General features: G+C 43.2%; 2 protein-coding genes across 2 annotated transcripts in view; both read right to left on the bottom strand.

Annotated features, from left to right (window-relative positions):
• Positions 1-9597, bottom strand: part of LOC132864390 (tripartite motif-containing protein 16-like) — a 31553-nt gene extending 21956 nt beyond the window's left edge. Inside the window, exon 1 of the mRNA XM_060897814.1 lies at positions 8941-9597. Within this exon, the coding sequence (XP_060753797.1) occupies positions 8941-9540 (600 nt within the window). The 5' untranslated portion in view covers positions 9541-9597. The remainder of the gene's footprint in view (positions 1-8940) is intronic.
• A 17886-nt stretch (positions 9598-27483) lies between these two features.
• Positions 27484-47928, bottom strand: LOC132864394 (tripartite motif-containing protein 16-like). Its single transcript, XM_060897817.1, has 6 exons — positions 47271-47928; positions 38931-39026; positions 38469-38702; positions 38121-38280; positions 35699-35758; positions 27484-28112 (listed from the first exon to the last, which is right to left on the bottom strand). The coding sequence occupies exons 1-6, from the start codon at positions 47868-47870 to the stop codon at positions 27550-27552; spliced, it is 1713 nt and encodes a 570-aa protein (XP_060753800.1). The 5' UTR covers positions 47871-47928; the 3' UTR covers positions 27484-27549.
• Positions 47929-72089: the final 24161 nt, after the last annotated feature.

The following is a 72089-nucleotide window of genomic DNA, read 5'->3' as shown; positions in this document are numbered from 1 at the left end:
CTGAAACCACACAACGCAGCTTAGGAACTGAGCGCTTCGAGCGTTTCTCAAAGTGGACTTTTGTACTGAGAGCACTTGCGCTCTTGATTCACATTGCTCAGTGTTTCAGGCAAACGAACAAAGACAACACATGCAGAGGGTGGCATACCTGTAAGAAAGCAATCACACCAGAGAACCTGGAAAAGGCAAAAAATGTACTGATCAAGAACATGCAACAGGAAAGATATCCTACTGAATTCAGCAACATACAGAGTAAGACAGACATTCCAAAACACAGCCACATTGCAAAGCTGCACCCACTGATTGACAGCTGTGGACTTCTCAGAGTTGGCGGACGCATTACACAGTCTGGCCTTGAGGTGAACCACACCAATCCCCTCATCATCCCAGCTCAGCACCACCTTACGACTCTCCTTGTGCGCCACTACCATGAGCAGGTAAAACACCAGGGCAGACACTTCACAGAGGGGGCCATCAGGGATGCTGTGCTGTGGCTGGTGGGTGCGAAGAAATGCATCAGAGGCACACTATTCTGGTGTGTCACCTGCAGGAGATTGCGTGGCAAGATAGAACATCAGCTGATGGCAGATCTGCCTGCAGACAGGCTTCAAGCCACCCCGCCTTTCACGTACGTCAGCCTGGACGTGTTTGGGCCGTGGGAGGTCGTCTGCCGTCGGACGAGAGGTGGACAAGCCAACGGCAAAAGGTGGGCTGTACTGTTCACATGTCTATGTGTGCGTGCTGTACACATTGAAGTGATAGAGACACTGAGTGCATCTAGTTTCATTAATGCTCTGCGGAGATTTTTCTCCATCAGAGGCCCTGCAACACAGATTAGGTCAGACAGAGGGACAAATTTTACTGGTGCATCAAAAGAACTGAATCTGGAAGACGACGCAGACATGCAACGTTACCTGCAAAATCAGCAATGCACATGGATATTCAACCCCCCACATGCCTCCCATATGGAAGGGGCCTGGGAGCGACTCATCGGTGTGGCTCGTCGCATCCTGGACTCCACGTTCCTGCAGCAACGCTTCTCTTCTTTGACACATGAAGTCCTCATCACACTCATGGCAGAGGTTTGTGCGATCATGAATGCGAGACCTCTGCTGCCTGTTTCAACTGACCCCAAGAACCCACTTATATGCTGACCCCAAGAACCCACCCCATCCATGCTCCTAACACAAAAGACAGGAGCCCCGTCATCACCTCCACCTGACTTTGGCAAGGCCGAGATCATCCGTCACCAGTGGAAGCTGGTACAGTATCTTGCAGAGACATTCTGGCACAAATGGCAACGTGAGTACTTGAGCACCCTGCAAAGTCGTGCCAAATGGCAGAACAAAAGACCTAACTTGCAAGAAGGAGACATTGTCCTGATGAAGGACAATGCAGTTCCAAGAAATCACTGGCTGATGGCAATGGTCATCAAAACCTTTCCCAGCAAAAACAATGTTGTAAGGACCGTAGATGTCAGAGCTATTCGCCAAGGCACTCCTAAAGTGTACAAAAGACCAGTTACTGAACTTGTGTTACTTTTCTCTCCTAAACAGGACGTTGATTGTGTTTAAGTGTCTTAAGCGGTAATAGATGTGTGGTATCCTTAAGATACCAGGCAGGGAGTGTGCTGGTCTTAATGACCATATATATCCATTTTGTGTTCCTGAATAAGGTTTTTCCTGTGATTTGCAGTGCACAGGCGCCATCTAGGCGGCACGGTGGTGTAGTGGTTAGCGCTGTCGCCTCACAGCAAGAAGGTCCTGGGTTCGAGCCCCGGGGCCGGCGAGGGCCTTTCTGTGTGGAGTTTGCATGTTCTCCCCGTGTCCGCGTGGGTTTCCTCCGGGTGCTCCGGTTTCCCCCACAGTCCAAAGACATGCAGGTTAGGTTAACTGGTGACTCTAAATTGACCGTAGGTGTGAATGTGAGTGTGAATGGTTGTCTGTGTCTATGTGTCAGCCCTGTGATGACCTGGCGACTTGTCCAGGGTGTACCCCGCCTTTCGCCCATAGTCAGCTGGGATAGGCTCCAGCTTGCCTGCGACCCTGTAGAAGGATAAAGCGGCTAGAGATAATGAGATGAGATGAGAATGAGGCGCCATCTACTGACCACTAGTGGTAACGCAGTGCAAAGGTATACAGTTGAGTTTCGATTTCCTGTTCTCAGAAAGATAGAGACGTTTGCCAGAGTAAGTCGTTTCACATGCGCATCCTGTTTACAAGTTTATAAAGTTTCTTTATACCCCACAGGGGCAATGCCCGTAAGTAACGCAGTGTTCAAATTGTATTGTATTAAATGCTTTACATTTCTTAGGTGAAATAGGAGAATGTTTAAGTTGTAAATGGATGTATTTCTACAATGAGTAGATTGTTTGTGTTCCGAGTAATGGCAGCTAGCATGCTCAATGTAAAACAATGCATACAGTAAGTTACAGTGGGGCAAAAAAAGTATTTAGTCAGCCACCAATTGTGCAAGTTCTCCCACTGAAAAAGACGAGAGAGGCCTGTAATTTTCATCATAGGTACACTTCAACTATGAGAGACAGAATGAGGGGAAAGAATCCAGGAAATCACATTGTAGGATTTTTAATGAATTAATTGGTAAATTCCTCGGTAAAATAAGTATTTGGTCACCTACAAACAAGCAAGATTTCTGGCTCTCACAGACCTGTAACAACTTCTTTAAGAGGCTCCTCTGTCCTCCACTCGTTACCTGTATTAATGGCACCTGTTTGAACTCGTTATCGGTATAAAAGACACCTGTCCACAACCTCAAACAGTCACACTCCAAACTCCACTATGGCCAAGACCAAAGAGTTGTCAAAGGACACCAGAAACAAAATTGTAGACCTGCACCAGGCTGGGAAGACTGAATCTGCAATAGGTAAGCAGCTTGGTGTGAAGAAATCAACTGTGGGAGCAGTTATTAGAAAATGGAAGACATACAAGACCACTGATAATCTCCCTCGATCTGGGGCTCCACGCAGGATCTCACCCCGTGGGGTCAAAATGATCACAAGAACGGTGAGCAAAAATCCCAGAACCACACGGGGGGACCTAGTGAATGACCTGCAGAGAGCTGGGACCAAAGTAACAAAGGCTACCATCCGTAACACACTACGCCGCCAGGGACTCAAATCCTGCAGTGCCAGACGTGTCCCCCTGCTTAAGCCAGTACATGTCCAGGCCCGTCTGAAGTTTGCTAGAGAGCATTTGGATGATCCAGAAGAGGATTGGGAGAATGTCATATGGTCAGATGAAACCAAAATAGAACTTTTTGGTAAAAACTCAACTTGTCGTGTTTGGAGGAGAAAGAATGCTGAGTTGCATCCAAAGAACACCATACCTACTGTGAAGCATGGGGGTGGAAACATCATGCTTTGGGGCTGTTTTTCTGCAAAGGGACCAGGATGCCTGATCCGTGTAAAGGAAAGAATGAATGGGGCCATGTATCGTGAGATTGAGTGAAAACCTTCCATCAGCAAGGGCATTGAAGATGAAGCGTGGCTGGCTCTTTCAGCATGACAATGATCCCAAACACACCGCCCGGGCAACAAAGGAGTAGCTTCGTAAGAAGCATTTCAAGGTCCTGGAGTGGCCTAGCCAATCTCCAGATCTCAACCCCATAGAAAATCTTTGGAGGGAGTTGAAAGTCCGTGTTGCCCAGCGACAGCCCCAAAACATCACTGCTCTAGAGGAGATCTGCATGGAGGAATGGGCCAAAATACTAGCAACAGTGTGTGAAAACCTTGTGAGGACTTACAGAAAACGTTTGACCTCTGTCATTGCCAACAAAGGGTATATAACAAAGTATTGAGATGAACTTTTGTTATTGACCAAATACTTATTTTCCACCATAAGTTGCAAATAAATTCTTTAAAAATCAGACAATGTGATTTTCTGGATTTTTTTTCTCATTTTGTCTCTCATAGTTGAGGTATGCCTATGATGAAAATTACAGGCCTTTCTCATCTTTGTAAGTGGGAGAACTTGCACAATTGGTGACTGACTAAATACTTTTTTGCCCCACTGTACATGTGGAGTCTGAAATGACTTAGACAGCGAATATGTGCTAAAAAGATGTCTTTGTGTTTGCTTTCAGTTTTACGGCGTGATTTTGCACATATGTTCAATTTGTGTGTAAAATAAAGGAGAGGAGAAAAGGAATTGGATACCCTTGGCATCTTTTCTTTGTTCACCTCACCTAGCCGTTTATACATGCTGGATAGCTGAGTACGCATACGCTTAGTGAGGCCAGTACATTTATACAAAAACAATTATCTGCCTCAGGCTCAGTGACTATTGGTGAATACCTCAACTTCATCTTGGTTATTATTCACTGATAGTCATTTCGCCTTCACCAATTAATTATTAAATATTGATGGTTGTCAGGGTGCAGGCACTAATGGATGCAAGTGCAAGGGAGAGCGGGTGCATTGCAAACCGTCAACAAATTCAAATCAGGAAGCCGATGTCGTAGTCAGGGATGGACAAGGGTCAGTCAATCAGGATATCAGAGGGCAGGTGAGGAAACAGAGCCAGGAAATAAACAACATAAACAGAAGTTAAACACAAGTCAGGTAGAAAGTCAGAAGGCTCGGTAAGGTCAGGTACTGAGACACAGAACGATACTTCACGATGTGTGTTTGTGACTGCTGAGCTTATATAGGGGAATGATTGCAGACTAATGAGAGACAGGTGTACTTGTTAATACTCAGGAGATGAGGGGTGCTGTGGTGTTTGGGAATTGTAGCCCAGAGTGGCCATGTTTGGCGGCTGCTCCGAACTCAGGTTTTCAGCGCTGTTACTGACAATGGTTAGAATGATACTGCAATCAAAAATCAACTTTACCAGTTAAAAATGAATGTTGAATCACTCAGTATGTTTACATGCACACTAATATTCCACTGTTATTCCAAATATGACAGTAATCAGAATTTGACACAGGTTATGTCAACAGCATATTCTGAATTTGGCCTCATTATGGATTTAGCATTTCTGATTAACACGTGTGGAATATGCTGATATTATTCAGGTTTGAGGAGCATTCTTTGGACATGTATACAGTAGGGTGGAGCTCATTTTTAAAGTTACTAAATATGACCCTCTTACTACCTAATTTTATTTTTATAATATACATATACAACCCCGATTCCAAAAAAAGTTGGGACAAAGTACAAATTGTAAATAAAAACGGAATGCAATAATTTACAAATCTTTAAAACTGATATTGTATTCACAATAGAACATAGACAACATATCAAATGTTGAAAGTGAGACATTTTGAAATTTCATGCCAAATATTGGCTCATTTGAAAGTTCATGACAGCAACACATCTCAAAAAAGTTGGGACGGGGCAATAAGAGGCTGGAAAAGTTAAAGGTACAAAAAAGGAACAGCTGGAGGACCAAATTGCAACTCATTAGGTCAATTGGCAATAGGTTATTAACATGACTGGGTATAAAAAGAGCATCTTGGAGTGGCAGCGGCTCTCAGAAGTAAAGATGGGAAGAGGATCACCAATCCCCCTAATTCTGCGCCGACAAATAGTGGAGCAATATCAGAAAGGAGTTCGACAGTGTAAAATTGCAAAGAATTTGAACATATCATCATCTACAGTGCATAATATCATCAAAAGATTCAGAGAATCTGGAAGAATTTCTGTGTGTAAGGGTCAAGGCCGGAAAACCATACTGGGTGCCCGTGATCTTTGGGCCCTTAGATGGTACTGCATCACATACAGGCATGCTTCTGTATTGGAAATCACAAAATGGGCTCAGGAATATTTCCAGATAACATTATCTGTGAACACAATTCACCGTGCCATCCGCCGTTGCCAGCTAAAACTCTATAGCTCAAAGAAGAAGCCGTATCTAAACACGATCCAGAAGCGCAGACGTCTTCTCTGGGCCAAGGCTCATTTAAAATGGACTGTGGCAAAGTGGAAAACTGTTCTGTGGTCAGACGAATCAAAATGTGAAGTTCTTTATGGAAATCAGGGACGCCGTGTCATTCGGACTAAAGAGGAGAAGGACGACCCAAGTTGTTGTCAGCGCTCAGTTCAGAATCCTGAATCTCTGATGGTATGGGGTTGCATTAGTGCGTGTGGCATGGGCAGCTTACACATCTGGAAAGACACCATCAATGCTGAAAGGTCTATCCAGGTTCTAGAGCAACATACCGGTATGCTCCCATCCAGACGACATCTCTTTCAGGGAAGACCTTGCATTTTCCAACATGACAATGCCAAACCACGTACTGCATCAATTACATCATCATGGCAGTGTAGAAGAAGGGTCCGGGTACTGAACTGGCCAGCCTGCAGTCCAGATCTTTCACCCATAGAAAACATTTGGCGCATCATAAAACGGAAGATACGACAAAAAAGACCTAAGACAGTTGAGCAACTAGAATCTTACATTAGACAAGAATGGGTTAACATTCCTATCCCTAAACTTGAGCAACTTGTCTCCTCAGTCCCCAGACATTTACAGACTGTTGTAAAGAGAAAAGGGGATGTCTCACAGTGGGGAAACATGGCCTTGTCCCAACTTTTTTGAGATGTGTTGTTGTCATGAAATTTAAAAATCACCTAATTTTTCTCTTTAAATGATACATTTTCTCAATTTAAACATCTGATATGTCACCTATGTTCTATTCTGAATAAAATATAGAATTTTGAAACTTCCACATCATTGCATTCCGTTTTTATTTACAATTTGTACTTTGTCCCAACTTTTTGGGAATCAGGGTTGTACATATACACACACACACACATACATATATATTATATATAAACAAATATGAAGAAATCTAACTGGTAGCTCAATCAGCATGAAGTTTGGCAGCCAAGCCACAAAGTCCACCACAGTTAAGTCCTGCTGTCATTAGAGGCATTATTCAAAATAGGGCCTACAATAATACAACACTGGAATGGATTGGGGCAGCATTAAATATTATCAGTTTATTAAGGGTTTAATGCAAAGTATCCAGTGAAATGTACACTGTGTAACTGTTATAGTGTTAATCATTTTAAAATCTCATCACTAACATTATGGACCTAACCAGTCTAGCTGATCCCATTCCACAGTGCCTGACAACCTAAGCTGAAAATATGCTTAGGAAAAAAAGCCTCTACTGGCCCTAGGTCTACCCATACCCATACTGAAGACACTTTTTTTGAGTACCTCTGAAGTCTGGATACAGAACTAGTGCATGGTAAATATACCACATTGCTATAATTGTCAATGTATGAATAAACTATTTTGTTGAACAATATTTTTGTTTTTACTTCATTGACAAAATATATCAAAAAGAAAGTACCAATCTCATCACATCTCATTATCTCTAGCCGCTTTATCCTGTTCTACAGGGTCGCAGGCAAGCTGGAGCCTATCCCAGCTGATTACGGGTGAAAGGCGGGGTACACCCTGGACAAGTCGCCAGGCCATCACAGGGCTGACACATAGACACAGACAACCATTCACACTCACATTCACACCTACGCTCAATTTAGAGTCACCAGTTAACCTAACCTGCATGTCTTTGGACTGTGGGGGAAACCGGAGCACCCAGAGGAAACCCACGCGGACACGGGGAGAACATGCAAACTCCGCACAGAAAGGCCCTCGCCGGCCATGGGGCTCAAAACCAGACCTTCTTGCTGTGAGGCGCCAGCACTAACCACTACACCACCGTGCTGCCTGTGGATCATCATGATCTGCATATTTGATTTGCCATTTTTTTTTTTTTTACACCGGATGCCCTTCCTGGCACAAACTTCCATAATCTATCCGGGATTGGGACCAGCACTAAGTATGCACTGTACATGTAAACAGGAATTAAATATTCCCATCCCCATGCATGTAAACAGGAATATTAGTGGAATATTTATTTTAATTAGCCACATAAACAGCTTCGTAGGAATATTGTCTTTTTTGGGATAAGGGCAAAAACCAGAATATTTTGTGCATGTAAATGAAGTGATTGAGAGGAGCAGTTAGGAGAGCAGCAACAACAAAAAGATTTGGTTCCCCCAATGTTGACTCCATAGTTATGGCCTTGGTTGAGGGTGTGGTCTGTACTCATCTCATCTCATCATCTCTAGCCGCTTTATCCTGTTCTACAGGGTCGCAGGCAAGCTGGAGCCTATCCCAGCTGATTACGGGTGAAAGGCGGGGTACACCCTGGACAAGTCACCAGGTCATCACAGGGCTGACACATAGACACAGACAACCATTCACACTCACATTCACACCTACGCTCAATTTAGAGTCACCAGTTAACCTAACCTGCATGTCTTTGGACTGTGGGGGAAACCAGAGCACCCGGAGGAAACCCACGCGGACACGGGGAGAACATGCAAACTCCACACAGAAAGGCCCTGGCCGGCCACGGGGCTCAAATCTGGACCTTCTTGCTGTGAGGCGACAGCGCTAACCACTACACCACCTGGTCTGTACTCAAACACAAATTTTATATGTTCCAGTGCTATTACACTGTATATAGTCTGCGTGCATCTATATATATATATATATATATATATATATATATATATATATATATATATATATAAAAGTCTCAAATAAAAGGTGTTAGGTACCAACAAAGCTAAAACAAAAGAGTTCAACCAAAATGAAAACCGTAAAGAATTTAACTTTTGACAGCGTGACATCCAGTTACAGAGCTTTAACACAGTCACGTGAGCACTTTAGCTCTAAAATGCTGGAAGATGGTTGTTGGGTGTTGGCTGTTTAAAGCACATTGACTGGTCTGATCTCTTTAACATTTCTTTACATGTTACCCTTTGACTGTAAATACAAATTCAGTTCTAAAAGAATGACACTCATAGAACCAATTAAATTAACTGCATAGAAATTAGATTAAAAATAAAATTTGTATAAAATGACTTTGAAAAGAAGAATGATGTCCAGTTCTCACCTGTTTTTCATTTTTTTCTGCTTCAGTTGAAACTGTATCATGACCTTTATGTTCATCCACTGTACACAAATAACAGATGAAGCTTTGGTCAGTACGACAGAAGATCTCGATCAGTTTGTCGTGTTCAGAGCAGATCTTCTCTTGGAGCTCTGCACAGGCTTCAACTAACTTGTGCTTCTTAAAGGCAGGAGACTGATAGTGAGGTTTAAGATGATCTTCACAAAAGGAGGCCTGACACACCAGACAGGAATTAGTGGCTTTGCGTTTTCTCCCAGTGCAGGAATCACACTCCACATCTCCAGGTCCAGCGTAACAGTGAGCAGGAGAAGCAGCTTGGAGTTCAGTCTTTTTCAATTCCTCCACCGCTTCATCCAGCATGTTGTTCCTGCACAGAACAGGCCTTGGGGTGAAACTCACTCGGCACTGGGGGCAGCTGTAGACGCCCTTCACATCCTCCTGATCCCAGCAGCCATTAATACACACCTTACAGTAACTGTGTCCACAGGGAATAGCTACAGGATCCTTCAGGAGATCCAGACACACTGGACAGCTGAACTGATCCACAGAAAAATGATCTACTGAAATACCAGCCTCTGCCATTTTCCTGTACTGAGAGAGAGAGAGAGAAGGCTTGAGCTCTCAGATTTCTGAGTTTTGTTTTCTCTGAAATGAACTTCCTGGTTCAGTGTGTGTGTGTGTGTGTGTTATAGTGTGACAGAGAGAGTAGGTGTGGCTTTACAAAGAGAGGTAGTCCAGATTTAAAAATAAAGTGCAGCGAGAGAGATATTTTAGTGTAAAGAGTGTCTCTATGATTTAAAGTCGGATTAATTGAAATCTGATTTGTTTTACCAGGTTGTATGTAGAGTGGCTCTGTACCACTGTTTTCAGGTCTCACAAGAAATGTTTAACTAGATTCATGTCCAGGCACTGACTGTGCCACTCAAACACATTCATAAACTTGTCCCAGCACATTGTCTTTGATATGTTTTGGGGTAATTGTCATGTTAAAATTTTAAATTTATGCTGTACCTCAGTCATAGATTTTGGGTGCTTTTGAGCATATTTTCCTTGAGGATGTCTCTGAACATTGATCTGTTCATCTGCCCATAATCCTGTTCACCCTCCCAGTCCTTGATGCTATAAAACATCTGCACCAACCACATGATACTACCACCACCAAGCTTCACTGTGGAGATGGAATTGGCCAGGAGATGACCTATGGATAGATAGAAACATTGATAGCTGTAGGACAGAGCTGATTAATATAATTAAATTTTTTGTTACATTGTTATCTTCTCATATCTTCTCACAAGCTATTTGAGGATGTTTGTTACTTGTGATAATAAACACCTGTGAAATTGAATAAACTTAATATCTAGCTTGTATAGATCACGTTTTTTTTTTGTTCCCTTCATGTAAAGGTGCACAAACCTTTGCACAACGTTGTCATGAGCTGTAATTTTTTTAAATTCTCAGCGTAACCATCACTTTTAGCTTAAAATCTGTCATCAGAAGTAGGTGCTGGTTATTTGTGCGGTGTTCACGCGCTCTGTCAGTGGTCAGCTTTATCAGCAGTTCAGGGCACAGAACTGGATGGAGAGAATTCATTTCTGGTTTAAGTTTCAAGAAATGTACAGAAAATCAACTATTCTGATAGAAAATTACATATTTAAACTCTTCAATTCCGAAATGTCAAAGCAGAGTTGGTGAAATCTGACTTCTCTTTTGAGCTTTCTAAGCTAGAAAACCCTGTCACGTTAGCATGTTTGCTAATGTCGATTGATTAGCATCACAATCCAAAGTGCTTGATTTTTATTTGCTGTTTAAACCTAAACCCACACATGAAACATGTCAAACCAAGTTTTAAAGTTAGACTGCCTTTCAGATTTTCAAGTGTAGGTCATAAAAAGAATTTTCACTGACACCCAAGTATTTTTGTTTACTGGACCGAAAGCTACTGAATTGGAATCACAGACTTCTAATTTTTTATTTTTTTATTTTAAATCAAACAATTAATGAATTTAGGGCCACGTGGCTCTAAATTCTCCGCTACTTTTTCCTGCGTCACCATGACCCAATTCAAGATACTACATCATGCATCACGTGGTGGGCTTTCCCCATTCGCACAAGGCATTGTGGGACACGAAATTGAAACAGGAGAGAAAAATGGAAGACGTGAGTGTGCGAATGAAAGACCGACTACAGTAACAGAAAGTGAGAAGAAAAGACGTTATGTTGTGAAGGAAAGGAAACACAGGCCCAAACTATTAAATATCAGTGGTCAGCGAGCACCTCAGTGTGATCAGCTGTTCGTTTAGCGACAGAATGATGTGTTAGTGTACGGTCAAGGTAAACCTGTGCATGTACACACAGACTTTCTCTGTTTGCTTGACTGCATGAAGTGAGCGATTTCATGCATTAATTTGCTAGAGAATCCCCTCAAATTAAATAACTTCCCAGCCACAGAATGGCCTGGTTTTTTTTTGTGTGGTTTTTTTGTTTGTTTGTTTGTTTGTTTGTTTTGGGGGGGTTAGATATTACAGAAATAAACATATGTCACAATGACCAAATTTCAGAGGGAACTAAATTTCACCTATTTTATTAAATCGAAAGGCCATCTCGCTTTTCAAGAAAGATACCACAAGCACATTTTCCAAGCAAAACTTTTCCCAATAAATACATTGCTGTGTTTAAAAATAACAAATAATACATAAACTATTCAAAATTAAACCCAAAAGTATTTGAACATTTCAGCCTATTCTGGTTGTCAGAAGTAATCTATAGTTAATCAGCACATTATGTGATGTCTGTGGCTACAGACATTGTGTTAAAAAATAACACGCCAAAAACCTACACAAAATGTGGTATTTGACACAAAAATAGGTAATGACTGAACTCATGTCTTCTAAGCACCCCTTCTTGTGGACCAACTATGCTGAGAGTGCCTTCTCTTCTCTGAAGAGCAGATTCTCCACTGTGCCAGTTCTCACCATTCCTGACCCTGCCATTCAGTTCATCCTTGAAGTAGATGCCTCAGACATGGGTGTTGGGGCTGTCCTGTCCCAGAAGTCAGCCAAGGATAACAAGGTGCACCTCTGCACATTCTTTTCTCATTGCATGACTCCAGCTGAACGCAACTATGGCACTGGAGATTGAGAACTGCTAGCTATCAAGCTGGCCTTGGAACAGTGGAGGCATTTGGTTGGAGGGGACTGAGATTCCATTGATCATATGGACAGGCCACAAGAATCTCAAGTACCTCAACTCTGCCAAACGCCTCAATGCATGTCAAGTCAGATGGTCATTGTTTTTCTCTCGCTTTAACTTTGTGCTCTCTTTTAGACCAGGCTCTAAGAATGTCAAGCCAGATGTTCTTTCCAGGCATTTTTCTCTGGACTCTCAGCAAAGCACCGCCAAGCCTGTGCTCCCTGCCCATTGTCTTGTGGCCGCCACCTGGCTCAACATAGAAACTGCTGTCCAAAATGCCCTGCCCAGTAATCTGGGACCAGGTAATGGCCCACCCAACTGTCTTTATGTGCCTCCTTGTGTGCACTCACAGGTGCTTCAGTGGGGGCACAACTCCCTCCTAGCCTGTCACACTGGGGCAGCTTGGACCCTCGCTGTCCTCAGGCATTGCTTCTGGTGGCCTACCATGTGGTGGGATGTTAAGACCTTTGTGGCAGCCTGTGATGTCTGCTCCAGAAATAAGGCAAGCAACCAATCTGCCGCTGGACTATTAAGACCCTTACCTGTACCTTGCCATCCTTGGTTGCACATTGCAGTGGATTTCGTCATTGGCCTCCCCATCTCCAAGAATCCTGCATCATAACAATTGTCAATCGCTTCTCCAAGGCTGCTCACTTTGTTCCCCTCCCTAAGCTGCCTTCAGCTAAAGAGACAGCAGAACTGTTTATCAACCATGTGTTCCAGATTCACGGTCTGCCTATGGACATTGTATCTGACAGAGGCCCTCAGTTCTCTGCTCACTTCTGGAAGGAATTCTGCTAGCTCATTGGGGGCACTCCCAGCCTCTCATCAGGTTACCACCTCCAGACTAATGGGCAGACAGAGCATACCAATCAGAAGTTTGAGGTCTCTACAGTGCCTAACATCTGGTGATTCTTCCTCCTGGAACCAGGCACTTCCTGGGATTGAATATGCACACAACAGGCTTCCCTCATTGTCCACTGGGCTGTCTCCCTTCCAGTGTTGCCTCAGCTACCAGCCCCCTCTTTTCCCAAACAGGAGGAGGCATCTGTCCCTTCAGCCCAAGCCTTTATCTGATGCTGTCGCAGAGTTTGGGTGCATACCAGATGTTACCTCTTATGCTCTAACTACACATACAAGAGGATGGCAGATCAACATCGCAGGCCAGCTCCTGTTTACCACCTGGAACAAAGGGTCATGTTGTCCATGGCCAATCTCCGTCTCAAGGTTCCCTCCTATAAGCTGGCTCCCAGGTTTGTTGGGCCCTTTCCTATTTCCAAGGTCATTAACCCCACAACTGTGAGATTGTCATTGCCTAAGTCTAAGCGGCACCTCCACCCATCCTTTCATGTCTTCCAACTGAGACCCCTGGTCTCTAGACCCTCCACCCCTCCAAGACTCCTCCCCTTCCAGGATCATCAATGGAGGTGACGCCTACACACTCAGGAAACTACTAAAGGCCCATTGACAAGGTAGGGGAGTACAGTATCTGGTTGACTAGGAGGATTACAGCCCAGAGTAGAGGTGTTGGGTGCCAGCGTGTTTCATCCTTGACCCTGTGCTCAATGGGGATTTCCACCACAAGAACCTGGGAGCTCTGTCTGGGGTTCCCAGAGGCATTGGGGGGGAGGACATTTTGGATTATGATTTTTTTGCCTGCCCCATTTTGGGATTTTTTTGACTGGGACTTTGACTCAGGACTCTGTTTTTTTCTGACATTTTTTTGTTGTTGGTTGTTCCTGGATTTCCCTGGGATTATTGTGACTGTTACACTGTGTCCGCTCTGCCGCCCTTGGAACTAGCCAGCATATTTCAGACTGTGCTGCTGCACCTGCTTCCTGCCTGTTCACCTCACGTTCCTACTCATCAGGTACACCTCAGTTCTTATCTGTACTTTGGTAGTTGCTCATTGGGTCCAATCAATACCTGTGGCCTCCAGGCCATGACAGTTACCTACTGGTTCTACTTGCCTCCTCTCTATCCATAGTTGATGTTCAACCATGCCCATTACTACAACCTGGAATACTGATTTGTCTGACCACAATACACATTTCCACCGTGTGATGGTCCATTCCAGATACATTCAGAGCTCTGAGGTGTTGATGGCAATTCTGAACATAGTTAATGTAAGGCTTCCTCTTTGCACAGGAAAGATTTTACTGACATTTGTGGTTGTAACTCCGCACTATAGTGCTTGGCATAGCTTTACTGAAGTAATCTCAAGCCCATGTGGTTATTTCGCCTATAGATGAATGACAATTCTTGATGCAGTGCCATCTAAGGGATCAGAGATCATGGGTGTTCAATTTCAATTTGCACCCATACCCTTTATATATGGAAATTCCTCCAGATTCCTTGAATTGTTTAATTATATTATGTAAAGGAGAAGTATCCAAATCCCTTCCCATCTTTATTTGAGGAACATTGTTTTTAAACATTTCAATAATTTTCTCATCAATATGTTGACAAATTGGAGACCCTCATCCCATCTTTCCTCTTCAAATACTTGGCTTTTCCTGGATACTGATTTTGTACCAAATCATGATTGCAATCACCTCTTGACATCACTTGTTTCAAATCACATCATTATTTAATTGTTTTTACGTCATTACTAGCCCTAAGTTGCCCCGTCCCAACTTTTTTGGAATTTTCCTTTGCTTCATACCTGAAACAAAGGAATGGATGGATATTAACAAATGAAATTAAGTTGACCAGACAAAACATGAAATATTTCGGGTTCATACTGTCCAACACCAGCAATCTAAGGGATGCAGAATACATATGCATCAATGAGAATGGGGATGAGAGTGTCGTGAAGATGCAAGGAGTAGACGTAAAGAAAGTTGGTGAATTCAAGTACCTGGGGTCAACTGTGCAGGAAAATAGGGGCTGCAATAGTGAGGTGAGAAAGAGAGTGCAGGCAGGGTGGAGCAGTTGGAGAAGGATTTCGGGAGTCATTTGTGATAGGAAAGTCCCAGCAAAAGTGAAAGGTAAGATGTATAAGACAGTCGTGAGACCAGCTGTGATGTATGGACTGGAGACAGTACCCTTAACGAAGAGACAGGAGGCAAAGTTGGAGGTGGCGGAGTTGAGGATGTTAAGGTTTGCGATGGGAGTGACAAGGTTGGACAGGATAAGGAACGAGCACATCAGAGGGACAGCACATGTGGAGAGCTTGGGAATTAAGCTAAGAAAGATGAAACTGAGATGGTATGGGTACATCCTGAGAAGAGATGCAGAGCATGTTGGAGGGAGAATGTTGAGGATGGAGCTGCCAGGCACATGAAAACGAGGAAGGCCAAAGAGGAGATACATGAATGTGGTGAGAGAGGACATGAAAGTGGCAGGTGTGGCAGAGAAGGATGCAGAAGACAGGGAGCAACGAAGACGAAAGATCCGCTGTGGCGACCCCTAATCGGGAGAAGCCAAAAGAAGATTGTCCAACACCAGCAAAATGAGTCTGTATTTATTTCATATTTTAAATGTGTTATTTTTGAAGGGGTCTGAATATGTTGGGTGCACAGAAAATGGTTAACATAAATAATAAAAAAAAAAGTTTATACACACAGTAAGGTGTGTTTTTACCAGCAGCAGGACAGAAGGACCCAGTAGTTTGAGGAAGTTTTATTGTTTCTGAAAAAACACATTTTGCCAAACAAAAAATTGAATTTTTGAGACATTGTAAATTTTTCATACAAGATAATCCTTTATTGATCCCCATGAGAGGAAATTCAGGTGTTGCAGCAGTTCAAGTAGAGAGTACAATATAGATAAATGTAGGTTAAGTTAAAAAAAGAATAAAGACAGATATGAAAGAAAATATAATAAATATAATAGAATATAATATAGTATATCCATCCATCCATTATCTGTAGCTGCTTTTCCTGTTCTACAGGGTCGCAGGCAAGCTGAAGCCTATCCCAGCTGACTACGGGCGAGAGGCGGGGTACACCCTGGACAAGTTGCCAGGTTATCGCAAGGCTGACACAGAGACAAACAGCCATTCACACTCACACCTACGGTCAATTTAGAGCCACCAATTAACCTAACCTGCATGTCTTTGGACTGTGGGGGAAACCAGAGCACCCAGAGGAAACCCACACAGACACCGGGAGAACATGCAAACTCCACACAGAAACGCCCTCACCAGCCGCTGGGCTTGAACCCAGGACCTTCTTGCTGTGAGGCAACAGTGCTAACCACTACACCACCATGCCGCCCCTTGTACAGAATATAATAAAATATAATAGAATAAGGACAGAGCTAGACATTGCCCTCAAATGACAGCAACAAACAACAAGAATTGGTAGTGGCACTATATCCACTAGTGGTGTGCATAAACTAGTAATGTAGAGCCATATAAAGTGACACAGTGAAGTGAGGTAGCCATAGGTACAGTGATATGCAAAAGTTTGGGCACCCCAGTCAAAATTACTGTTACTATGAACAGTTAAGCAAGTTGAAGATGAAATTAACTCCAAAAGGCATAAAGTTAAAGATGAAACACAGTTTTCAGTATTTTAAACAATATCGGTGTATTATTTTGGTTTTGTACAATTTTAGAGTGAAAAAAAGAAAGGAGTAACTTGCAAAAGTATGGGAACCCTAGGAGGTTTGAGCACTCAGATCATTTTGACCAAGGTCTTAGACCTTAATTAGTTTGTTAGGGTTATGGCTTGTTCACACTCATCGATAGGAAAGGCCAGGTGATGCAGATTTCAAAGCTTTATAAATACCCAGGCTCCTCTAACCTAGTCCCAAAAATCAGCAGCCATGGGTTCTTCTAAGCAGCTTCCTACCACTCTGAAAATGAAAATGGTTGAGGCCCACAAAGCAGGAGAAGGTTATAAGAGGACAGCAAAATGTTTTCAGGTTGCCATTTCCTCAGTTCTAAATGTAATTAAGAAATGGCAGTTAACAGGAACAGTGGAGGTCAAGATAAGGTCTGGAAGACCAGGAAAATTTTCAGAGAGAGCTGCTCGTAGGATTGCTAGAAAGGCAAATCAGAACCCCCGCTTAACTGCAAAAGACCTTCAGGAAGATTTAGCAGACTCTGAAGTTGTGGTACATTGTTCTACTGTTCAGCGACACCTGCACAAATATGGCCTTCATGGAAGAGTCATCAGAAGTAAACCTCTCCTGTGTCCTCACCACAAAATTCAGTGTCAGGAGTTTGCAAAAGAACATCTAAACAAGGCTGATGCATTTTGGAAACAAGTCCTGTGGACTGATGAGGTTAAAATGGAACTCTTTGGCAGCAACAAGCAAAGGTATGTTTGGAGAAAAAAGGGCACAGAATTTCATGAAAAGAACACCTCTCCAACCATTAAGCATGGGGGTGGCTCAATCATGCTTTGGGGTTGTGTTGCAGCCAATGACATGGGGAACATTTCACGGGTAGAGGGAAGAATGGATTTGATGAAATTCCAGCAAATTCTGGAAGCAAACATAACCCCATCTGTAAAAAAGCTGAAGTTGAAAAGAGGATGGCTTCTACAAATGGATAATGATCCTAAACACACCTCAAAATCCACAATAGACTACCTCAGGAGGCGCAAGCTGAAGGTTTTGCCATGGCCCTCACAGTCCCCTGATCTGAACATTATTGAAAATCTGTGGATAGACTTCAAAAGAGCAGTGCATGCAAGATGGCCCAGGAATCTCTCAGCACTGGAAGACTTTTGCAAGGAAGAATAGATGAAAATTCCTCAAACAAGAATTGAAAGACTCTTGGCTGGCTACAAAAAGCATTTACAAGCTGTTATACAGTGCTTGCCAAAGGGGGTGCTACTAGGTACTAACCATGCAGGGTGCCCAAACTTTTGCTTTGGGCCCTTTTCCTTTTTTGTCATTTTGAAAAAGTAAAAAATAAAAATAAAAAATTGTTTTTGCTTAAAATATAAAGTGAATGAGTCATCTTTAACGTTATGCCCGTTGGAGTTCATTTCATCTTCAATTTGCTAAACTGTTCACAGTAATAGTAATTTTGACCAGGGGTGCCCAAACTTTTGCATACCACTATATATCGGAACTGTAACAATAATAGTGCAACATGTGATACGGTAATAGTGCAGAAGGGGGAGGGGGAATAGTGCTATGGCAATGGACAAACAAAAATATACAAAATATATACATATGTGCTCTGTGTACAATGTTCTGCATGAGTCCAGTGCAGGAGAGAGAGAGAGTCTGTGTGTGTGTGTGTGTGTGTGTGTGTGTGTGTGTGTGTGTGTGCGCGCAATGTTCCACATGAGTCCAGTGCAGAAGAAAGAGTGCGTGTGTGTCAGCATGATGGCAGTCAATGTTCTCCGCTGTTGTTATACAGTCTGATGGCAGTGGGCACAAATTAGCATCTGAAGTGCTCTGTCTTGCTCTTAGGTGGAATGAGCCAATGAGCTGCCCAACTGCCACAGTTCCTCATGGAAAGGGTGACAGGTATTGTCCAGGGTAGTTCTGATTTTTTTCCCCTCATCCTTCTCTTACCCACTGACTTCAGACTGTCCAGCTCCAGATCCATCACAGAGCTGGCTTTCCTCACCAGCTTATTGAGTTTGTTCACCTCTCCAGTCCTGAGACCACCGCCCCAGCACACCACGGCAAAGAAGACGGCACTGGCTAGCATAGACTGCCTTCAGGAGTTTGTTGCACACACTGGTGAAATGTAACTGAATTGTCTTGGCCAGCCCTAAGGGTCCCATCTGCATCCCATCATTGCTGAGGATTGTGCTTCCATCACCCAATCAAGCATCCAGCCAGAGCAGGTCATGATATTTTTTAACCATATTAACATGCCATTGTTGTGTATTATGCCTGATGTCAAGACTCTCGTCTCTGCGAGCCTACCACACAGACTTAATACTTGTGTCATTTTTAGGGCATACCTAACAACCTGTGTTTTCTTCCAACCCCCCCCAATCTGTCCCTCTGGGTTACATGTTGGTCCTGAGATTGAGATGCTGACCTCTTCTGCCCCTCGGACCTGCTTGATCCATCCTGGTGCCCTGTGTCTGGTTGGAGTCTCATCGCATTGCTCCTGTGGAAGATGGCCCCATGAGGACAGTTGAAAGTTACACCTGGAGGATGCTCTGGACTCTTACAGTAATGCTTTTATGGCTGAGGACTACAGTTGACTTGCTAACTTTAGGACTGCAGTTGTCATGAACAGTTTTGCACTCAAGTTTCCATCAATGAAGAGTTACAACATCAATGAAACTGTCTTCATGTTAAAACTGTTAATGTTATAGTCATGTTGTCTGGTTGTTGCCCAAATGAGGATGGGTTCCCTTTTGAGTCTGGTTCCTCTCGAGTTTTTTTCCTCATGTTGTCTGAGGGAGTTTTTCCTTGCCACCGTCGCCACAGGCTTGCTCATTGGGGATAGATTAGGGACAAAATTAGCTCGTGTTTTAAGTCATTCAAATTCTGTAAAGCTGCTTTGCGACAATGTTTATTGTTAAAAGCGCTATACAAATAAACTTGACTTGACTTGACACCGAATGACCTCAGCCTCCTTAGGAAGAACAGCTTGCTCAGTCCTTTCCTGTAGAGGACATTAGTGTTGTGTGTCCAGTCAAGTTTATTGTCAATCTGCACCCCAAGGTACTTGTAGGAGTCCACCCTCTCCACTTCTTCTACCTGAATGAAAACAGGGGCAGGGGGCTTCTGTTCTTCTGGTAATCTAGCACTAACTCTTTAGTCTTGTTGATGTTGAGCTTCAGGTGGTTGTTGCTACACCATGTGATGAAGTTCTCAATCAGACCTCTGTACTTCTCTCATTATCTCTGGTAATGCATCCAACAATGGAGGAGTCATTGGAAAACTTCTGGAGGTGGCAGGAACCAGAGTTGCAGCAGAAGTCTGAGGTGTAGCGAGTGAAGAGGAACGGTGCCAGTAAAGTTCCTTGGGGTATGCAAGTGTTGCTGATCACAGACTCAGAGACACAGCCATCCATGCTGACATACTGTGGCTAGCTTGTGAGGTAGTCCATGATCCAGGAAGTGGTGTCAGGGTGCAGGTGCATCTCCATCAGCTTCTCTATCAGTAGGTCAGGCTGGATGGTATAGAAAGCACTGGAGAAGTCAAAGAGCATGACTCTCACAGTGCTTCCCTGCTTCTCCAGGTGAGAGAGGGCCTTGTGTGTCAGGTAGATGATAGCATCCTCCACCCCAATATGTGGCTGATAAGCAAACTACTACAATGGATCCAGGAAAGCTGTAAGCTGGGTCCTCAGGTGCCACAAAACCAGTTTCTCAAAGGTCTTCATGATGTTTGATGTCAGAGCAACAGGTCTATAGTCATTAAGACCACTGGAACACCTCCTCCTCAGCACTGGAACAATACAGGAGGTCTTCTGGAGTGTGGGCACCTTCTTCAATCTCAGACAGAGAGATTGAAGAGGTGCTGTAGAGGAGCTGCCAGTTGCCCAGCACACACTTTTAGTATCTTGGATTTGATGTCATCAGGTCCACTGGCTTTGCTCCTCTGAACCCTGAAGAGCTCCCTCTGTACCTGGATAGTGGTGAGGGTGCAGCTGGGTGGTGAGGGGGTTTGCTGGGAACTGGGAGTTCCTGGCTGTGGGTGAGTAGTTATTGGAGAGGACAGAGGAGTGATGAGGTGCCCTGGTCCACTGTTATAGTTATATTGGTTTGAAGTAGGTTGATGAGTGAGGGTGGGCCGTCCTCTTTAGTGTAGCAGATTAGTGACAAAATACTTCACTTAATGATACAAGCACCAAATTTTGCACAGACATAGATAACATCAAGATGTTTCAAAAAAGCCTGGTAGCCACACAAAAATTCAAAATGGCGGCCATTTTTCAAGATGGCCGACTTAAAAATGCATTTTGTACTGATAAAGCACTTCACTTCATGATATTGTCATCAAATTTTGAAGAAACATAGCTAAAGCCAAATAGCCTCTAGTAAGGTTAGTATCCTCACAAAATTTCAAAATGGCAGCCATTTTTAAAGATGGTTGGCTTAAAACACATATAAATTACTGACAGAGCCCTTCATCGAGAGATAGTCATAAAATGAGCTAAATATATAGTTTAGACCAAAGTGCTTAAGGAATTCCTGATAACCACACATACAGTAAAGATGGCAGCCATTTTCCAAGATGGTCGACTCAAAAATACATACCTTATGGACTGTGACAGAGTACAACTTAATAAATCATCAAATTTGACAGAGCTCAAGAAAACAGCCAATTTTTCATAGTATTTGAAACAAAACCATATAATTTAAAACACTTAACTACATGATGCAACAACCAAAATTATAAGAAACATAGCTTAGGCCAGTTCATATTATCTTTTGCACATAAAGATAATAAAACAGCATCATTCATATATATACAGATAAATTATCATTTTAATATTACTGCTAACAAAACATATGTAAACAATATAACAAACCTCTGGTGATTTAAAATGCAACTAATCATAGGTATGAAAATATACAAACTAATGCCATTAGGGCAAAACAACTGGAACAAAACAACCTTGTGGTTACATTGTAATAGAACAAGAATGCAAAAGCTATGACACTGGGTCAAAACTACTAAAACAGGAACAATCAACATAACTTAAACTAAATACTAAGCTCAACAAGTTTATGTACATCTTATGAGATCCATTTGCCATACATGTATGTCTCTTATCTTGACACACAGTTACAGCCACAGAGCTGTGTACATTTCAAGCCAAGTTGGTAACACTTGCAGTTTCCATGGCAAACACCCTTGCAGTTACACTTCGTAAGTTGCTGGCAACTCTGACTAATTGGTGCCAAAGTGGTCCACAATACCTTCCAACCATCACCCTCTTTGTCCTATCCCCATTCAGATGGACTTTCTTCATGCATTTCTCCACACATTGCTTGTCCCCAGATGTTTGCAGATTGATGTGTTGCACGATTTCTTTGTTGCACCAGTGCTCCTTTTGTAGGGGGGGATTGCATCATATGCCCTCTGTTTTTGAGCAAACAACTCAAGACGGGCCTCATCAACACTATCTAAGGGACAGTTTTTGTCAAACAACAAGATAACAAACTTTTCAAGAGGTTTGAAGTCATTATCTTCAATATTGGCAGGGTATTGACTCAGTGTGCCCTGGTTGTGCTCTGACATCATTCTTCTATATAATAATGAATGGATGATTATGAACACTATTTGTCTTGCAGTCATGAACTTAAAAAAGTCCTAAAATAAAATATACACTGATCAAATGTGTGAATTTGGTGAAGAATAAACAAAATCATGTGAAATGCATCATTTAATTATGTGTATATGATGTAGCTAATAAACTGTAAAATGTTAATTGCAGGTCAAAATATAGATATTATGCTTTCCCGCTTTTTCGGCTGCCATTTTGGCCGCCATCTTGAATTTTTCAGGTGGCTACCGGGCTTTTCTGAAGGAGGGGTATCTAAACTAAGTCTGTGCAAATTTTGGTGCTTGTATCATTAAGTGAAGTATTCCTGTAAAATTTGGACCTGATCTGCTACACTACTTGGGTCAGAAGTCTGCTGAGAGAGGGGGGTTAGCAGAGGCATTGATGGGAAGGGGAGCAGGGGCTCCAGCAAAGGTGTTAATGGGGTCAGGGGTGTTGAGTGGAGACCTAGGCCCTGTCCACACGGCAACGGATTCAGGTGACTCCGATACAATTGCTTATCATTTAGGCCTGGCGTCCACACGGCACTGGCATTTTGGGTGCCCAAAATGCAATCTTTTTGAGAACGGGTTCCAGAGTGGAAAGATCTGGCAACGTTGCCGTTGTGAAGTCGTCTGGATGAGTAGAACGGATTTGTTTACGATGACGTCACAACCACATGACTGTGAGTGCTTCACGCCGGGTAGAAGTGTAACGAATATCACCAGTATATCACCAGGAAAAAGCCTTACAGAGCACTAGTGAGAGTGAAACACGAGCTTGGATATTATTATTATGTTCAGTGTTAGTTCACAGTAGTAATGCAAGAAGCAGAATAGTGACAGTAATAGTGAAGCAAAAAAATGCAATTGTACAAACACTGCAGCTCTACAGCAAAATATTCATTTATGAAATGGTCTGATTCTTAACACCAGTAGTGCCAATGATCTTCTCATTGCGATGCGAGTTGTCAACAAATCCTATAACTTGGTTCATGAAACGCGCTTACAAAATATTTTCACTGTGAATATTTATTGTGTAATGGTGCAAAGTGAGAGAGAGAGAGAGAGAGAGAGAGACTCTGCGCTTAGGGCAGAGTCAATCCCGCCAGCAAAAATAGGGGGAAAAAAGGAGCGATCTCACCTCTTCAGATGTGGGTTTAAGTCCTACAATACATTCCTCAAAAAGGGCGTAGAAGAAATTAATCCATCAACATGTATCATTCAATTTATTCCGGACCATTAAAGACGCCGCCTTCCGCGTAGAATCATACGTCATCCTCGTCGCCATATTGGATAGGTCAAAGCGGAGAATAAAGATTCATGTGCTGTGTTTAACTGTACCAACAGGTTTACTGTCCAAACAAGATCATATGGGATTACCTTTCACAGGTGAGAAACAACAAATTAATCCATCAACGTGTAGCATTCAATTTATTCCGGACCATTAAAGACGCCGCCTTCTGCGTAGAATCATGTCATCCTCGCCGCCATTTTGGAGAGGTCAAAGCGGAGAATAAAGATTAGCTGCGTTTAACTGTACCAACAGGTTTGCCGTCCAAACGAGATCACATGGGATTATCTTTCACAGGTGAGACTGGAAAAATACTTTTCATTGTATTTGGTCATTATAATGTAATTTTACAAACAGATTTTCCTGACTTTGTGGCTAATATGAAGTCTCGCGCATAATAGTTTATGCGCATGCGTCCTTACTTCTTCTATTGTTCTGGTGTCTCCGAAGGGACCGTCTTACAGCGCCCCTAGAGGTGTGGCATGTGTATTGCATCGTTTTCAGCAAGCGTTGCGTTGCCATATGGACCTGATATTTTACTGATTGTTGCCCATTTGGACGCGATATATTTTTAAATAACATCTCGTTGCCGTTGTTGTGTGGATGTAGCCCTAGTCTCACTGTTTGGGGACACAGAGGTAGGGGTTGTGTTGAACCTATTGAAAAACAGATTGAGTTCAGATGCAAATGTTAGGTCTCCGTGCACTCTAGATCAATGGTTCCCAAACTTTCTCTGCTGGGCCCCCCTTTGGTAGATAAGGAAATTTTTGCACCCCCCCCCGACAAAAAGAGAAAAAAAAGATAAACAGGACACACGTACACATATTTTTTTTTAAGACTCCATTGCAGTTTATTAATACAAAACTCAACCTTTTTTGAACAAATAAAAGTAAACTGCCATAAACTACAGGTTGCAATATACTTATAATATAATTATAAGTATAATAATGAACTTGAAAATAATGTTTTCAAGATCCTTAACTGTGTAACAGGTTTCTTTTTTTAATATTCAACATTATCAATGCAGTTTTCAAACATTGCCTCTCTGCAAAAATGGGTTTTAAAACATGACCAACTCCCTGAGAAGAAAAAAAAAAAACCTAAAGATTTGTTGTGCAAAAATGACACCTTTAATCCTCGCATCTTTTCAGTGACTGGTGTGGGCCTGCTTCATGCTGCAGATCTTCTCAAATCTGGGCTGCAGTTTTGAGATTGCCACTCTGAGTTCATTTTCAATGTCCAGCTTTGATCTGTATCTTGTCTTGATTGAGGCCACAGCAGAAAAACCTATCTCACATAGGTAGGATGTGGCAAAAGGAAGATCATTGCCCTCTTCCTTCAAAAAGATGCGGATTTCATCTCGCAGTTCAAAGACCCTGGACAGCACCTTCCCACGTGACAGCCATCGGGACTCGCTGTGAAACAGAACAGCTGTGTGGTCGGAGCTGTTTTTTTGCAGAAAAGCAATTCCTCCCTCATGTCATCTCCATCTATGAATCTGACATAAGTAATTAATAAACAGTCTTTGTTACTGTCAGTGGCTTCATCCATCTGAAGAGAAAAGCGTCTGTCATGCACTTTGTCATTAAGCTGCTCCTCTATGCCCTTTGACATGTCATAAATGCACCTGCCAATGGTGTTGTTGGACAGAGGAATAGCCCTTAGTTTGCTGGCTGCAGTGTCATCAAGCATAGTTGATACCATGTCCAAAACACAGGGAAGTACTAATTCCTCCGCTATTGTGTGCAGCTTTTTATACTGTGCCACTCAGTAGGCAACTTTACATGAGGCGAGTTGAGCATTTGCCGGCACAGATGCAGCTTTAGTAAATAGGGACTGTTGAGCACGGCAGTTTACGAGTTTTTGTTTGAAAAACTCAACTGGCTTGTCTTTGTGCTCTGGATGTTTTGTCTCCAAGTGGCGTCTTAGCTTGTTCGGCTTCAAGCTGTCACAAGCTAGCATTTTAAGACAGACAACACACTGCGGTCTCTCCTCATTACCCACCGTTGTACAGGTGAAGCCAAAGATAAGATATGTGTCATCATATTTTCTTGTCTTTGCCTTGGAATGAACTTGCTTTGGAAGCACATTTGGCAATGCTTCATCCTCTGATTTGCATTTACGTGGGAGCCCCGCGACCCCCGCCAAAAACGTCTCCATGTTATGCTAGCAGTGTAATTTATTGATTGATTCATTCATTCATTCCATCCACGCCCCGCGCCCCTCCTGCAATGGCTCTGCGCCCCCCCCGGGGGGCGTGCCCCCCACTTTGGGAACCACTGCTCTAGGTGAAGGCAGACTGCATCCTGTCATGCATTTCATCCCATTCCACAACTCTTTTGTGTTGTTCTGTCCCATCTTTGCCTCAATATTCTTCCTGTAGCTGTTCTTAGCCTCTACCAGCTTCCTCTTGGGCTCCTTTTGAACAGCCTGGAATTCTTGTCTGTCCTTAGCCATGGATGCCCTCTTCTTCCTGTTAATTGATTTCTTTCGTTATCCATGGCTTATTGTTGTGATAGCAGCATGCCTTCCTGGTGGGTACAATGGTGTCCTCACAAAAACAGATGTAGTCTGTCATACAACTAAAAAGGCCCTCAATGTCCTCCTGGAACAGTTCCCAGTTTGTGTCCTGAAAACACTCCTGGAAGCTCGCCTCAGCATCCTTAGACAAAACCTTCACCGTCCTTGTGCTGGCCACCTGTTGGCTAACCAGTGGCTTGTAGGTGGTCACAAGATGCATGAGGTTGTGGTCAGATACTTCAAGGTGTGTGTGTGTGGGGGGGGGGAGCAGAGCAGCTGTATACCCCTTTCATATTCATGTAAAAGAAGTCCACGATCTTCTCTCTCATTGAACAGTTGACATACTGCTTGAAGTTGGTTAGGACAGGAGAGAGGGAGACATGGTTAAAATCCCCAATGATCATTATAAGGGTGCTAGGATGTTGTGTCTGAAGTCCCGAGGTGACTGTGAGGGTGATGTCACTTGCACTCTTCACTGCTGCAGAAGGGGGTATGTAAACAATGACAACAATGGCATGCAAGAACTCCCACCGTAGGTAGTATGGTCTCAGATCTACTGCCAGAAGTTCAATATCAGGGGTGCAGACACATTCCTTTACCATTATATGTCCAGGATTACACAATTTAGAGTTAATAAAGTCAGCAATACTGCCTCCTCTCTTCTTACCACTCTGTTTCCCTCTGTCCACCCGCACTAGTGAGAAGCCGGCTAGCTCAAGCAGGCTGTCCGGTAAATTCCCGTGCAGCCATGTTTCCATGAAGCAAAGTAAACTACACTCCCTGTAGATCCATTGGTTTTTCACCAAAGCTGAAAGTTCATCCACCTTGTTAGCAAGAGACCTCACATTCCCCATAAGGACCACAGGAAGAAATGGTTTAAGTCTTCCATCCCTCTCAATCATCTCCCAGGCCTTCACTTCAGCTCTTTTTCCCCAATGGGGGTGTCTCCATATCTTCTCAGGTATGTGAGCAGAGACACCAGCTCCAAGAGCTCGTCACGGGTGTAAGTGATCATTGTCCAAAATAAAATACGAAAGAAAAGCACAGGAAAAAATGCTATGGCTAAAACATTGCTGCAAAAAAAGAAAATGAAAAATATACAGTACATGACAATATCTAATAAAAAGCAGGGAAAGTCCACAAAAAAAAAGACAGAGTGGGGAAAGAGCTGTTGCAACAGGCTGCCAACCTCTCTGGCACCTGGAAGTTAATGATAGCAGTATAATAGTGCATACATTTAAAATAGTCTGTTTGATAACATTGCTTTTTTTCTCGAAACATCCTACATTCTGCATTAAGACATTTGTTTTGTAATTTATCTATTATTAATCGATAAAACAGGTGCACTTTGAAAATAATAATTCATTAGTGCTACAGTTCCTGCACAGAAAAGTGCCTTTGTATTTCAGGGATAAATTCAGTCTGACACCTCAGTTATAATTTTACAAAACATTTGAACTTCTACCAACATTTAATTTTTTCATTGGATCACAAAATCTCACAGTTGAGTCGTAACTCCATATCCAGAACCCAGCGTATAGAGGCTGAGTGAATGTGGTGTGGACTCTGTGGAGGAGCCTAACCATGTCAGAGACACTGTAGAAGGACAGAGTTCCTGCACTGTGATCCACATACACTCCTATTCTGTTGGATGCTGAACTTTGGAGCTCAGTCTCATTGCTGTTGTGCCAGAAAGAGACAGAGGAAGAAGAACACTGCAGACTCCAGGACTGACTGTTGTATCCAAACACACACTTATTACTCCATCCTTTCCTGCTGATCTCTTTATATGAGACTGATATTACCACATCACCACTCCACTCCACCTCCCAGTAACAGCGTCCACACATACTCTCCTTACACAAGACCTGAGGGTAGCAGTTAAATCTCTCTGGATGATCAGAGTATCGCTGCTGTGTCCTACTGTGTGTCACTGCTTTGTTCTTCTCAGACAGAATGAGGTAAGGATATGCTGTGTTTGGATCCAGAGTCAGATAACAGAAATCTAAAACAATAAAATGTCCACACATTAGATGTTAATCCCAGAATTTATAAGAAGTGTGTGTGAGACACCTGTCTGTGTTTCTGTCTTCCTAATGCTGCTCCTTATCAAATATTTTAAATACAACAAATCAGAGATAAAAATGGATCAGATTTAGACAAATAGCTCAGATATGTTTACACATTCTGTGTATGATAGATAGATAGATAGATAGATAGATAGATAGATAGATAGATAGATAGATAGATAGATAGATAGATAGATAGATAGATAGATAGATAGATAGATAGATCTGGGCTTCCACTTCAACCATGAGCAGGTGCATTGACATATTGACAAGACAGTAACCGATTGCAGCCTGCCCGATGCCCAAGACCTAAAAGGAGGAGAGACAGTTTCTGGGGCTGGCTGACTATTATCTGAGGCTTGTATGTAAAAGTTTAGATGTCAGCAGCACTCTGAGTAATGTCACTAAAAAGGGAGCACCAACTTCAGTCCAGTGGATGGGGCTGTGCCACCACCTCACCTCACCTCTTTGCACTCTTTTGCACATAAGACCATCACACACTTCTGCCACCTAAGTCTGTCCTTTGCCCCAACTCTAGCCTGTTCCCACAACCTCCAGCCCAGCTCGTCCCTCTCTTTCTCTGCCATTCTGCACAATGTTGTTTTTGAGCAGCCTACTCTACGTCTTCCTTCCTTCCATGTAAGGGCCATGTTGCAATAATATTTCTTCTTCATTCCCAACACATTTCCTGCCCATCTCCAGTGCCTTCACTTTACCATATCCTCTCACATGCACATAGATTATTCAGCTCTCAACAGAAATTATGTACAGCCAAAATATCCCCATAATTCTCTTGAGGCACTTGACTTGGAATGAATCTAGCTAGTCATTGTCCAAAACATTCAGTTTCCGAGTCTTGCGTCCATATAGCAGCACTTAAACAGTCTCAGTGTTTAAGTCTAGGCTGAAAACCTATCTGTTTAGTCAAGCCTTTTGTTAATGGTGTTTATGAGGTAAAGGTGTAGATCTGGACGGTCCTCAGACAGAGTGTTTTGGTAAACTGGGATGTATGGATGCTGTCAGTCCCCACTTGCTTGCTCACTCGAGTTTGTTGACGGTGTAGTGGCTGCTGCTTTATGTCCCGGGGCTCCCTCATGCCTGTGTTACCTTCTGGCTCTCCCCTTTTAGTTATGCTGTCATAATTAGTTGCCGGAGTCCCTGCTTGTACTTAGTGCAATATGTATACTGTTCCTACTTATTCAGGTGACATTGGGCATACCTAACAACCTGTGTTTTCTCTCCCTCTCTCTCCCTCCCCTTCCCCCCAAATCTGTCCCTCTGAGTTACATGTTGGTCCTGGGATCGAGATGCTGACCTCTTCTGTTCCTCAGACCTGCCTGATCCATCCTGGTGCCCTGTGTCTGGTTGGAGTCTCATCGCATCGCTCCTGTGGAGGACGGCCCCATGAGGACAGTTGAAAGTCATACCTGGAGGACGCTATGGACTTTTACAGTAATGCTTTTATGGCTGAGGACTACAGTTGACTTGCTAACTTTAGGACTGCAGTTGTCATGAACAGTTTTGCACTCAAGTTTCCATCAATGAAGAGTTTATAACATCAGTGAAACTGACTTCATCTTAAAACTGTTAATGTTATAGTCATGTTGTCTGTTGTTGCCCAAATGAGGATGGGTTCCCTTTTGAGTCTGGTTCCTCTCGAGGTTTCTTCCTCATGTCATCTGAGGGAGTTTTTCCTTGCCACCGTCGCCACAGGCATGCTCATTGGGGATAGATTAGAGATAAAATTAGCTAATGTTTTAAGTCATTCAAATTCTCTAAAGCTGCTTTGTGACAATGTTTATTGTTAAAAGCGCTATACAAATAAACTTGACTGGTTTGACCAACGTGTCATATAATTTGATCTTAGTTTTCTTACTGCACTTGCGTCAAGCTCCAGATCTTTTTCAGCCTGCCAAAAGTGGACTTGGCCTTTCCCAGCCTGTTCTGCATGTCCTTGTCTGTTCCTCCTTCTTTACTTACTGTTGTGCCCAGGTATACAAAGTCATTGACCTTTTTCGATTACGTTCATTATGTCTTATATTAAATATAGTTAGGTTTTTTTTCTTTTTTATCAGACATCTAGTTTTTTGGGGTTTGTTTACCTGACATGTTTCGACGTACGGCTGTCGTCTTCCTCAGAGTGTCACCGGATGTTAATTGGTGATGCATCTTTTATCAGCTGATGTTTCTGAAGGCGTGGCCTTCCTGTCTGGATTGACAGGTCGGTCACGCCTTCTACTGTCTGTTTGTCCCCTGCAAGATGGCACTCCAGGTGTGGGAGAGCATGTATGCTCCCTCATCCCGGTTGATGGTCCTCGGGCTTCGCTTACGGATCTCCATGGCCTCCCTGATCCAGCGCTGATGTTTGTTATCTTCTGTGCGGATGACTCTGGCATTCCCCCAGTCCATAATATGATTTTCCCTTTTACAGTGATCTGTTATAGCTGACTTATAATTTTCCTGTTGTGCCTTATCTTTTATTGTTCGGGTTTGTCTTGTAGCTGTCTCCTTTTCGCACTCTTTCTTATGTTCATTTTTTCTTGTGTTGAAACTTCTTCCTGTCTCCCCAATGTAAGTTTTATTGCATAATTGACATGGAATCTCATATATGGTGTTGCATCTGTTGTCCGGATGTATTCTGTCTTTGGGATGAACCAGGATCTGACGGAGTGTTGTGTATGGTTTGACAGGTGTGTTAATGTTGTGTTTCCTCATTGCTCTTTGAATGCGTTCAGTTATTCCCCTAATGTATGGTAATGTCACTACTCCCCTGTGTTCTTGTTTGTTGGTTTGTTTGTTTACATTGGGGAGACAGGAAGGAGTTTCAACACAAGAAAAAATGAACATAAGAAAGAGTGCGGAAAGGAGACAGCTACAAGACAAACCCGAACAATAAAAGAAAAGGCACAACAGGAAAATTATAAGTCAGCTATAACAGATCACTGTAAAAGGGAAAATCATATTATGGACTGGGGGAATGCCAGAGTCATCCGCACAGAAGATAACAAACATCAGCGCTGGATCAGGGAGGCCATGGAGATCCGTAAGCGAAGCCCGAGGACCATCAACCGGGATGAGGGAGCATACATGCTCTCCCACACCTGGAGTGCCATCTTGCAGGGGACAAACAGACAGTAGAAGGCGTGACCGACCTGTCAATCCAGACAGGAAGGCCACGCCTTCAGAAACATCAGCTGATAAAAGATGCGTCACCAATTAACATCCGGTGACACTCTGAGGAAGACGACAGCCGTACGTCGAAACATGTCAGGTAAACAAACCCAAAAAAACTAGATGTCTGATAAAAAAGAAAAAAAACTAACTAAAGTCATTGACCTCTTTGATATCTTCGCCATCAGGAAACTTTATTTTGTCCTTTCTTTTCCAGTTGACCTTAAGGACACTGGTTTTCTTCCTGCTGATTTGTAACCTGATTGTACTAGTTGTGTCAGAAAGCTTGGTAGTTTTCCTCTGCATCTGCTTTGTTGTGGGGATTCGAACAATATCAATCTACTCTGTCATCTTCCATCATATCCTGGTGTGAGACTGCTCTGTTGTTTGGCACATGACCCAGTCAATTGCAAATAAGAAGAGGAACCTGGAAATTACATATCCTTGCTTCACATCTGTTTTAACCTTAAACCAGTCAAATGTTCACTCATTACCGAGGATGGCACACTCAGTACCCTGGTACAGCAGCCTTAGGATCTTAATTAACTTCTCTGGGATGCCATAAGATTTCATAATGCCCCACAGGCTGGCTCTGTGCAGCAAGTCAAACACTTTCTCAAAGTTGATGAAATTGATTAGCAGGGTGCTTGCCATTTGCATGCTTGCTCAGTAATGTTATGCAATAAGAAATTTTGATCAGCGTTGATATTTCCTCTCCAGAAACCCTGCTTGTTCTGGTCTTAACTTGACACTTGCACCTTTCTTCATTCTTCTAATAATCTTACAGAGTACTTTGCTTGCAAATACGAGAACCATAATACTTCTCCAATTACTACAGTCTCTTAAATCACCTTTTCTGGACTATTAAACCTTTTAAACATTGATCTGGGATCATTTCCTCTTGGCAAATGAGCTTAATGATATCATGCAGACATCCCTAAATCTGCTTTCAAGAGCTCAGCCACTATGTTGGCAACACCACCTGATTTACTGTTTTTAAGAGACATGAATCCTAGTTTGACTTTCTCCACATTGATTGGTTCCTTGTTGATGCTTTTTATTACTGGCAATATGTTTTTGTCATTCATTACAATGGGGTTCTCAGGTGGATCTCTGTTAAGAACCTCTTTGAAGTGTTCCTTCTATCTTTTGCCGTTGTCAGGCAGACAGGGGTTTAAACCCAGGTCTCTGGATTGAGAGGTGGTGTAAGATCCACTGAGCCACCACAATGGTTAAACTGGCTCCAACTGCAGAGAGACACAATCACAAGAAAGTAGCTGCAGTACTTTACTTTAGATCTGGCATATTCCAAATAATGCAGGTTTTGCACCAAACAGTCCCATCCAAGGTTTCAGTAACAGAGTTCACAAAAGGAAGTCCAAACAGGCAGTACTTTAAACAGACTGAAAAGCAAAATCCAGGAAAAACAGGCCAAAGGCAAAAACACAGAAGATCCAAAAAATGACACAGCTGAGATTCAAAAACTGAGAGCAGCAAAAAGGAGCACTAAGAAACCAAGGCACAGTGTCAAAAAAATAGCAGTCAAAAGGCCTCAAACTCAAGGCTTACATAATCAGGAGCACAGCAGACTGTAAAACTCAGCAAGGAGCACAAGGCTAAGCACACAATATACACCTCCATACTAACTAGACACAGGTGTAAGCAATTAGCAAAATAGACACAAATGGGGGGCGGCACAGTGGTGTAGTGGTTAGCGCTGTCGCCTCACAGCAAGAAGGTCCAGGTTCGAGCCCCGTGGCTGGCAAAGGCTTTTCTGTGCGGAGTTTGCATGTTCTCCCCGTGTCCGCGTGGGTTTCCTCCGGGTGCTCCGGTTTCCCCCACAGTCCAAAGACATGCAGGTTAGGTTAACTGGTGACTCTAAATTGACCGTAGGTGTGAATGTGAGTGTGAATGGTTGTCTGTGTCTATGTGTCAGCCCTGTGATGACCTGGCGACTTGTCCAGGGTGTACCCCGCCTTTCGCCCGTAGTCAGCTGGGATAGGCTCCAGCTTGCCTGTGACCCTGTAGAAGGATAAAGCGGCTAGAGATAATGAGATGAGATGAGACACAAATGGGTAAAATGGGTACATCTCGTGGTGGAAGAGAGGAACTGCAATGTGTGAAAAATCCCAATTCCTGACAGCCATAATATCATATTTGTCCTTGATTGCAGTACTGCTGTGATGTTTATGATTGCACATGTTCTTCATGAGTTCATATAAAGTCTTCATATTTCTGTTGTCTGCTGCTCGTTGGGCCAAGTTCATCTGGTTTTCCTTCCAGGTCCTATTGTCCATTCTGATGCTTGACTTTCTCTCTTTGTCTTTATACTTCACCCTGAATTGTTGCTGGATTCTTTCCAATCTTGCACTTTTCCCATTGCTCTTTGGATGTTTTATTTCTTCGATAATTGACCAAGACTTGGCATCCATGGCTTGCTGTTCCTCTTTTTCGGACCAAATACTTTTTCAGTGGTGATGATGTGTGCCTTGTTGAACTGGTTCCATTTGGTGTTGATATCTGGATCTTCATCAGTTGCCTCCAGAACTGCAAAACTGTTGTGGAGTCCCACAGAAAAGGCATTCCTTGTAGCTTGATCTTGCAGCTTGTTGACTTCATGTCTAGTTCAGAAATAAGGGATCCTGTTCTTCTCATACAGCTTGAGGGTAACGATGGTTCTAACAAGACGGTGGTCTGAGCCAACATCAGTGCCCAGCATAACTCTTGTATCATGGACATACTTTCTAAATCGCTTGCAGACGAGAATATGGTTGATCTAGTTGTGTGTTCTTCCACTGGGTGATATCCACATGGTCTTCTGTACCTCCTTGTGTGGGAGTATACTAACAGTAATGACAAGGCTATTCATCTCACAAAAATCAATGAGCTTCTTGCCATTGCTGTTGATATGGCTGGTTCCATAAATTCCCATTATCCCTTCCCTGTTTTTGTTCAATGTTCCAACCCTGGCATTTATATCGCCATTTATGATAAGCATGTCATGTTTCCTGACAGTTTCCAGGACACCTTGGAGCAATGTGCAATATAAATGTGCAATACCTCTCTTGCTGGACTTTTTTCATATCTTTTTTTTATATTTGTATATGTAAATACTTAATTTATCTAGAAGTTCTCTCTATTTTCTATTCTCTGTTTATCCTGTGATGATGATGATACTGGAATTTTTAATTTCCCTGAGGGAACCCTCCCAAAGGGATCAATAAAGTTCTAATCTAATCTAATCATAGAACGGATCCATCTCTTCTTCCTCAGCTTCCACTGCTGGCGCATACACTTGGATGAAGGCAAGCTTGATGAATTTGGAATGGAAACAGGCCTTTGAAATGTGATTGTTTCTCTGGTAACCACTCCAGCAAGGCCGAATCTGCTAGCTTGGACATAATAATTGAAACTCTGCTGCAGTGCATACCATTGTCCCTCCCCGAGTAAATGACCATTTCTCCTGTTGATAACTTCAGCTTCCCTGACCCAGTCCATTTTCATTCACTTATTACTAATATGTCAATTTTAGATTCCTTAATTTCTTTGGTGATTTGTGCTGAATTATTTATTTTGTACATAGTATGTAAATTCCAGTTTCCAATGTTTAGTGTTTCTTTGGGTATTAGAAGTGACTTCTTTGGTTAACAGGGTTCTATGGAGCTTTCACCTGCAGATGTCATGTTATGCTAGTAATGTTTAAATAAACTTCATTATCTGGATGTTCCTGGCTAGCCTCTTCTTCTTGCCCATATCTATCTTGAAGTATATGTATGGTTTTAGTGATGATTAAGTTTTACAGGGATGGGTCATTAGCCCATTTCCCAACCCCCAATTTGGAGGGCCAGGTGCTGCAGTTTGTCTGGCCTTTCACCTGGAACTGGCATTAGTCCCAGCTGATATAGCTCTTAGGACCACTACGACACACAAGCTTCCCCACCACTGTAAGGTGCAATACAGGGAGGAGCACTTTAGGGCTGTGCCAACAGGCCTTTACTCAGGTAAAAGCTTCACCTTGTGGTGGGCCATTCTTTACTTCTCTCTCACTTTTGTTGTACAGACTTATGCACAGAATAGAGGGCAGGGGGACACGTTGTCCCAGGAAGTGGGTGGAGCACCCAGTGCTGTATATCAGACACAAGCTCTCTATGCAGGAGAGCAAGTACAAAAAAAAAAGAAAGAAAGAAAGAAAGAAAGAAAGAAAGAAAGAAAGAAAGAAAGACCCTCAAGTTGGTAGTCTTCCTCTGAGCTGAACTGTGTGTGAGTTTGTGTGAGTTAGGAAGTGCTAAGAAAAGTGTGTGTGTGTGTGTGTGTGTGTGTGTGTGTGTGTGTGTGTGTGTGTTACACATACACTGCAGAAAATAATCTTTGCGCTTCAGTTCTGAGGGTACAATCATCTGAGCTGCTGCAGCTGTGGAGACACAGAGACAAAATGGAGATGAAAAATAACACGTAAACAATTTAAATCATGAACAAGGACAGTTAGATTCCTCACTGCTTTCAGTCAGACATGTCTCTATAGCGGTGGATTTGGATTAGAGCTTTAGAAATTTAGGGTAATCAAGAATTTGGCCTAAAATGACCTAACACTGTGCAACACTTGACTCAGTGCAAATCTCGTTTGTTTAGTTTTGTTTTAATCAAGACTTAGGGCGTATTCACACCTACGTTGTTTGGTCCGGACCAAACGACTAAACGAACCAAATTTCCCTTGGTCCAGACCTTTTGGGTTGGTCTGAATACAAACCACCGAACTCTGGTCCGGACCAAACAAGCGGACCGAGACCGAGCTGCAAGGTCGGACTCGGTCCGGACCAAAGGAACTCTGGTGCGGACCTTTTGGAGGTGTGAAAGCAGACCGGACCTAATCTGACAGTTTTGCTTTTTTGTACCTCAGGAGCTTCCGTCGTTTGTCGAGCATTATGGGAAACAGAGTCTTGACACTCCCCCGCAAAGTGCAAACACTGTTTCGGTTGTCAAGGGAATCTTACAACAGTCGTTCAGTCATTCAGACCAGTGGTAGGCTAGACTACAGAGTACAAAAAATGAGTAGGGGGCAAACATGGGCCGAGTAAGAAATGCGTACCCTTGTGGATATATGGGCAGATGTCCACATATCTGAGCTTTTGGAGAGAACAAACAAAAATGCCGACGTGTTTGCTGTATTCAGTGAGAAAATGAAGGAGAAGGGGTTCACGCGCTCCCCAGAACAATGTCGGCTAAAAGTGAAGAAACGCCGTCAGACCTACATTAAAATCAGGGACATTCTTTCCAAAAGTGGCGGTACTAGCGACGCAAAAAAGAAATTCATCTATTGCATGAAGAGCCAGAACTGTCACAACATGATGTGCGCTCATCAGTGCTATCCTCCGTAGCTGCCTTGCCCTTTGAAGTCGTCGTTGATAAATTACTTGTACAACAGCATAGTAATCGCACAATTGTGAAAACAGTAAAAACTGGAAAAAAACATATAGCTTTGATGACATTAAAAAGAATAACAGCACGGAAAGCCTCCATGACTACTTTTGAACTTAACGCTCTGTGCGCGTGTCGTCTCTGACCAATAGCTGAACGACCTCAGGGCGCGTGGCTTTGTTGACAGATTTTGGTCCGCTTACTAAAATGTACAGTGTGAAAGCGAACCGCACCAAAATGAAAAAATAAAAAAAACATTTGGTTCGGACCAAAGCAAGTAAACTATCGAACTATCCTGGTCTGAATACACCCTTAGTCAGTGGAACTCAGTTTTAATTTTAGTCAATGTTTTAATCATAATTTTCTCAGAGAGTTTCATGATACCGTCATGGATTTTGCTGAAGGATATTTCTCCTGTCTGTAAAAATTCCCTTGAGAAGTAAACTTACCTTTTGGCCTTGATACATCTTGATATTGCTATTGTAGTTACAGTGGTGCTTGAAAGTTTGTGAACCCTTTAGAATTTTCTATATTTCTGCATAAATATGATCTAAAACATTATCAGATTTTCACACAAGTCCTAAAAGTAGATAAAGAGAACCCAGTTAAACAAATGAGACAAAAATATTATACTTGGTCATTTATTTATTGAGGAAAATGATTCTCTACCAATATCAAACAAGTGTAATTAATAAATGTTGATATTGGACCAGTAAAGTGTTTGTTTGCTTTAAGATTTTTGTTCTCCGAGAAGTTTTTTGTGGCATGAAGATTGCAAGTAACCTGCTCCATAAGCAGCCAAGAGAAACAGAAGAAGAGCCACTACATGTGCTTCTTTCATGTATTATATAAAATTAATGCCTAATAATGTTGTCTGCCTGAACAGAGCCAGCGATTTTGTCTCATCATTACTTGTCTGGGCATAATGAACAGGGATTTCGTTGTAATTTTTATTGTCAATTTTTTTTCCATTTATGTTATTACAATTTAGTCATGAAATAAAAGGTCATCAAAGAATACTTATAGTCAAAACTTTTGTTAACAAAATTAATTGTTGTGTCATGTTTAATAATATACTTGTCTGTTATTATTTTCTGAACAACTTTCTGTAGGAATCAGCGTTTGAGTTCTTAGCAAATGCTCATAATGTTTGTTACATGTGAAATTCAGTAAGATTAGTTTGAGGATGTGTGATTAAGGTCCTGTTTACCTGCTAAATTTGTCTTGATGTAATTTCCGAGGCTAATACTAATGCTTTGTGATTTTATCCAGTTTTGTTCCTGCTTACTTCTTATTTCTGTTTTGTGAATTTTATGGCTCTCTTTACTGTGATACAGAACAAATGTTTGTTTGTTTACCTTGTGGACGGATTTTGTTGAATTCCTTCTCACAGATCTTCTTAACTCGTTTTTTCAGATCTGAGAGAGATTTCCTCACTCCATCAAATGAGAGATGTTGATTGACAGTGAAGCTGGGTGAGTCGTCACATCCAGGAGAAACACAGAGAGACGGGAAACTCTACAGAGAGGAAACACAGAATAGAGAAGGAGAAAAGTGTAGGAGAGGAACGAATGAATCTCAGACTGAATCAGACCAAAGACACACTTGGGATCTCAGACAGGAACATTTATTGTTGCTGTAATGAGCTTTTAGGAGGAAACTTTGTGAGGAACAGCGCCCTCTGTAGATCAGACAGTGAGTGTTACCTGGAGGAAGTGGATGTGATCGTGTGTGTGTGAAAGCTGCTCCAGCTCAGTGACTCTCCTCTGAAGATCAGCAATCTCCTGCTTCAGTTGCTTCAGGAGTCGTTCAGCTCGACTCAGTTCAGCTTTCTCCTGAGCTCTGATCAGCTCCGTCATCTCCGAGCGCTTTTTCTCCATGGAGCTGATCATCTCAGTAAAGATCCTCTCACTGTCATCAACTGCTGCCTGTGAACGCTTCTGTTAGAACACACACACACACAAAATGGAGGTCTAATGGGATACTCTGTAAAAATAAACTCTTTCCCCCCCTCTCTCTCTCTCTCTCTCTCTCTATGTTTGAGGGTTTTTGGTTTGGTTTTTTTTTGGTTTTTGGTTTTTTTGAAAACCCCATGTTTTCATTCCTTGTTTTTTTTAGTTCACTATTTAAGCAGGTTAATTGAAACACAGCTACTCTTCACTCCTCACCTTAATAGTGTCCACAGCCTGTTTCAGCTCCTGCACCTCCTTCTGCTTCTCCTGGAGCCTCTGCTGGGATTTCATCTGCTCCTCCTTTAGCGCATTCTGAGAACAAATAACATTCATTTAAATACATTTCATCATCTTTGATACAATTATAGCAAACCCCCCCCCCCAAAACATTTCAATGAAAACTAGAAATATAACTCTAGAACTACAGTGGTGCTTGAAAGTTTGTGAACCCTTTAGAATTTTCTATATTTCTCCATAAATATGATCTAAAACATCATCAGATTTTTACACAAGTCCTAAAAGTAGATAAAGAGAACCCAGTTAAACAAATAAGACAAAAATATTATACTTGGTCATTTATTTATTGAGGAAAATGATCCAATATTTCATATCTGTGAGTGGCAAAAGTATGTGAACCTTTGCTTTCAGTATCTGGTGTGATCCCCTTGTGCAGCAATAACTGCAACTAAACATTTGCGGTAACTGTTGATCAGTCCTGAACACCGGCTTGGAGGAATTTTAGCCCGTTCCTCCGTACAGAACAGCTTCAACTCTGGGATGTTGGTGGATTTCCTCACATGAACTGCTCGCTTCAGGTCCTTCCACAACATTTCCATTGGATTAAGGCCAGGACTTTGACTTGGCCATTCCAAAACACTAACTTTATTCTTCTTTAACCATTCTTTGGTAGAACGACTTGTGTGCTTAGGGTCGTTGTCTTGCTGCATGACCCACCTTCTCTTGAGATTTAGTTCATGGACAGATGTCCTGATATTTTCCTTTAGAATTCGCTGGTATAATTCAGAATTCATTGTTTCATCAATGATGGCAAGCAGTCCTGGCCCAGATGCAGCAAAACAGGCCCAAACCATGATACTACCACCACCGTGTTTCACAGATGGGATAAGGTTCATATGTTGGAATGCAGTGTTTTCCTTTCTCCAAACAAAATGCTTCTCATTTAAACCAAAAAGTTCTATTTTGGTCTCATCTGTCCACAAAACATTTTTCCAATAGCCTTCTGGTTTGTCCATGTGATCTTTAGCAAACTGCAGACAAGCAACAATGTTCTTTTTGGAGAGCAGTGGCTTTCTCCTTGCAACCCTGCCATGCACACCATTGTTGTTCAGTGTTCTCCTGATGGTAGACTCATGAACATTAACATTAGCCAATGTGAGTGAGACCTTCAGTTGCTTAGAAGTTACCCTGGGGTCCTTTGTGACCTCGCCAACTATTACACGCCTTGCTCTTGGAGTGGTCTTTGTTGGTCGACCACTCCTGGGGAGGGTAACAATGGTCTTGAATTTCCTCCATTTGTACACAATCTGTCTGACTGTGGATTGGTGGAGTCCAAACTCTTTAGAGATGGTTTTGTAACCTTTTCCAGCCTGATGAGCATCAACAACACTTTTTCTGAGGTCCTCAGAAATCTCCTTTGTTCGTGCCATGATACACTTCCACAAACATGTGTTATGAAGATCAGACTTTGATAGATCCCTGTTCTTTAAATAAAACAGGGTGCCCACTCACACCTGATTGTCATCCCATTGATTGCAAACACCTGACTCTAATCTCACCTTCAAATTAATTGCTAATCCTAGAGGTTCACATACTTTTGCCACTCACAGATATGTAATATTGGGTCATTTTCCTCAATCAATAAATGACCAAGTATAATATTTTTGTCTCATTTGTTAAACTGGGTTCTCTTTATCTACTTTTAGGACTTGTGTGAAAATCTGATGATGTTTTAGGTCATATTTATGCAGAAATATAGAAAATCCTCAAGGGTTCACAAACTTTCAAGCACCACTGTAACTAAAATTAAAAGACACCCAAAATGAAGTAACTTCTATCTTCATATTTTTGCACCACTTATGATATTATAAGTTTAGTTTTCTGTGAAAATGTCAACTGATTGTTATTTCAATGTTATTTGTGTGACAGAAACATCAAGGTAGTTCAGCAATATTCTCTGGAGTGAAACTGTTCAAAAGGCAGCTGTGACTTTCAATGGGATTCACAGACAGACTGATCTGAGAGCAGTGTGCATCATCACTGTTCTGAAGCCAAGCCAAGAAGCCTTTATGTGTCACATGTACACTCAAGCATACAGTGAAATTTAACCTCTGCATTTAACTCATTTGAAGCAGTGAGCACATACATGCACACACAAATGAGCAATGAACACACACACACACCCTTGTGCAAGGGCACTTCAGCCCAACCTCAGGCCATGGCCGCCCCCATTAACCTAACCGCATTTCTTTGAACTGTTGAAGAAACTGGAGCACCCAGAGGAAACCCACACAGACACGGGGAGAACATGCAAACTCCACACAGAAAGGCCCCCATCAACCACTGGGCTCGAACCCAAAACCTTCTGCTGTGAGGCAACAGCGCTAACCACTACACCACCATGCTGTGTTGTGCCGTGCCACGCCGTGCCACCCTGTACCCTTTAACAGTGACATCACAAAGTGTTACAGCCACAGCTACTGGGTCCTGCATTCGATCCTGAGCTCAGGTTAATGTCTGTGTGGAGGTTTGCATGTTTTCCCCATGGTTATGTGGGTTTCCTCTGGGTTCTCCAATTTCCTTCCACCTCCTTAAAAACATGCATGTAGGTGGACTGGCTATGCTAAATTGCCCCTTGGCATAAAGGAGTGCACGAATGTGTGTGTAATCTTTCTTTCATGTTCACTCTGGTGCGTTCAGAGTAAAGAGAGAGAGGGAGAGAGAGCATGAGGATGCCGACAGGGCAGAGAGAGCAAGCGACATGGAGGTGAGCAAAAAAGGAACAAATATTGATGGTTAAAGTGATACTGCAATCAAAAATGTACTTTTCCAGTTAAAAATCAATGTTGAATCACTCAGTATGTTTACATTCACCCTAATATTCCACTATTATTCCAAATATGACAATATATGGAATTGGATATGGGCATCAGGAAGGCCATGGGGCTTACACAGACAAAGTGCACTTCATTAAAATTATCCACTGGGGAGATCATCAGCGACAAATCCAAACATATGGAGAGTTGGGTGGAGTACTTCTCCGAGCTCTACAGCTGCAAAAACCTTGTTTCAGCTTCCAGACTGAGAAGTTTCCAATGCTGCTTGAGTTGGATGATGTCCTCACCAAAGAAGAGTTCTCCAAGGCCATTAATGATATATCATCTGGCAAGGCTCCGAGACTAGACGGCATTCTGGCTGAGGTATTTAAATGTGGTGGAGCAGGCTGCTCAATGCTCTCCATCAGTTGCTCTGCAGGTGCTGGGAGGAGGGAGTGATCCCTCAAGAGTTGAATGATTCATCACAACCCTGTACAAGAACAAGGGTGACCGCAGCAACCGTGATAACTACCACGGCATCTCATTACTATTCATTGCTGGAAAGCTGTTTACTCGATTCGCTTTTCATCGCTTCCAAAAGCTTGCAGAGAGGGTCTATCCAAAATCTCAATGTGGCTTCCATTCCATGCGCTCTACAGTAGATATGATCTTCTCACTGAGACAACTCCAGGAGAAGTGCCAGGAACAACAACAGCCCCTCTTTATCACATTCATTGATCTGACTAAGGCATTTGACTTACCCTAGGCTGACACTTGCACGACTTTTGGCCACGATTTTGTCATGGCAAGTCGTGCCATTTTGGGGCACAAACTGGGAGGCTCCCGCACTGTTCATGACTAGTTCACGCATAGTTCACGACGAGTTCACAAATGCGTGCCAGTCCACATTCACGAACTGGCACGACGAGTTCACACATAGTTTGCGCATAGTTTACGCACTTCCTGCATTGGCACGACGAGTTTGCGCAATTCGGATGGTGTCGTGCCGACTTGGGCACGCCTGTGTCATGCACAACCTCATCCTCATCAGATACCCACACGCAATTTCAGAAGTGGACCGCGAAGATCCGGACACACATGATCTGATCCCTGGTGGATGGAGGACTGACCGACACCTGCAGGGGCTGCTGCCTCTAACCGGCCATCATACCCAGAAGGATGCAAAGGATCAGCGAGATTACCTGTCACATTACTGCATGTCCCCTGCTGGTGCTGTCCCTTGACAAGAAAGAATGGTAGTAGCTTCATGAGCTGCATCCACAGTTGTTCCATTTTTGAAATAAAAGAAACGAAACTCCCCCCCCCAAAAAAAAAAGTCATGAAGGAATAGAAAATAAAAGACATTAAAGAAAAAAGCAAGAAAAAAATTGCGAATGGCGAGAAGTGTCCGGGAAGACCTATATATACCCCCGCACCGACGCGAGCGCCACTGTCGCGCAGTAGTCGTGAACTGCTCATGAACTGCTCGTGAACTCGTCGTGAACTGCTCGTGCCATGCGCAAACTGTTCGTGAAGTGTGTAAACTAGTTGTGAACTGCTCGTGCCATCAATGCGTGACCGTGTCAGTGGGAAGGCACGGCCACGCTGCGACGCGCACCAATTCGTGAACTCGACGTGAGCTGTTCGTGAACTATTCGTGGCAGTTCGTGAGAGCCGTGGCATGGCGCGCACTTCCACGCACTGGCACGCATCCTCCCGCATCGTCCCGACGAGTTCAGAATGAGATCACGAACAGTTCGCGCATAGTTCACGACCCGGTCGCGAAATTTTGTCGTGACCAAAATTTTGAACATTTCAAAATTCTCGTCCCGACATGGCACGCAGTCACGACGGGTTTACGCACACTTCACGCCAGTTTACGACTAGTTTGCGCACTGGCACGACTCGAGTCGTGCCAATGCATGCCACGGAATCGTGCAAGTGTCAGCCTAGCCTTAGTCAGCAGAGATGGTCTCTTTAAGATCCTGCCCTGAATTGGCTGCCCTCCGAAATGCCTGAGTTTTGTCAAGTCCTTTCATGATGGAATACAGGGCACTGTACAATTCAATGGGTGCAGATCAGACGCATTTACCATCATGAGCATCTGCCGATTTATTTATTTTACTTTATGTATAGATCATTGGTTACATTTTATTCATTTTTTATTTTCACTCATTAACTTATATTTTGTTATCTGAAATTGACATTTTGTTTATATTTGTTATTTCAGTTATGATACCAGTTACAGTTTAATGTATAATTTTGTTATCAATTATTATCATCATTATTTGTTATTATTTACTATTGTTAATATAGTTATTCTCTAATTTTTTAAATTTGTATTAATTACTTGTTAATTTAAATGGAGGAAGACTTAGAACAAGCCATTGTGCTTTTTTTCTTTCCCAGCACGTTTTCTGTTTTTGTTCCATTTATGTTTATCTTTTAAATTTATTTTATCATGTGCAAATAAATAAATAAAATAAAATAAATAAACAAGGCTGGGTGCTAGCACCAACACTCTTTGGCATGTTCTTCTCTGTCCTTCTTAAACACGCTTCTGGGTCAGTTGATGGTGTTCTGCTGTGAACTAAACAGGACGGGAAGCTTTTCAACCCAACATGTTTCCAGGTAAAAACCAAGGTTTGCTAAGTTAAACATGCTTTATGCCGACGATGCTGCCCTTGTTGTTCACAGCAAGAAAGAACTTCAGAACTTTCTCGACCACCTGTGATGGCCTGTGACGCCTTCAGCCTTACCATCAGTCTGAAGATGAAAATCATGTACCAAGGAGTCAAAGCTTCTCCAGTTGTGACCATCAAAGATTACATACTGGAAGTTGTCTCACAGTTTACCTATCTCGGCTCCATCATCTCAGACAATGTCTCTCTTGATGCTGAGCTCAGTAAAAGAATTGGAAAGGCTGCAACCAGCATGGCCAAGCTCTTCCCTCGCGTGTGGGAGAATAAGAAGCTTACCACTACCACCAAAGTCGCTGTCTATCATGCTTGCATCATGAGTACCCTGCTATACAGCAGCGAGTCCTGGGCCACCTATGCTTGTCAGGAGAACTACTTGCACTTCTTTCCACATGAGGTGTTTACGCCGCATTCTGACTATCTCGTGGACAGACAAGGTCCCCAACAGTGCAGTACTTGATAGAACAGGCATCCTCTCAATGTATACCCTCCTCAGACAACATATGATGAGATGGCTGGGCCATGTCTGGCAAATGGAGGATGGTCGCATCCCCAAGGATCTCCTGTAAGGAGAGCTGGAACTCGGGTCGAGGGCTGTCGGAAGACAAAAGCTACGCTTTCAAGATGTCTGCAGAAGAGACATGCTTGCAATCTTTCTTCCAGTGGATGACTGGAAATATCTTGCAGCAGAGCATAGTATCTGGAAAGCTGCTTGCAGTGAAGCACTTGAAGTAGGAAAGAAAAGGCTCAACGATGAGGCTCATGCAAAAAGAGCCAGGAGAAAGGTTACTGCAGGAGCTCCATCGGCAACAGCCTATGTCTGTCCAACTTGCCATTGCATCTGCTGCTCTAGTATCGGGCTAGTAAGCCATTAAAGGAAATGCTTGAACTGAACCTGAATATTGCGACCCATGTGCTCGTCATGGACTGCGTCTGATGGCTGTTGACGATTCCACTATTATTACAAATATGACAATATATGGAATTTGATATAGGTCATGGAAACAACATTTCCAAATTTGGCATGATTACGAATTTAGCATTTCTGATTAAGACGTGTGGGATATGCTGATAGTAGTTGGGTTTTAGGAGTATTCTTTGGACATGTATACAGTGCATTCAGAATATGTGACTGAATTGGTTTTGGGGGTTTTTCTGGCAGTTTGTGACACATGGCCTCTTGCCTGTTTAGGCTCTATGCACTGAACACAGACCAACTACATAACAATTAGCAAGGCTGGGATAGAGAGGTGGCTGCATGTAAACAGGAATATGATTAGTGGAATATTAATGTTCATTCATTACATAAACAGCTTAGCAGGAACATTGTCTTTTTTGGAATGTCAGCAAAAACCGGAATATTTTATGCACGTAAACATAGTGATTGAGAGGAGACATACCGGTAAGTAGAGCAGAGCAAAGGAGGCTGTGGATTCCTACAAGTACCTCAGGCTGTGGCTGGACAGCAAGCTGGACTGGACTTGCAACACCAAACACTTATACAGGAAGGTACAGAGCAGGCTGTACTTCCTTAGGAGGCTGCGGTCCTTTAACATCTGCAGGAAACTCCTGTGGATGTTCTATCAGTCTGTGGTCACCAGTGTCCTGTTTTACACCATAGTGTGCTGGGGGGGGCAGCACATCCAAGAAGGACACATCCAGGCTGGACAAACTGATCAGGCAGGCCGGCTCTGTGGTCGGCATGAAGCTGGACTCTCTGGTGACGGTGGCAGAGAAGAGATCTATGGACAAACTATTGAACATCATGGACAATGCCAGTCACCCTCTGCACACCGTCATCAGCAACCAGAGGAGCCTGTTCAGTGACAGAATGCTCCTTCCCAAATGCAGGACGAACAGACTTAAAAACTCCTTTGTCCCTCACGCCATCAGACTGTACAACTCCTCTCTAGGGGGGAGGAGGGGTAACAGGAGGACAGAGGATGGGAAGGAGCAGTACCTAACAATAAGCAATACTGGACAATGTGCAACATAAAGTGCAATATCTCTCCTGCCGCCGCCCCCCCTTCTCTTTTTCCCCCCTCCTTCCCCTCTTCCCCAAATCTTATTCTTTTTATATTTGTATATGTAAATACTTAATTTATTTTAATTTATCTAGAAGTTTTCTCTATTTCTTTTCTCTGTTTATCTGTAATGATGCTGCTGGAATCTTAATTTCCCTGAGGGAACCCGCCCAAAGGGATCAATAAAGTTTTATCTAATCTAATCTAATCTAATCTAATCTAATCTAATCTAATCTAATCTAATCTAATCTAATCTAATATCTAAAATAAACACAACAGAAAATATTTAGTTCCCCCAGTGTTGACTCCATGGTTATGGCTTTGGTTGAAGGTGTGGTCTGTACTCACAAACAGGATTTACATTTCTCAGTGCTATTACACTGTATATAGTCTGTGTGCATCTATAAATATAAACATATCCAAAATAAAATTTGTTAGAAACCAACAAACCTAAAACAAAATGGTTCTGATAAAATGAAAACTGTAAATAATTTAACCTTCAACACCATGATATCCATTTACAGAGCTTTAACACAGTCACGTGAGCACTTTAGCTGTAAAATGCTGTAAGAAGGTTGTTGGGTGTTGGCTATTTAAAGTCCACTGACTGGTCTGACCTCTTTTACATTTATTTACATGTAACCCTTTGACTGGAAATGCAAATTCACTTCACAGAAAATGACAGTCAGAGAACCAATGAAATCAACTGAATAGAAATTAGATTACAAATAGAATTTGAATAAATTGACTTGGAAAAGAATAATAATGTTCAGTTCTCACCTGTTTTTCATTTCTTTCTGCTTTAGTTGAAACTGTATCATGACCTTTATGTTCATCCATCATACACAAATAACAGATGAAGCTTTGGTCAGTATGACAGAAGATATCAATCAGTTTGTTGTGTTCAGAGCAGATCTTCTTTTGGAGCTCTGCACAGGCTTCAACTAACTGGTGCTTCTTAAAGGCAGGAGACTGATAGTGAGGTTTAAGATGATCTTCACAATAGGAGGCCAGACACACCAGACAGGAATTAATGGCTTTGCGTTTTCTCCCAGTGCAGAAATCACACTCCACATCTCCAGGTCCAGCGTAACAGTGAGCAGGAGAAGCAACTTGGAGTTCAGTCTTCTTCAGTTTCTCCACCACTTCAGCCAGCATGTTGTTCCTGTATAGAACAGGCCTCAGACTGAAAGTCTCTTTACACTGTGGGCAGCTGTAGACGCCCTTCACACCCTCCTGATCCCAGCAGCCATTAATACACACCTTACAAAAACTGTGTCCACAGGGAGTAGTTACAGGTTCCTTTAGGAGATTCAGGCACACTGGACAGCTGAACTCATCCACAGAAAAATGATCTACAGAAATTCCATCCTCTTCCATTTCCCTGCCGAGAGCTGAGGCTCTCTCACATTTCTGAGTTTCATTTTCTCTGAAACGAACTTCTTGGTGTGTTATGTGTGGCAGAGAGAGTGGGTGTGGCTTTAAAGAGAGAGCTCCTTTTTTGTATTGTGTAACTAGTGGCCTGGTGTATGTTAGCAAATTGCTATTCAGTTTAATGACATTTGAAACAGAGTGTATGTATTTCCTACAGGGAGTATACGTATACTTGACCAATCTTGCCAGTGGTAGTTTAAGTGAACAGTAAATGCATGTCTCTCACCCACACACAGGTATCCCATTTCCACTCACAGTCAAAACCATCAATTTTCTGTCATTTTGCTGTCATGGTGTCCTTTGGGAATTGGAACAAAAATGGCAAAGTCAAAATGTTCATCTTCTCTCTGTCAAAACTAGCAACATTTACGGAAATCTTTTGTTCCAGTTCCAGTGAGAATTGGAAACATCAGCATGGCAGTGGGAGTATGGTCGAGCATCAGCTGTGAACGGTGAGGAGGCAGGTTGAACCAGCAGGTAACATGTGATGAGGTGCACCTGTGTCAAATTACTGGATGTCTATTAACCTGTCTCTGTGTGCTTTCAAGTCAAGTCAAGTTTATTTGTATAGTGATTTTAACAATAAACATTGTTGCAAAGCAGCTTTACAGAATTTGAATGACTTAAAACATGAGCTAATTTTATCCCTAATCTCTCCCCAGTAAGCACGCCTGTGGCGATGGTGGCAAGGAAAAACTCCCTCAGATGACATGAGGAAGAAACCTTGAGAAGAACCAGACTCAAAAGGGAACCCATCCTCATTAGGGCAACAACAGACAACATGACTATAACATTAACAGTTTTAACATGAAGTCAGTTTCGTTGATGTTATAAACTCTTCATTGATGGAAACTTGAGTGCAAAACTGTTCATGACAACTGCAGTCCTAAAGTTAGCAAGTCAACTGTAGTCCTCAGCCATTACTGTAAAAGTCCAGTGTGTCCTCCAAGTATGGCTTTCAACTGTCCACATGGGGCCGTCTCATCGCATCCTCCACAGGAGCGATGCGATGAGATGCCAACCAGACACAGGGCACCAGGATGGATCAGGCAGGTCCGAGGAGCAGAAGAGGTCAACATCTCGATCCCAGGACCGACATGTAACTCAGAGGGGCAGATTTTTTTTTGGGGGGGGAGAGAGAGAGAGAAAACACAGGTTGTTAGGTATGCCCAATGTCACCTGAATAAGTAGGAACAGTATACATATTGCACTGAGTACAAGCAGGGACTCCGGCAACTAACTATGACAGCATAACTAAAAGGGGAGAGCCAGAAGGTAACACAGGCATGAGGGAGCCCCGGGACATAAAGCAGCAGCCACTACACCATTAACAAATGTGTGTTTGGTTTGTAAATAGTCACTGAGAAGTATGCTAAAATAAAAGAACTCACCTGTTCTGTAGCCTGCTTCCTGTTCCTCTGTTTCCCAAAATGTTAGAACTGTTACAGTCAGATTTACATGTATGACCAGTCATGATGTCGCTGGTAGTGATGTAAATGATGATGTTGTGATATTGTAATGGCACTGGGAGCACCATATTAGCAGGGGATACATTCCAAGATCTAATGTGGATCACCGAAACCACAAATAGCAGCAAACCATGTATAAAATTTGTTTATTGTGTACATACATACTTATGTGTAACACTTCTTGTGAGTTAGGGAATGAGGAACTGAGAGACAGGCTTGACAATTCAAGGTGCATTTTTATTTTTTGCTACTTTCACTTTTCAGTGATTTCCTTCTCACACATATGCATGCACACAAACAAACATGGTGCTGGGTAGTTCAATTCTGTCTGTTTCTGACTACTGGCATTGCTCTGCAAAGACACAGAAAAACACACAAGAATTAATTGCCAGTCATCAATCACAGGTGAAACTCATCACAAATTATCTTTTGGTTCTACCTGACTCCTTGCCGCCCACAACTGATACTAGACCATGCCCTCATTGCCACACTATGATAGAGTTTCATTTATGTACTACACACAATATCACATCAACAACAGGAACTAATTATAAAACAAAACAATATACTGCATACTGGTAAATGAAACAATATACAATCTAACAGAAGCCAGGGTTTAAATAAGGTGATAGTGAAAAAAGTGAAAGCAGGTGTGCATCATGGCACATTGCATTCTGGGTGAGTAGTTTGAGGGGTCTTGAATGCTTGAGCAAGTCAGCAGATACTGTGGTCCCACTGTATCAGCAAAAATGTTATAAATAGCCTTTGCTTGACCACATGGGCATCGCCACCATTGAATGTGAAGGGGACATGTCCCCCTCACATGTCATAATTCTTCGTTTGGACCCCACACACACACACACACACATTTAACATAAAATATTAGTTCACCCAGCGCTGTTTCTATTGCTTCGTGAAAGAATCCATTCCACTTGATCGATAAGAGAATACACAGACCACTGAACATCCACTCCGGGTTTTCCGGGCGTTCCCTACAACAGCTCACCGCGCGCGAGTGAAGTGAATCTCAGCGCGAGCAGAGAAATGTTGGTGCAGCTGCTGGAAAGTGGAGGAGGTGACGTCAGCCCCATTGCAACCTCATAATGTCTAGCTTTTGCTAAAACCTTATTCTTTTGTTATATGCCCTCAAAATTAACCCTAGGACACGTTAAATTAATATTCAACTAAACAGTGAAATAAGCTTAGCCTAATGGGGTATTCTTGGTTGATGATGGATTGTTTGCAGTATTTGCTCCTCCCCAGACACAATGGACATAAGGACATTCTTTACAAAGAAGCGGAAAGTCAGTCAAAATTTCCCCACAGGACAGGGTTTTTTTGTCCCAATGGAAATGTTAGTGCAGTTAGCTGGCTAGTCAATGTTAGGAGATGTATCAGCTAGCTTAACGTTAGCTATCATTTAATTCAAACCCAGTAGGCCTGCCTTATTGTAATGCCAAGAATGAGGTCAAGTCTGCTCTGATGATATTTATTGATTCCTTGTTTTGTCTGGTCTTTGGCAGTTTTCTGGAAAGTAAGATGGGAAATCAGTGTATGGGGAAGGAATAGTAGAGAGGAAAGCGATGGAGAGAGATGGATGTTATTCCAGGTGGATTGTGAAGGAAAGGGGGATAAAAGTTATGAAGTGGTAGAAATTGTGGTGGCACCAATATAAGAAGGAGTTATATCTATAAATCTATTTGTTATACTAATCTGTAAATGTTACTGTAGTACCACCATTGCATGTAGGTTGACAAAACTGCACTTGTTCATTGTGTGATGTTATCTTTTGTGTCATTGCTTGACCCAGTGTAATTTTGTGTTATGAAGACTGCATGATGCCATGCCATTTTTGTTATGAGTATCACTAAATCGGAAAAAAGTAAAATGCATCCACTAAAGTCACTGTTGGTGGTGAACAAAATTGCACCTGTTCATTGTGTGAAGTTATTTTTTATGTGTCACCGTTGCTTGACACAGTGTGATTTTGTGTTATGAAGTTTGCATGATGCCATGTCATGCCTGTTCATTGTGTGAGATTATGAATATTCTTATTTTTAAACATACAGTTGAGTGTCACTATTGCTTGGCCCAGTGGCATGTTGTGTTACATCTAAAACTAAATAGAAAACACAAAATAAAAAGTAAAATGCACCCATAAAGTCATTGTTGGTGATAAATTGTGTCACATTCATCTCATTATCTTAGGCGTAGCGGTGGGTTTAAAAACAGGCTGATGAATATATGGACTAGTTGAATGAGGACTTATTGTTGAGTCTCTAAAATAGTCATTGAATTAAGTGACTTTTGTAGGTAAAATTAGGTGTTTAACAACCTGTTAAAAATACACCAGAATGCAGGAAATGGCATCTAATTAATTAAAAATTTTCTGGGGGAGGACCCCCCCGCCAATGTGTCCCCCCACATTAAAAATGCTTCTGATGCCCCTGCTTGACCACAACAAATGTTCAACATTGTGAAACAGTGAAACTCCTTTCCAACACCCAAAGGATCTGTCCCTTCCTCACCACCTACTCTACTCAGCTACTGGACCAAGTGCTGATCCTCTCCCACTTGAACTACTATAACTCTCTCCTTGCCAGCCTTCCAGCATCTGCCACCAGACCCCTGTAGCTCATCCAGAATGCTGCAGCCTGCCTGCTCTACAACCTCCTTTGTTCCTCCCAAATTAACCTTCCTTGTTCTCTCCCACAAATCATTCAAGCTAGACATGCAGATAAGCCTTTCAGAATCTGTTTATGTTCTCTCAGCCCTGATAGATTCCGGAGCTGCCAGAAACTTCATGGACAATGATACAGAGCAAAGACTACAAATACTGACACAACCACTCCAGCAGACCCTAAGGATCAGTACTATCAATGAAGGACTATCTATTGGGAGTGGCATTATCACGTCACATACTAAGCCTCCTTTGCTTCAAGTCAGTGCCTTGCATTTTGAAATCATCTCATTCCTAGTCACAGTAACCAAGAATCATCATTTTGGGGTTCCCATGACTACAGCAGCACAACACACAGATTTCACGTCAGGACATGCCAGTGATCCAAATCTTGCATCCAACATTGTATCCATCTCCCCAAACTCACAGTTATGTCTACCTTAGTGGAAAGCCCTGAAGTTGTTGCAACTGCCAAAATTCCAGAGTGTTACCAGAAACTCATGGAAGTATTTAGTAAGGACAAAGTCAGTGGGCTGCTCCCTCACAGACTCTATGACTGTGCCATAGAGCTCCTTCCTGGCACCATACCTCCTCACTGCCATATCTATCCACTTTCTATCTCAGCACAGAAGGTTTTGTGCAGGAGGCTCTACAACAGGGGTACATTCACTCCTCCATGTTGCCTGCTTCTGCTGGTTTCTTTTTCCTGGAGAAAAAAAGAGGAACTTTTAGGCTATGCATTGATTAGATGATGCAACCAAATCACAGTAAAATATCCCTATCCCATGCCTTTAGTTCCCTCAGTCCTTGAACAACTCAGATCAGCCAAAGTGTTCACCAAGCTTGACCTATATAGTACTTAAAATTTGGTGCACATCTGAGAGGGTGATGAAAGGAAGACAGCATTGAGCACCATCTCTAGCCACTATGAGTACTGTGTGATGCCATATGGGCTATCCTGCATGCCAAATGTCTTCCAATGCCTAATTAATGACGCATTGAGGGATATGTTCAGTAAATTTGTCACTGTTTACATTGATGATATTCTGAGCTATTTCTACCCAAGAAAGTCACAAGTGCCACCTTAAGAAGATCATATCTAGACTCCAAGTGAACCAACTGCTTGTCACAGCTGAGAAATGCGAGTTTCATGTCTCCCAAATATCAGTATCAGTGACATTATCAGTGCGGAGGGAGTAACCATGGATAAGAACAAGGTATCAGCAGTGACTGCAGGGCCAACTCCCACCACAGTAAAGGAGCATTTCCTTGGATTCACCAACTTCTACCAGCAATTCCTCAGAGAATTCAGTTCCATTGCCACCCCACTTACAGCCCTGCTCAAAAAGGGTCCCAAGCAGCTCCACTGGAACCCAGAGCCCGAAAGAGCCTTCACTCAACTCAAGACAGCCTTCATGTTTGCTCCCATCCTGAAGAATCCTGATCCCACTAAGCCTTTCATCATTGAGAATGATGCATCTGAATCCAGTGTCAGAGCAGTACTATCTCAGCATTTCAGCAAGAAGCCTAATTTGCACCCTGTAGCTTTCTTCTCCAAGAAACTCAACCCCACAGAACAAAACTACAACATTGGTAATTGGTGGTAATTGGAAGCTTTTTGCTGTTAAGCTGGCACTGGAGGAGTGGTAACACTGGCTGTAAGGGGCAGCCTATCCTTTTATTATTTTCACTGACCACAAAAATCTGGAGTACCTCAAATCTACCAAGAGACTCAATGCTCATCAAGCTTACTGGGCCCTCTTCTTTACACATTTCCAGTTCACCATAGCCTACAAACCTGGCTCTAAGACCACCAAGGCTGACTCTGTCCCATATTTACCCATCCACAGCTCCAGTTCAGGATCCAGAACCCATTATCCCTCCAGCCTACTTTGTTAATGCCCTAACTTAGGATAGAGACCAAGAACTTGCTCAAACTTTATCATGTTTCCACCAACTGCTTTGCCAATCTCACCTATGTTCCACCATTCCACCATGCCTCTGGGGCAGGCTGATCACCTGGGCACACATTACTTCTGCCACTGGGCATCCTGGCAGCCAATGCACCTACCAAATTTTGAAAACCAAATACTGGTGGCCAAGCATGTTAACAAATATCAATCCTTTCAACTCCTCATGTTCAGCTTGTGTACAGACTAAGGTACCCTATGCATTTCCAGTAGGTAAACACATGCCACTTCCCATGCCTCAGCATCCCTGGTCCCACATAGGTATAGAGTTCATTACAGAGCTTCCCAAGTCCCAAGGCAACCCAGTTATCATCAACAGTTCCACAAAGTCTTTGACACTCATCCCTCTACCCAGCCTCCCCACAGCATTTGATACAGCAGAACTAATTTTTCCCATGTCTTTCACTATTTTGGCATTGCCAATGATTTAGTTAGAGACCGTGGTCCCCAGTTTAGACCATAACTTTGATTCAAATTCACAGACAAGCTGGGAGTTTCGGTGAATTTGATATCTGGTTATCACCCACAGTCAAATGGACAGGCAGAAAGGACCAACCAATAGATTGGATGCTTTCTCAGGGTGTTCTGAACTGAAAACCAGAAGAACTGGGTGCAGTTCCTGCCATGGGCTGAATATACCCCAAACTCCCTACATCACTCTTCCACCCAACTTGCACCCTTGCAATACGTAATCAACTATCAACCTCCCCTCTTCCCCTGGGACCAATGTACCCACCAATGTATCTGCAGTCGATGACTAGTTCAAACGCAGTGAACAGGTGTGGGAATGTGTCCACAAATGCTCAGCACAAGGGGCATAAAGGTATAAGCACTTCACTGACCATCAAAGAAGGGAAACTCCCCTAATATAACCTAGGTGACTAATTATGGCTGTCCACCAAGGGCATGAAAAACTACAAGAAACTTAGTGCTAAGTACATTGGCCCATTCAAAATCATCCAATGCACCTATGATGTCGCGTACAAGCTTGACCTGCCCAGACAAAGTAGACTCTCACTTTTAATGTCTCCTGTTTTAAGCCCACCATCCCAGGTCCCCTAGCCACTGAAGTCCACTTCACAACACCTTCTGTTCCCATTGATGTTGATGGCCAGCCTGCCTACACCATCAGGAACCTCCTAGTCTCCGGCAGTAGAGATGGCAAGCTGGAGTACCTGGTGGAGTGGGAGGGCTACGGTCCTGAGAAGCAGTGCTGGGTCTCATCACAGGACATCCTGGACCCCCTAATCCATGAAGAATTCTATGCCAAGCATCCTGATAAACCAGGCCCTCACCCCTGGGGCTGCTTAAGAAAAACTATCACTCCCAGAGTGAGCTCTTTGGGGGGCTTTGTCACATCTGCACTTGTGCTCTGTTTGGCTACTCTACCACTTGGATCTCAGCTCGTATACCATGAGTAGTTGCTCAACCAACTGGGGGGAGGGGGGGACACTACTTGAAAACAAAACCCCAAAAATTGTTATCAAGTATTTAAAAGAAACAGAAATAGCTTAAAGAATGTAGTTTTTTGTCCCCCCCTCTCCCCACCAATATCTCCTGTTTCACATTCCAGCCCAGTCAGTGGCAGTAATGCACCTTTAAGTTGGTTTGCCAACCTCCAAAAAACCCTAAAGAAGAACCCTCCCCCCAAACCCTCCCCCCAAAAAAACAAATAAGCAACAAAATATGGAATAAAATAATTAGATAGGAATATTTTTTTCAATAATTAATATTATAGCATTTGTCACAAATTGCTACTCTCATTTTGCCGGTTTGTTTACATTCTAAGCAGAAATATATAAAGTTTGCAGACGACACCACAGTCATTGGCCTGATCACCGGTGGAGAGGAGACAGCATATAGGAGAGAGGTGGCAGGACTGGTGGCTTGGTGCCAGGAAATTAATCTCTCCTTAAATATAGATAAGACCAAGGAGATGATTATTGATCCTAGGAGAAGGAGGAGTGAGCAGCATGCCCCAATATACATTGGGGAGACAGAGGTGGAGAGGGTAAAAACTTTTAAGTTCCTCAGCACTCACATCAGTGAGGACCTCACCTGGTCTCACAACACTCGACAGCTTCTGAAGAAGTCACAGCAGAGACTGTATTTCTTGATAAGGCTGAGGAAGTTTGGCATGCCAACCAAAATCCTCAGCAACTTCTACAGATGCACAGTTGAGAGTGTCATCACCAGCTCCATCACAGTGTGGTATGGAAACTGCACTGCTCAGGACAGGAAGGCTCTCCAGCAGGTGATAAAGACTGCCCAGTCCATCTCGAGAACAGCCTTCCCATCACTACAGGGCATTTACAGCACCAGGGTCATCAGGAGGGCCCATAACATTATTAAGGACAACACACACCCACAACAGTCTCTTTACACTCCTGCCATCAGGGAGATGCTTCCAGAGTGTCAAATCAAGGACTACAAGACTTACAAACAGTTTCTATCCACAGGCTATCAGGTTCTTGAACAATACAACACACTAAATACTGCACTCCCCATTCTCCAGCATCCCCACTGCAGCTACACAGCAAAATCCCCAGTGTTGAATTAACACCCAGAGTGTTTATATAGGTCCAATTGGACCTACAGTATATAAACACTCTCGGTGTTAATTCAACACTGAGGAATTTGCTGTGTACCTGTTTGCACAAAGCATAGAGTCACTTTACAAATTAACTCAGGTTTTTTGGCACATTCCCTTACCTATATAATTTTACTACTTTTACTACTTTTTTGTGCATCTTTTTGTCATGTGTTTGTTGAGTGTGTGTTATTGTTATGTGTAAGGAAAGCAGCAAAGTAAGAATTTCATTGCATTGTCTGAACCTCCGTGTTTTTATTATGCATATGACAAACTTCTTGAACAGAAATAATTTTGTCCAACGTTTTGTATGTCAGCAACGATGTTGAGAGCATACACTCAAAACAGCCTCCAAACATGGCTGACATGAACTACACTTCCCACACACCACAGCGCCCTCTGTCTCCAGCCTATTAAGTACACCTGTCATTCATTACGCCTTAATCAGTTCCCCTACTTAAGCCCCATTCGCACACTCATTCAGTGTGAAGTATCATTAAGTGTTTATCTCCTGTCATACCAAGCCGGTTACTTTTTGCCTGCCAGTTCGCTATTCGACCTTTGTTTATGGTTTCCCCGACCTTGTCTCTTAGTCTCGCCTCTGTATCACCGTTTGCCGATCGACCGACCCCAACCCATCCCTTTGACCACAAATCTACTCTACTGTTTTAGCTTTGTCTGCAGTTTGTTTCTCCTGCTCGCCCCTGTGCCTGCATCTGTAAGTGCCTGCATCCTGACAGTATAAAGTTTTTATTTATTGAATGTGCAAAAATTAAAATTTAAATGCTCTGTTTCTCAAAATACAGTGAATGTGGATAAAATAAAACAGTTATTCCACTCAATCCATCATACATGGTTTATAGCCAACTCAGTGCTACAACCCCGATTCCAAAAAAGTTGGGACAAAGTACAAATTGTAAATAAAAACGGAATGCAATGATATGGAAGTTTCAAAATTCCATATTTTATTCAGAATAGAACATAGATGACATATCAAATGTTTAAACTGAGAAAATGTATCATTTAAAGAGAAAAACTAGGTGATTTAGATTTCATGACAACAACACATCTCAAAAAAGTTGGGACAAGGCCATGTTTACCACTGTGAGACATCCCCTTTTCTCTTTACAGCAGTCTGTAAACGTCTGGGGACTGAGGCGACAAGTTGCTCAAGTTTAAGGATAGGAATGTTAACCCATTCTTGTCTAATGTAGGATTCTAGTTGCTCAACTGTCTAAGGTCTTTTTTGTCATATCTTCCGTTTTATGATGCGCCAAATGTTTTCTATGGGTGAAAGATCTGGACTGCAGGCTGGCCAGTTCAGTACCCGGACCCTTCTTCTACGCAGCCATGATGCTGTAATTGATGCAGTATGTGGTTTGGCATTGTCATGTTGGAAAACACAAGGTCTTCCCTGAAAGAGACGTCATCTGTTGCTCTAGAACCTGGATAGACCTTTCAGCATTGATGGTGTCTTTCCAGATGTGTAAGCTGCACATGCCACACGCACTAATGCAACCCCATACCATCAGAGATGCAGGCTTCTGAACTGAGCGCTGATAACAACTCGGGTCATCCTTCTCCTCTTTAGTCCAAATGACACGGCGTCCCTGATTTCCATAAAGAACTTCAAATTTTGATTCGTCTGACCACAGAACAGTTTTCCACTTTGCCACAGTCCATTTTAAATGAGCCTTGGCCCAGAGAAGACGTCTGCGCTTCTGGATCATGTTTAGATACGGCTTCTTCTTTGAACTATAGAGTTTTAGCTGGCAACGGCGGATGGCACGGTGAATTGTGTTCACAGATAATGTTTTCTGGAAATATTCCTGAGCCCATTTTGTGATTTCCAATACAGAAGCATGCCTGTATGTGATGCAGTGCCATCTAAGGGCCCGAAGATCACGGGCACCCAGTATGGTTTTCCGGCCTTTGTTAGGACTTGGACTGTTTTGGCCTCTAGAGGCCGCTGTTATTTCCTTTTTGTGTCATGTTTATTTTGGCCTCTAGAGGCCGCCACTGTTCCTGTTTTGTGTTTTTGTTAATTGCCTGTTTAGTCCTAATTATCTTCACCTGTGTCCTTAATTAGTTTGTGTATTTATACCCCTGAGTTCAGTCCTCTTGTCACAGAGTCTTTGTGCTGTTATGTTTATCTCCAGTTTCCTTTGTACTGTGTTCTTTGTTTTGCACTTTGCTTTTCTTTTGGATTTAGTAGTGACTGTGTTTTGTGGATCTTCTGAGCTTTTGCATTTTTGCCTTTTTCTTTTTGAACTTTTGGATTATACTCTTTGTTTTTGTTTTTTTGTTTTGCCCTGGATTGTATATAGTGTACATAGTATAAATAAACCTTTTGATACTTTTTCTACTTCCGCCTCACGCCTCTGCATGAGGCACTCTGATTTGAGTCATCCCCCTGGTGGCCTAGTGGGGGTTTGCTGGATCATCACACCAACGAACCAGGTTCGAATCCCAGCAAAACCCTAACAGAAAGACTCCGTCATGACCGACTCAGCAGAGGCTGCTTCAACTGTCTACCCGGCCAACCTTCAGGGAATTACGGGAGCTTTGACACGCTTCGGAGCAACCATGGACGCTCATGGACGTACGCTCACCAGCCAACGTGAGGCCCTTGCTCGCCACGAGGAACTGCTTCAGCAAATCGGGAAAACCCTGGCACAGCTGACATCTCTGCCTGCATCTCCTGATCCAGCTCCCGCTCCTGTGCCTCCTGCCATGCTGCCTTCTTCACCTTGCGAACCCAGCCTTCCTGCACCACAGAGGTACGACGGCAAGCACAGTGAGTGCCGAGAGTTCCTTACCCAGTGTCAACTCACCTTTGAGCTTCAGCCTACCACCTACACTACGGATCACCGCAAGATTGCCTTTGTGATCACCTTATTAGCTGGTAAGGCGCGAGCCTGGGCTACTGCTATCTGGCAAAGACAGGGACCTGAGTGCCTTGATTTCCAGCTGTTCTCTGAAGAGATGCTTCGGGTCTTCGATCAGGCGGACATCAGTACCGACGCAGCCCGAAAGCTCATGTCCATCCGGCAAGGAGGAAGCGTCGCAGATTATGCCATCTCGTTCCGAACGCTCGCAGCAGTAAGTGGATGGAACGAGACTGCCCTGGTGTCAGCCTTCCACCATGGTCTGTCTGACCCCATCAAGGATGGTCTGGCCTCTATTGGATGCCCAAGTGACCTTGAAACCCTCATCTCACATGCTATTAGTCTGGACAACAGGATGAGAGAACGCCACCAAGCCTTGAGCCCCCCCAGCCTCCCTACCTCTACCTGGAGACCGTCTACCTCCTTCAGTAACTGTCCAGAACCCATGCAAGTGGGTCGTACTCGCCTCTCCGCATCTGAGAGGGAGCGCAGAAGGAGGGACAAGTGCTGCATCTACTGTGGCAAGCCTGGTCACTTCCGAGCATCATGTCCCGAACTCTTGGGAAAAGGACCGCCCCGTCCAGCCGAGGGAGGGTTGTGACGGGGCCTACCCTCTCTCCCGGACTCCCTGGCCAAGGAATCTACATCCCGGTCTCCATCTCCTGGGGTGAGTCTGTCCACTCTTGTCAAGCTTTGTTAGACTCAGGGGCGGCTGGGAACTTTATGGATATTCACTTCGCCCAAAGCATCAATATTCCGACTGCACCTCTTGAAGTCCCACTGTCTGTGTCTGCCCTCGATGGCCAAGCGTTAGGTGATGGAAGAGTCACCCAAGTTACTTCTCCAGTCTTCCTCCAGTCTCAAGGTCACAAGGAAGAAATATCCCTGCACCTGATTCCTTCACCTGAGTTCCCAGTTATTCTAGGCCTTCCTTGGCTTACTCGCCACAACCCTCACATAGACTGGGTAACAAGCCAGGTTGTGGAATGGGGCCCTGCATGCCATGCCTCTTGTCTGCTCTCTAGCCCTCCTGTGTCTCCTGCCAAGCCCCCTGATCTCACCGAGTTATCTCAAGTTCCCACAGAGTACTGGGATCTCAAGGAGGTATTCAGCAAGAGCAGGGCCGCCGTTCTTCCTCCGCACCGGGCCTACGACTGTGCCATCGACTTGCTCCCTGGGACTACCCCTCCTCGTGGCAGACTGTTTTCCCTCTCTCAGCCAGAACGCAAGGCCATGGAGGAATACCTCAAAGACGCCCTGGTCTCTGGGTTCATTCGACCCTCCACCTCACCTGCTGGTGCCGGCTTCTTCTTTGTCGGCAAGAAGGATGGGGGGCTCCGACCATGTATTGACTACAGGGGCCTGAACAAGATCACTGTGCGCAACCGATATCCCCTTCCGCTGATGTCCACTGCTTTCGACCTGCTCCAAGGGGCCACCGTCTTCACCAAGTTGGACCTACGGAATGCATACCACCTCATCTGTATCCGACAGGGAGACGAGTGGAAGACTGCCTTTAACACCCCGTCTGGGCACTACGAATACCAGGTGATGCCCTTCGGACTCACCAACGCACCAGCTGTTTTTCAGGCCCTAATCAATGACATCTTAAGGGACATGATTAACCTGTACGTTTTTGTCTACCTCGATGACATCCTTATCTTTTCCAAGACCGTGCAGGAGCACTGCCACCATGTCCGCCAGGTTCTCCAGAGGCTGCTACAGAACAATCTGTTCGCCAAGGCCCAGAAATGCGAATTTCATGTTCCCGAGGTCTCCTTTCTGGGATTTATTGTACGGACAGGCCAACTCCAAATGGACCCTGCCAAGACCCTGGCCGTCAGGGACTGGCCTACTCCCAAGTCCGTTAAAGAGGTTCAGCGGTTCTTAGGATTCGCTAACTTCTACTGCAAGTTCATCAGGAACTTCAGTTCTGTAGCAGCACCCATGTCAGACCTCACCAAAGGGACAGGTGGATCTTATGGCTGGTCTCCTCAGGCGGAAAAGGCGTTCAAAGACCTCAAGGACCGCTTCTGCACAGCACCCATTCTGGTCCTCCCGGACACCTCCCAACCATTCATCGTGGAGGTGGACGCCTCGGACAGTGGTGTCGGCGCGGTGCTCTCTCAACATTCGGAAGGAAAGCTGCACCCCTGCGCTTACTTCTCCCACCGCCTGAGTCCTGCGGAGTCCCGGTACGATGTGGGGGATCGAGAACTGCTAGCGGTCAAACTGGCCCTTGAGGAGTGGAGGCACTGGCTGGAGGGAGCGCAACATCCATTCCTGGTTTGGACTGACCACAAGAACCTGGAGTACCTCCAGCAAGCCAAGAGACTTAACCTTCGACAGGCTAGGTGGGCCCTGTTTTTCAGTCGGTTTGACTTCACCCTCTCGTACCGCCCCGGCTCCAAGAACACCAAACCTGACGCACTGTCCAGGCTGTTCTCTGCCACTAACAGGGAGAATGAAGTCGGGCCTATTATCCCTGTGTCCCAGATTGTGGCCCCTGTCCGCTGGGGTATTGAGGAGGCTGTCCGACGAGCCCAACGCCAGGACCCCGGTCCTGGGACGGGGCCACCAGGCCTCTTGTACGTCCCACATCAAGCCCGGGCCAAGGTTCTCCAGTGGGGTCACTCTTCCCCTCTCACCGCCCACCCGGGAGCTCGGAGGACCCTGGACTTCCTGAAAAGACGCTTCTGGTGGCCTAACATGGAGCAGGAAGTAAGGTCATTTGTCCTGTCCTGTGAGGTTTGCACCAGAACCAAGAACCCACGACAGCGTCCCCAGGGTCTCCTGCATCCTCTGACCATTCCCCGGCGTCCCTGGTCCCACGTGGCAGTCGACTTCATCACGGGTCTCCCTGAGTCACAAGGTAACACGGTCATTTTGGTCATTGTTGACAGATTCTCCAAGGCCTGCCGCTTCATACCACTGTGCAAACTCCCCTCTGCTCTTGAAACAGCGAAACTTATGTTTAATCATGTCTTCCGAGTCTTTGGTCTTCCACAGGACATCGTCTCAGACCGAGGGCCCCAGTTCTCCTCCCGAGTGTGGCACGGGTTCTGCAAGGTCATCGGAGCCACTGCCAGCCTCTCCTCTGGGTTTCACCCACAGTCCAATGATCAGACGGAGAGGCTCAACCAGGACCTGGAAACCACCCTGCGAGGCCTGGCTATGGATAACCCGACATCGTGGAGCACCTGGCTGCCATGGGCAGAGTACGCCCACAACACCCTGCAGTCATCGGCCACCAAGCTGTCGCCATTCCAGTGCCAATTCGGTTCCAGCCACCTCTGTTCCCGGACCAGGAGGAGGACGCGGGGGTGCCCTCGGTCAACCAATATGTGAGACGGTGTCGCAAGACCTGGAGCAAGGTCAGGAAGACCCTCATACAGACCTCCAGAACCAACCAGACTCAGGCCAACCGCCATAGAAGACCTGCACACACTTTCCGCCCTGGGCAGCGGGTTTGGCTGTCCACTAAGGACCTTCCGCTGCGGGTGGAGAACTGCAAGCTTGCTCCTCGCTACATTGGCCCCTTCAAGGTGGTGCGCAGGGTGAACCCTGTCTCCTACCGGCTCCAGTTGCCCCGGACTCTGAGGATCAACCCCACTTTCCATGTTTCCCTGTTGTGGCCTGTACTGACGTCTACGTATGCCCCTGCCCCTAGGAACCCCCCACCCCCCCGCATCTTCCAGGGGCAGACTGTGTTCACTGTGCATCGCCTGCTTGACTCCCGCCGGGTCCGCGGCGGGTTGCAATATCTGGTGGACTGGGAGGGCTATGGTCCTGAGGAGCGCTGCTGGGTTCCTGCTCGGGATGTCCTAGATCAGGGGTGTCAAACCTGATCCATAAAGGGCCTTGTGGCTGCAGGTTTTCATTCCAGCCATGCAGCAGCACACCTGACTTGGCTCATTCAATCAACTGAACTGTCTTCACACAGTCAAATACTTGCAGCCACACCCACCCTTGATTAAAGGGTGGGTGTGTCAGTTGATTGAATAAGCCAAATCAGGGTGCTGCTGCATGGCTGGAATGAAAACCTGCAGCCACACGGCCCTTTATGGATCAGGTTTGACACCCCTGTCCTAGATAAAGAACTGTGTCGGGACTTCCATTCGGCCCATCCGGATCGCCCAGGGAACGTCAGGAGACACTCCTGGGGGGGGGTCCTGTTAGGACTTGGACTGTTTTGGCCTCTAGAGGCCGCTGTTATTTCCTTTTCGTGTCATGTTTATTTTGGCCTCTAGAGGCCACCACTGTTCCTGTGTTTTGTGTTTTTGTTAATTGCCTGTTTAGTCCTAATTATCTTCACCTGTGTCCTTAATTAGTTTGTGTATTTATACCCCTGAGTTCAGTCCTCTTGTCACGGAGTCTTTGTGCTGTTATGTTTATCTCCAGTTTCCTTTGTACTGTGTTCTTTGTTTTGCACTTTGCTTTGCTTTTGGATTTTGTAGTGACTGTGTTTTGTGGAACTTCTGAGCTTTTGCATTTTTGCCTTTTTCTTTTTGAACTTTTGGATTATACTCTTTGTTTTTGTTTTTTTGTTTTGCCCTGGATTGTATATAGTGTACATAGTATAAATAAACCTTTTGATACTTTTTCTACTTCTGCCTCACGCCTCTGCATTTGAGTCATCCCCCTGGTGGCCTAGTGGGGGTTTGCTGGATCATCACACCAACGAACCAGGTTCGAATCCCAGCAAAACCCTAACAGCCTTGACCCTTATGCACAGAGATTCTTCCAGACTCTCTGAATCTTTTGATGATATTATGCACTATAGATAATGATATGTTCAAACTCTTTGCAATTTTACACTGTCGAACTCCTTTCTGATATTGCTCCACTATTTGTCGGCGCAGAATTAGGGGGATTGGTGATCCTCTTCCCATCTTTACTTCTGAGAGCCGCTGCCACTCCAAGATGCTCTTTTTACACCCAGTCATGTTAATGACCTATTGCCAATTGACCTAATGAGTTGCAATTTGGTCCTCCAGCTGTTCCTTTTTTGTACCTTTAACTTTTCCAGCCTCTTATTGCCCCTGTCCCAACTTTTTTGAGATGTGTTGCTGTCATGAAATTTCAAATGAGCCAATATTTGACATGAAATTTCAAAATGTCTCACTTTCGACATTTGATATGTTGTCTATGTTCTATTGTGAATAGAGGGCTACCGCATGACTTCACCGCGCCGCGAGATTTTGTTAAGCACCATATTGGAAGACCAAGTACACATCTATGCAAGTACATACATTCATAAAACAAACTACACCTGAAATGTAGCCAGGGCCAGTTCTGCCCTAATCTGGACCCGGGTGCAACATCGCGCAAACACCCCCCCCCCCCAAAAAAAAAAAAAAAACCACCAGTCTAAATCAGGACAACCATCACATAACTATAACTATAAACATTTTATATCAACTATTTTAACTAAATGGGCTATAATAAATAAGCCTGCAGGCAGCCACGGCGGGCTGCCTTAAAAAGTAACCATTCAATGACACAACTGAAAGCCTGCAGCCACGGCGGGCTGCCTCAGAAAAGTAACCATTTGTCCTACCTTAAAACTCGTTTTGCATTTTCTGCCTCCTTTTTTGTATTTTCGACCCTCTGTTTATTTTCTTTCCTTTTCTGAAAACCCGATTTGTGTCCAGACATTTTGTTCTGCTACCAACGAACTAACTCGTCAGGTCTCATCTCTCGAGCCCGCGATGATTCCCGTGGGAAGGGCAACAATTGATACATTTTTACAAACAACCAATAAACAGCCAATAGGGAGGTTGCAACGTTCAGGCTCTCCTTTGCTCACAGACACTCAGTAATGCACTTATTCTCTGTCTCCTGGCAGAGAGCTCCTTGGTTTGCTTGTGTCTCAATCACAGCTGGTACTCTGTAGAAAGACTTCTTTTCACCTTTCCCATTAGCTTTGTTGGAACACCCTAACACAGCACAAAAGTTTACCATTGTAGGTTTATGATGAATCAAGTGCCTCGTGGGTTTAAATTCCGCGCGCTGCCGTTATTTCCCCCTGATCACGAGTTTGTTGGTCTTCCAATATGGCGGAGGGTTTGTTTACTTCCGGTTTCCGGTGACGTCAGTGAAAAGGTTCTATACAATATCAGTTTTTGAGATTTGTAAATTATTGCATTCCGTTTTTATTTACAATTTGTACTTTGTCCCAACTTTTTTGGAATCAGGGTTGTACACGTTTTGTTCTCATCGGCTATCACCTCATGTACAACTCAATTTCATGGAATAACAGTTAAGCCTAGGTCACAACCGGACGTACGATTTTTTTGGCCGTGCGATTTTTGGCATTTCCCAAATCGCTGCATTTTTTTTTTTTTTTGTTCGTGGAGAAAGACGCACGTTGGCCGTAAGTTTGTCTTGCAACCTGAAAAAAACGTAAGCGCCCGTAGAGTTTGTTTGACATGACAAAGAACCTCTGATGATGCATTTGTCTTTGTTTTTTGCAGCACGTTTTTTCATTTAGACCTCGTTTAGACTTGTGTTTGAGTTTGTGATTTTGCATTGTTTCTGTACTTGAAGCTGTTTTCTCAGAGCATTTTTTAACATAGTTACTGGGAGACCAAATGGTCTCCCAGTGGCCAGATTTGGTCTCCTAGTCAATGCCAAACCAGCTTCACTGGGAGACCAAATTTTAAACCAAGCTATGTTAGATTGATGCTGAAAGGTAAAACTGAAATGGGATTATGGGAGATGCTTGAATTGCTGGTCCAAATTCATAAGACTGTTTTCTTTGGATTGGAATGTTTAAGAAATATTGAAGTTGGGTTGTCAAGACTGTTCCAGTTTCCAAATTATAGACTAAATATACAGTTATTTGATACTATGCTTCACATTGAGCAATAAAATTGAAGATTTTCTTATTCCTTATTTTTCACTGTTTCTTAAAATACATAATATTATGAAAGTTGATAAAACAGTAATTTAAACTCATAGTGTAATTTTAGTATTTTACCATACTTATGAAGTTATGGTAACTTGGCACTGCATTAACTATGTTGATATTATGCTGCCTGAAACGAGGATTTGTAATGCGGCAATTTGCATCACAGAATATGCCGCAGCGGTGCAGCCGCATGGACTCTGGGGTCTGTGATTGTATTGCCCAGACCAGTTGGTGTCCTAGTGGAAAATCCTTTAAAAATGCTCTGTGTTTTCTCGAACTGAGATGTATTGGACCGTTGACGTCCATTTGACCCTTGTCGGCCACCGTACAAAACAGTGTAGTAAAAGTTAAAGTTCACATTAAAGTAACATTTGCTACAGTAAAGTAGAAATACTCCAAAAAAGTAACTAGTATTTTCATCTTTTTTTCTACACCCCACTGTTTTAAGGGCTGTACTGATTAGTGTCAGGGGGCTTTAATATAAGGGTTGTTTTACAATCAGGGTACAAAGTTTGTGTCACAGGGGTCCAAAATTCAAATTGATTCAAACTGGTTTTTGTACCAGTTTTTAAGTGAAGGACAAGTTAAAGAACAGATTTCAGGTAATTTTTTGACATATGTGTATGGTAGTTTTGTGTAATCGGCTATAAGATGGGAGAAACAAATGAAGTGATTCTCGGAGAGGACTTTTTTTTGACAATTCAGAATCCACTACTTCCATAGTGCTTTTAAATATACAGTAAGGCTGTAAGCTTTGTGTTAGTCGTCTCTAATATTTATGTTCCAATATCTTCACCACATTTTAGGATGAAAATAATCATTTTAGATATGTTATTTTATATTGAAAAATTAGCTGTCTTGGAGAGGACATTTTTTTTTGACACAATTACATACTAATTTGATCAAAATAGTCTGAAAACTTACTGGCATTCAACATTAAAACTTAACTATGTTTCCAATGATATGGAACCAAATATGTGTTTTATGGTATAAAGAATGATTTAAGTGCATCCCTTTTGGAGCTACCTGTGGTCAAAAAAGCACTTTTTCTAAATGACACGAGTAATTTTGCTAAATATGACATATATTGCCATACATTCACCAAAAATAACGTTATCACCAAATTTTTTTTTTTGCATGGTAAATAGAGCTATCACAGGGCTACAATAAACAACCAAGTTTATTTAGTCAAGTCTTTTGATATTGAAGATAATAAGTGTTAAATGTGATTTTTAGCTTGCGTACCCTGATTGTAAAACAACCCATAATTTTTAAATTGAATTGATTTATTCATTATCAAAATGACATTGTATTAAGTGACACAATAACATAATAATAAATGGATAACACAATAAAGTGCAAGCACTTATTTCCATTGTGGTCCAAGAGGAGTTACATGATCAACATAGGAACAAAGTTAGAATATACAACAACGATAAGTAAATGTTTAATACCAAATAAAAGCTGAAGACTCCTGAGAACAATAACTATCCATCCATCCATTATCTGTAGCCACTTATCCTGTACAAGGTCACAGGTACCGTATGCTGGAGCATATTCCAGCTGATTATGGGCAAGAGGTGGGGTACACTCTGGACAAGTCGCCAGGTCATCACAGGGCTGACACATAGAGACACACAACCATCCATTTTTATTTTTAATTTTTTTTTCTGTGTGTTTGTGTAGTTTGATGTTTATTTGAGTGTTTTGTCCGCCGGTTGTGGTGTAGCTCCGGACCCAGTTTTGGGCATCGGTTCCCTCCAGGCCTTGGTTCACTGTGGGTGATGCCTGTGCTCCCAGCTGTGGACTGCAGTGAGCTTGCTGCTCATTTTAACATCGTGGTTGTCCAGCGCTCTGTGCTTTAATGCTTGGCATGATGTTCCGAGCGATGTTGCTCGGTGGCGTCGCGGCAGCTGTGCAGGTGGTTTGGGACATACCAGCGCTCTGCGTGGCGGTGCTTCTGTGCTCGCTTTGTGGATCCATGGCATGGTGTTCGAGCTATGTTGCTGGCGGCATCACGGTGGCTGTCCTGGAGATGTGGGACTTGTTTTCGTGCGCCTTTTGGTGGGACTGTGGCTGCTACACCACTGGAATGACGTCCTGACCCCTATTTGGTGGACTTTATTTTTTTTCCTGTCTATAATTGTAAAGCGACCTTGGGTTTTGAGAAAGGCGCTATATAAATTGAACCTATTATTATTATCCACACTCATATTCACACCTACGGTCAATTTAGAGCCACCAATTATCCGAACCTGCATGTCTTTGGACTGTGGGGGAAACCAGAGCACCCAGAGGAAACCCATGCAGACATGGGGAGAACATGCAAGCTCCACACAGAAAAAGTCCCTCATCGGCCCCTGGGCTTGAACCCTGGACCTTCTTGCTGTAAGGTAACAGTGCTAACCATTACACCACCGTGCCGCCAGAACAATAACTATTGAATAAAAATTCTTTAACCTGAGACTTAAACTGGGGTTGGTACCTGAGATTCTGTATATGACTAGGTAGGCTATTCCATAACAAGATACTAGTATAACAAAAAGAAAATTTACCATAGCACTTCACAGAGGAGATCTGGAGAGATGTGCTACTGGAGCGTGTTCCAATTGAATGATGATTACATGCAGGTTGAAAGTGAGCTGAGAAATAATTTGGAGGTTTACCATTGACAATATTATGAACAAGATTTAATTTGAGTTGGTTAACACATAATTCAACAGGCAACATACCAATCGATTCAAATTACTGAGCATCAATATGAGTTCTGGGTGGTGCGTTTAAAGGAAGACTGCCTTTCAGATTTTTCAAGTGTAGGTCATAAAAAGAATTTTCCCCAATTGTTTTTGTTTAGTGGACCAAAGGCTACTGAATTCAAATCACAGACTTCCAATTTTTTCTGTTTTTTTTAAATAGACAATTAATGAATTTAGAGCCATGTGGCCCTAAATTCTCCACTATTTTTTCCTGCTTCACCATGACGCAATTCAAGATACTATGTCAGGCATCACGTAGTGGGCTTTCCCCATTCGCGCAAGGCATTGTGGGATACAAATTTGAAACAGGAGAGAAAAATGGAGGGCATGATTGTGCAAATGAAACATGAAAGATCGACTATAGTAACGGAAAGCAGGAAGAAAAGACATTTTGTTGCGAAGGAAAGAAAATTCAGGACCAAACTGATAAATATCAGCCGTCAGCGAGCAGCTCGGTGTGATAGCCTGTTTGTTCAGTGACAGAATGATGGAACTGTCAGTGCACGGTCAAAGGTAAACCTGTAGATGGCAGTAATGCAACACTGCCATCTACAGGTTGTAAGACTGTCAGACTAAATAACTCTTTCCCACCGCCATCAGACTCCTGAACAGTTAACAGGAGTCTATAACCATGGACTACCTCCCTGTAAACTGTCCTTGACTGTTTACATCTGTTTACATTATTTGCACATTCGCACATTACTGCCCTTCTGCTGCTACATCTGATCATTGCCTTATTTTTGTATTACACTACCTATTTTGCACTACATTTACCTTTATTTTGTACTATACTGGGTGTTTTTGTTGTTGTTGCTTTTCTTTGCTTTTATTTTTGCACTATATTGCCTTTACTTTGTATTACTTCTTCCACCTATTTATTTATTTATTTGTAATTGGCGTACATGGTGGACAGCAAACTAAGAATTTCATTGTGCAAGAGGACATGTCCTTACTGTGCATATGACAATAAACACTTTGAACTTGAACTGTGGATGCCAGCTGCTGTAAAACCCAAAAGAAGAAGGTAAACCTGCGCATGCGCACACGGACTTCCTCTGTCTGCTTGACTGCGCGAAGCAAGCGATTTCATGCACATTATTTGCTTTAATCCCCTCAAATTAAATAAATAACTTCCCAGCCGGCGGTACGGTGGTGTAGTGGTTAATGCTGTCGCCTCACAGCAAGAAGGTCCGGGTTCGAGCCCTGTGGCCGGTGAGGGCCTTTCTGTGCGGAGTTTGCATGTTCTCCCCGTGTCCACATGGGTTTCCTCCGGGTGCTCCGGTTTCCCCCACAGTCCAAAGACATGCAGGTTAGGTTAACTGGTGACTCTAAATTGAGCGTAGGTGTGAATGTGAGTGTGAATGGTTGTCTGTGTCTATGTGTCAGCCCTGTGATGACCTGGTGACTTGTCCAGGGTGTACTCCGCCTTCCGCCCGTAGTCAGCTGGGATAGGCTCCAGCTTGCCTGTGACCCTGTAGAACAGGATAAAGCAGCTAGAGATAATGAGATGAGATGAGAACTTCCCAACCACAGAATGGCCTGATAGTTTGTGAGATATTACAGAAATAAACATATATCACAATGACCACATTTCAGAGGGAAATAAATTTCACCGATTTTATGAAATTGAAAGGCCGTCTAGCTTTAAAAGGAACCGAATGACTTGGGTACACTGTAACTTAGTCTTGTATTTCTTCATTAAACCAGTTTACCATAACATGCTGGCATAGTCAAAATAACATTGGATCAAGGCAGATACAAGCATCCTCTTAGTTTTGTTGTCAACATTCCTTTTTTTTTTTAATTTAGAAGAATTTAAACTTAGCATTTGCCCTGGTAATTACATCTATGGCCATGTTTTCTCCAGATAGAGATTGATCAAGGGTGGCACCTTGGTATTTGACCTTAGTTTGGCATTTCAAAGTATTTCCAGCACATTGCACCTGAATGGAATTTTGTTTTCTTAATTTATATTTGGAGCCACATAGAATTGTTTCAGTTTTTCCAACATTAATAATAATAATAATGGCAGGCAGCACGGTGGTGTAGTGGTTAGCGCTGTCGCCTCACAGTAAGAAGGTCCGGGTTCGAGCCCCGTGGCCGGCGAGGGCCTTTCTGTGCGGAGTTTGCATGTTCTCCCCGTGTCTGCGTGGGTTTCCTCCGGGTGCTCCGGTTTCCCCCACAGTCCAAAGACATGCAGGTTAGGTTAACTGGTGACTCTAAATTGAGCGTAGGTGTGAATGTGAGTGTGAATGGTTGTCTATGTGTCAGCCCTGTGATGACCTGGCGACTTGTCCAGGGTGTACCCCGCCTTTCGCCCGTAGTCAGCTGGGATAGGCTCCAGCTTGCCTGCGACCCTGTAGAACAGGATAAAGCGGCTACAGATAAGGAGATGAGATAATGGCCTCAGCAGTACTGAGATGATGGCTGTGTTCATTTGTGCATGAATGTGAGATATACCTTTTATTTTATAGACATCTTGATGAAGGGTGGATGTTAGATGACAGACTAAAAATGCTGAAAGAATTTATTTCATGGAGCTTTATTGTTTGATGTCTGGTTGTTTGCTTTCTCAAAATATTTTACTTTTCCTACATTGTTTACATGTCATTTCTTTTTTGGAAGGGTCATTTTATCCAAAAAGTTATTAATCAGATTGTTGTAGGAGGTACTGTAAAATAATAATGAAAATATCCCAGTTTAGTCAAATATTTTTATTATTTAATTTGAGTTAAATTAATTTTAAAAGCTTTTCTGACATGAATGAATACAAAAATGTGTTCCTTTTTTTAATATTATATGTTTAAATACGCAACAAAGTTATTCATAACCAATCTGTGATTCTTTAAATCACAGAGAAGATCTTAACACCAAAACCTTGTGTAGCTACATTATATTT

This window comes from Neoarius graeffei, chromosome 17, assembly GCF_027579695.1.
Source record: "Neoarius graeffei isolate fNeoGra1 chromosome 17, fNeoGra1.pri, whole genome shotgun sequence".
NCBI lineage: Eukaryota > Metazoa > Chordata > Actinopteri > Siluriformes > Ariidae > Neoarius > Neoarius graeffei.
Note: the sequence above shows the minus strand (reverse complement) of the source record. Positions and strands in the feature narration are given on the sequence as shown.

Bases quoted from the DNA above. Each gene is read 5' to 3' on its own strand.
- LOC132864394 (XM_060897817.1), bottom strand. From the start codon at position 47,870: ATGGAAGAGGATGGAATTTCTGTAGATCATTTTTCTGTGGATGAGTTC. The intron at 39,027-47,270 runs GTGAGAACTGAA...ATTTGTTCTCAG, and splicing joins CAGAAAGAAATGAAAAACAG to AATGCGCTAAAGGAGGAGCA. The intron at 38,281-38,468 runs GTAACACTCACT...TCCTCTCTGTAG, and splicing joins ATCACATCCACTTCCTCCAG to AGTTTCCCGTCTCTCTGTGT.